A 71365-nucleotide genomic window follows, 5' to 3' on the forward strand; every position below is an offset into this window, starting at 1 on the left:
GAGAGGTCTCCTGAGCCAAATAGGCAAGCGTTGCCGGAAACCTCATCGAGACCTTCTTCATCGCTGAATATCGGTGGCCTTTTACTGGCTGCAATCAATGCTCTCCGAGTCTTATTTCAACAACTCTCATCACCATTTGCCAGCACACTAACTAAAATTATCGACACAGCCATCCCATTTATCCAAGGATGGTTCTCTCATTGAGGATCAAATTCAACGAGCTACCATTTTCCATTGGAATGCCAGGGGATTGAAAGCACGTCTTTCGGACTTTCGTCAATTTATTCAGAAGTACCGTTTTCCTATATTAGCCATATGTGAATCTAAACTGTGTAGTGACTTCCGCCTTTCGGGGTATGAAGTATTTCACTCCGCACGAATATCAGGACCAGCAAGAGTGATGATTGCTGTGCGCAAAGAACTCACATATGTTTCTTACGACGTTCAACACCATCCGGATAATGAATATGTGTGTGTAACCATCCAACATGGAAAGTGTAAGGTTTCTGTAATTGCAGCATACATTCCACCCGGGGTCAGATTTGAATAAAAAAGACTCGAAGACATTCTGAACAACTGTCCCCCTCCGCATATATTAACCGGCGATTTTAACGCACATCATCCAGTAGGGGGAAGTCTGCACATGAATACACGAGGAAGACGCCTGGTTGACCTCGCTGCTGCACACCACCTATCAGTATTAAACGGCGGGAGCCAAACTTATCTATGCGGTACAACCTGCAGCAGCTGTCTGGACGTGTCATTTATGACAAACACCATTCTCACTTCTGCGGACTGGTTCACTGATATCGAGACGCGCGGAAGCGACCATATTCCTACCTACATAATAATCGAGTCGTTTCAAGGCACACCAAATAGAAATACAGTTCAACAAGCACACTGGGATACTTATAAAACCTCAATGGAGCAGGCTTGCAAGAACACTGCAAGCTTGTCTACGTTCGAGAGCGACATTCCGAAATCGAGGAAAGCTGCTACCAAAACTTACAACCTTTCAAGTAACCAATCCACCATTGATTCAGAATATGAACGCTTGCGCGCAATTCGCCGTCGAGCAGAGCGCAAAGTAAGACGAACAAAAGACCCGAATGATTTGCGAGATGCCCGGAAGGCCCAAAGGCACACGAGGCGGCACCTACAAAAACTTGGTTGGCGACGCTGAAAATCTATATGCGCTTTAATGGACCCCAAAAAGCCATACACCGACGTATGGAAAATTGCGCGTGGACTAAAAACACCCCCCACCCCCCATCAACTGCGTCCATTTAAGGCATTAGCTTTGCATAAGCAATGCTCTGAAAAACGTATAGCCGAAGAATACTGCACTATGCTCACCAGCTCATCAAATAGCCAACAGCAGAAATCCAAGGCTAATGTTGCCATTCCTTCCACAACGAACGGGAAAATGAATGACCCGTTTAGTATGCAAGAAATGGAAGCTGCACTTGGTTCTACAAATGCGAAATCGTCACCCGGCCCTGACGGTGTGAGGTACTCAGACCTAATCCACCTGGGATCAGAGGCGAAGGCGCGGCTTCTAGCGTTTTTCAACATCTCATGGGAAACCGGTATTGTACCTCTGACGTGGAAAAAAAGTAGAATAGTTCCTCTACTTAAACCAGGCAAGTCAATGCTTGATATATCGTCTTACCACCCTATAGCTCTTGCGAGGTGTATTGGTAAACTGATGGAGAAAATGATCCTCTTTCGTATCGAATGGTATCTAGAGCAAAACGGGTATTACCCAAATATAATGTCCGGATTTCGGAGAGGCCGAAGCTCTATTGACAGCGTAATTGATCTCGTGACTTCAGTGGAACAATCTAAGTCGGAGGGGCGCATGTGTGCCGCTGTATTCTTAGATATCAAGAGCGCATTCGATTCTATCACTCATAGGGCCATTCTAAATCTTAGAAGAACTTGGACTGGGTGGTCATATATACCGCTGGATATCCAGCTATCTCGACAACAGATTTATTTACATCTCCACACAATCTGGAAATACACGACTCTTCCGCGTAACCGAGGGAGTACCACAAGGAGGAGTGCTGAGCCCAACACTTTTCAGACAACCGCTCATAAGCCTTGTTAAGACACTTCCTAACACAGTTCATGCTTCGATTTATCCGGATGATATTTGTATTTGGGCGTCCGGAATTACGCGATTGCATATAAAAGCAAGACTTCAGAGAACATTCAATATCCTGCATCATTACTTAAAATACAGGGGACTACATATATCAACATCAAAGTCCGCTGCAATCGCGTTCACACGCCGAAGCATGGACAAATACCCTCTAGCTATCTGCAAAGAAAAAATACCATTCGTAAAGGTATTTTTTCGTACCTTCCGTAAAGGCGTCGTCGTTGATCGGGGTCTGATATGGACGCCCCATATTCAACATCTTAAGAAGAAGCTCTCAGCGTTTGTCCTACTAGCCCGGTTCATCAGCGGCACAACATGGGGAGCGACAGTTCCTGCCCTGCTGCGTCTTTACCAAGTTATGTTTGGGGGCATCTTGCGCTACAGCCTCCCCGCTTTCAACGGCACGTGCAAAACAAATATGAAGATGCTACAGAGCCTACAGGCTCGAGCCCTGCGCTGCTGTCTTGGCTTCCCTCGGTCAGCGTCCACGCCAGGCATTATAGCCGAATCCCGACACTTCCCAGCATGTGTTCTTCAAATTCAAGAAACCTTAAGAATACATTTACGGCATCTAACCAGACATAAAAGACATTATCTAGCCGACATTATGTCATCTAGACCATCGTCCAACTATGCTCGTGTTTGAGCACTGTACCAACAAGAATTTCCATCAAGGTTTCTAACACCAGAAATTGCGGCTACTCCACCTTGGACCATACCTGCGCTGCTAATATCCTTCGAAATTCCTGGGAACCATACAAAACGCAACACTCCTCAGGCGGTGCTGTACCAACATACAATGATCGAACTCTATGGATCTCATATATCTCGTATACACGTTTTCACCGATGGTTCTACAAGTATAATGAGCTCAACAGCCGCTGCTGTGTTTCCTACCAGAGATATAACTATTAAGCACAAACCAAGTCACAAAACATCTTCAACAACAAGCGAACTGATTGACATTCAAGAAGCGGTGAAGTGTATCGAGAAACAACAACCTCAAACATGGACAATCTTCACCGACTCCAAAGTGTCCTTGAAAATTCTACAATCGGCTATGGTACCTAGCGGATACCAAGAACTTGGTTTGAACATCATGCTACTTTTAAACCGCTGCCGAGTTAAAGGACATGATCTGCGCCTCCAATGGATTCCAAGCCATAGTGGGATTTCTGGCAACGAGGCAGCAGATGCAGCGGCTAAATCTGCCCATAAAAATGTGTGCACCCTGAAAATTCCTTACTTCAAGTCAGAAGCTAACTCACCAGTGCGTAACGTAGCCAAACTCCTGACATCACATCTATGGGCTGATCCCGAATACCACCACTCCCGATTATACGCCCTCGATCCACATGTGACATTTAGATATCCGTCTGGACTTCCACGCAGGTCCCAGGCAGTACTACACAGACTTCGACTGGGGGTGGCGTTTACCCGACACTTCCTACATCGACTAAAAAGAAGAGACAGCCCTAACTGCCCAGTCTGCGGTGTCCAGGAAACTGCAAATCACCTTATCTGTGGATATGCCATCTACGCCGTGGAAAGAGAAGACCTTCACAGAACAATTCAGAGGCTAGACGACCGACCTGTCTCCAGTGACAAAGTGTTGGGCTCGTGGCAGTCCACGGAACATTCAATGAAAGCCACAAAAGCCCTGGTACGATTTCTCGAGGACACCCGGGTGATGCAATCCCTGTAGGCAGAGACTGATATTTTTAACTATTCAACCCATCATCCTTTCAGCTCTCTCTTCTCATATTCATTACGCACCTCTTCTTACCTTTTCATCCCGTAATCCTTTCCCCTGTGCAGAGTAGCCAGCTAGGACAGAACTCCAGGCTTAGCTCTCTGCCTTTCACTCATCACTTTAATAAAAAAAGTACTTGTCTGGGTCTTTATAGATCGTTTGTTTTTTCTGCTTTTATTTGAGGGTGTATACTAATGCAGACTCTTTATTACCATGAGCGCTGAATGTAGTACAAAATATTAGTATATAGATTAACATAGAAATTCATTTAAATACTTTACTTAGAATTGTCCTTGAGTCTAGTATTTAAAAAAAATGTCATGCTAAATGTCGTATTTCGCATGACATTTTTTTAAAATACTAGACTTTCACCTTTCCCGCAAATTAAAAAAAATATATATATATGTTTATGCTAAAGATGGTGTGATGTCTCCAAAACAACTCAGAAAAGTAAAGTTCAAAAAGGTTTTAAAGTATGAAGCTCTCCAACATAAACTTTCGGTTGAACAGACTGAAAGATTATGAACCAAATCAGTGACATCGCGGCAAATTAAGGTGAACCTCTAGGCTCTTTTGTCTCGAACCACTGCAGTGTCTAAATTCTTATGCTAGGTTGGGTACTTTGTCCAAACCATTTTTGATCCACGCAGATGTCCGTCTCTATTCGGATGAGCGTAGCACCGCATATTAGGTTGTGTATTCATTACCCCGAGGCTAGTAGTCACATTATGGTACCTTCAACGCGCCTTCAAATGATGTGGTTAGCGTCCTGACTCGCCCACACATCAAAAGTGGTCGCTAACTGGCATCAAATGACGTCACAGAAGCCGGAGGGGCATGCTGTCGGATGTTACAATCCTGGCGGCCGCAACTAGAAGTGACAACAAAAAGTACGAACAGCGAACGCGAGTGTCGCTGTCCTCGCCACGTCACAACCCCTGTCTGATGAAGCTTCAGTGAACTGACCTGCAACAAAACAAGCGTTTGCCAAACCCACCACTGCGTCTGTGACACCGCCAGGTTCGCGGCTGGCGACAGCCTACACTTTTGGCTTCAGTTTGGTCCCTCGGAAAGAAAGAGTACGAGATCGCCGATCACAGGGATTGGACATCGCCGTGCTTGACCTTGGCGCTGGCCAATCTCAGCTCGGGGCCTGATCAATCGCGGTGGTCACCAATATCACTGACTTTCTTGGCGAGTGTCTAGAACCCTAGCATGACGTCATCAGGCGGAAATCGAGGGACCACTTCTTATAAATCGGTAAGTATACCACCCGGAGACGTGTTGTCAGAGACATTATAGTCGTGCGCTTAATGGTCCTTCCTGTGTTTTTTTTTTTTCAGCAAAAACCTATAAAGGAGTGCGAGGACCTTCAATAACCTTTCATTTTTCTTCCCTGCAGCTTGCACTAATCCGGGCACAAATGACCCTAGCCACGTCGTTACAGCGACTGCACAGTACAACCCGACCACTAAGAAATGCGAGACCATCCCGTCGGAGACCGGACCTCACAACTGCCAGAAGTTCGCGACCCTAGCAGACTGCGAGAAGAACTGCGCGAGTGCAAAGAACTGCGTAGTCTGCTAGGCATGATCTAACAACCCCGAGAACACGCATGGTTGTTGACCCCGTGCTGTGATGGTGAAAATAAAGCGGTTCTCAAAAATGGCTGCCTCATCGACAATATGTAATTAAAGCAACTTACACTACGTACAAAGATGGTAAAGCACCGTTGCAAGCCAAGGCATTGCACCAACGTAATCTAGGTACACCCTGATCGTGACGTACCTACCGACGCATTTCTCCATTCTAGCAATTTTTAGTGCAATCATCCCCAACTTTCTCGGGACGCCTTGGTGGATGCACTAAAATGAGAATTTCGACTGAACAACAACAAACATCGTAATGTTCCCCCGGAATATTTTAGACGACAATCATGAAACATCACTAAGCAGTAATAACAATTTTAGACGCGTATGATTTATATTTCACGCCTCTACAAATTTCTTTGCATCGAGTCCTATGGGCCACAACCCCAAAATTATCAATCCCCCCCTTTCCCCCCAATTGCCCTGGTGCTGCGTCCAGCCGGAATACCGCGTTGAACGCGCTCACAAATTTAGCTTCCATTGTTATTGTTTTCAATACAACTCGAAGATGCGTACAGAAGGTGCCTATGATGGTAAGCTGCGCCTTTTATGCAGTTTAACCGTCACGAAATTTCTAATCCGCGTAATTACGTTAAAAAAAAAAAAGTTGCACCCAATAAAAAAAAATACTGTAAAACCCTTAATGTTCGCGAGCCCTCAATTTTCGCGAATTTCGCGAATTGAAGAATTCGAGAAATTTAAGGGCGCGCGAAAATTTCGGTCCTTAAGATTTTCAATGCAGGCGTCTGGAGTTCGCGAAATTTAGTGGTCGCGATTATGTCATCTGTGACCGATTCGCGAAAAATAGGGGCCGCGAAAATGAAGGGTTTTACAGTATCGCGAATTTCGCGAATTGTTTAATTTGCGAAATTACAAAAATTAAGAATTTTAGGGAATATATATATATATATATACAACGGGCATGATGGCGGGAGGCCGAAGGCGTGGGTATATATATATATTTTTTTTTCTCAGTTATATATATATATATATATATATATATATCAGTGTGTCGAACCGAAAAAAATACGGGTTCGGTTACGGTTCAGGTTCAGGTAAATTTATTTTGTTCCGGTTCGATTAATTCGATCCACGAACCGGTTCGCGAACCGGTTCGGGGCGCTGAACCGATTCGCGAACCGGTTCGGAAATTATAAATGACAAACTGCAACATCAAAATAAATTACAAATAAAACATCTGAAATCAGCACATACGAAACATGATACATCGTAGTGTAAGGCTCAGGGATTTCTACCAGGAATGGTTTCTTTATGTGCACTCAAAGGTTACCTCACCGTCGCATTCGGACTTCATCTAATTGGGTCCGACGTAGTAGCTGTAAAATCCGCGACCTCCTTACAAGCCCACTTACAAGTAGAACTCGCTAACTATCCCGCCACCTAGGCGTGTAAGCAATTGAAGGAACAGTGGGGAGAAAATACAGCTTTCTTTATTTGAACTAGCCCTCGGTAACTCAAATTAGACCCTTAAAGAAGCAACAGAAGCTCGGCAGATCCTTTGTCAAATTCGAAAGTGCGCGCAGCTTCGCTTCTCCGTGAGCGACTAGGGTTTGTATCCCTGTTTTTTCCCCCGCATTTATCGAGTTTCCGGTACGAAAAAATACGGCATGTAAATCTTGACACTTCATAGATCGATATACTCTGACCGGTGGTTGGGGCAGCGAAGAGCAGATATAATTCATGAATGCTCATTTCAACTGTAAATAAAATTTCTTTCTCTCCCTCAAACATTATCAAACTCCACAGCCTTTTCTTTTCTCATTCCGATGGAAGCAAGCTTCAAGAACTCGCGCGTTCTAGAAACGTGTTATGAAATGAGCACACAGCAGCATTTAGGATTTACGAGATTGTAGAAAAATAAAATCCCGTGACGCGATTTTTTTTTTTGCACAGCTTTTTAATTTTCTTTCTTCCGTGCAAGCCGCGACCAGCGCAATACTGGTTCCTATGTCAAGATTCATGGAGGCAGCGTTTGTCAAGATTCATGGATGCAGCGTTTATATTCCTAAGACTGAGTGGAGAAGAAAAATATGTAAGCGAGGTGTTTGTCAGTTGACGGCACTTAAAAAACAAATGGTATTGACAGCACATTCATCGTCAACAGCGCGTGGCCGAACCGTTTTGACATGAGCCGGTAACCGTTATTTTTTTTTCCGGTTCAGTTCCGGTTCGGGTTCATCGCGATAACAATATAACGGTTCGGGTTCGGGTTCAGTTCCGGAAAAAATACCGGTTCGGTTCCGGTTTTCGGTTCGGTTCGGTTCGGTTCGACACCCTGATATATATATATAACCGAAATGTTATATTTTTCGGTTTAGGTCCCTGATATATTTATATATATTAGGGACCTAAACCGAAAAATATAACATTTCGGTTACGGCTACGGTTACCGCTTCCTCTTGGTAACGGTTTCGTTTCGCTTTTTTAGTTTCAATTTTCGTTTTTTTTGTTTTTTTTTTTAACATTTACAAATTTGTTTTAAAAAATCGGTGAAAGTCACACCTATGCGGTTTGTGCACGTGAGTTATACGGCCAGGGGGACATTTTGTGGGTGGCGAATCTTTACAATAAGTGTGCTTATTAGTTAAACTTTGTTAAATAGCTTTTCAATTAGTAAAAGTATACATATAGTTCACGTTAGAAACTTACAAAGCGTCATAGAGAACCACTATATCAACTCTTTTTAGAACAACTTGAAGCTCGCGGGAAACTCAGGGGCGCACCGAAGTTACCCCTCGTGAAGCAGGCGCAAAGCTAGCAGTGGCGGAACGCGGATGATTAGATAATTCTCTTGTTCTGCCACTGCTGGCTTTGCGCCTGCTTCACGAGTGGTAACTTCCACGTAATTTGTCCTTTTTTTGTAATATTTTTGAAGCTTCTTATGCAAATCGCTCTCAAATGAGCGATCACCCATGTTCTTTTTAGAATTCACGCCACATGTATACAATGAGAACACTGCACAACGGTAAAGCTAACAAAAATATTATCGGCAGCTTCCATTTTACGAAACTCTCTTCATTTCGCCTCAAAATCGAATCCAGTCACCAAGTGCCTCAAAAGCGAGTGCAGTCAACAACTGAACCAACAATGCGTTAACCTTTGGAAACAAAATAGAACGATCGGTATAGGATGCCGAGATCCCTTTCATGATGTTTGTATGTGAATTTGGTCGTATTAGCGCGTGTGGATTTTAGTTTCATATTAACACTTGTAAAATATTCATACATAACTGATTGTCGCATTTTTATTTGCCTGGCTAACAAAAGCCTCTCAACCCAATTTATTCTGTAGCCATATGACGTCTTCCAGAATATGAACTAATTGATTATTATTTAATAAAGGTATAAGAACGTAGTATAGTTCAATGCCCCAAACTGCCAAGCTCTATCATGTGTTCAACAAAATTCATAAATGCAAAGTCCGATACGTGACATTTATGCAGCGATGCTTAAGGGTCCTCGAACATTGGGGCAAGGAAAGAACGAATGTGTTGCCTTCTATACAACTCGTTTAAAGTTATATGATCGAAGTCTGGCCGCTCTCAAAAATCACTAATTGTGAAATAATTGCATTACTTTGAGAAAGTAATTTGTAATTGTAATAGATTCCTTTCATGTAGTAGTAATTTCAATTGTAGTCTGGAGCAAAGTAATTTTAATTTTAATTAAATTACATTTCGGAAGCAATTTACACATGTATGGCTTGAGTGTACATTCTCAACAGTTCATCTTTTAGGAGGTCGACCCTCATATAAAATTCAGCGTGCTTCTATCGCACGCGGCAGAAACACTACTAAATAGGCGTTGTCTCAACTTCGCTCACTCAGCGCTAGTTTCGTACCCCATGTCCGTCGGGTGGATGTTCCAGAACGTGCCTGAGGTCTCTCAGTCCAATACGAAACTCATCTCTCGCTAGAATGCTCGAGGCTCAAAAAGTCCCGTAAAGACATCGACGATGTTTTAAGCCTTCGCTACGTATTTTACGTGCTAATACTACAGTAATGTAATGCCTTACTGTAAATGGTAAACCGAAATTTGGATTTCAAAAAAAGAAAAAAAAATGCAGGAGATGTAGGCGGGACGCCTGCAATCCCTACAACACTACTCGTAAGGCGATATCTCGAATGGACGGCCGTATTTTCGGAAAAAGAGGTCGAGGTTCAACGAGGCCGACGAGGCGCGTGACGTCAATATATCTTGTTTCCTTTTCTCTTTGCTTCGCTTCCTCAAGGCGGCGAGGCCGAGAAGACGCGAGGCCGTCATCTCTCCTTCTCAGAAAAACAAGACGTAAACATATCTGTCAAATGAGCCTCCTTTTTTTTAAAAAACACGGTCATCCGTTCGAGATATCGCTGTATGAGTGACGTTTGGGTGTTCGTATACCATCTCGTTGCACGCTTTTGCCGCCGTGTTTTGTGGAATCCAGATTTCGGTTCAGCAGCCGTTTAAGTGCTCGGTAACAGATATCCAATATTAAAATACCAATCAAAAAATATAATGACAGTGAAATAAAGCTACCTGTAATTTCTGAACGGATATAGCAACCGTTAATTCCTTCGGCATATTCTTTTTCTTATTATGCCAACCGACAATAAAGCGGGGAAGACATTTGCGAAAAAACGAACCGAAAATCGGAGAGGAATCGGAGACTGCGAAAATCGTACCTTGCGATTTTCGGAAGACGAGCCACATGAGGTGGAATGCGCGGCGTGGAAATCGCAATGCACTGCGGTTTCCGTGCTCCGACTTCAGGAGGCTGTTCGGTAGTCTGGCGAACTGGCGTCCCATATTTCGCGCCTCTTAAAAGCTTCAGCTATTAAAACCTCGTTGAATGCCACGCGAGCCTTTGTATCAACACCCTTTGAAAGAGACGGAAGGAGTTTCCTACGAAGGTTGAGATGAGAACGCAGGAATGGCATACGACGGACGTTGCCTGCGCTGCTTCCGAAGCTGCGTGAGCCGCCATGTTGCGAGCCGATCGTATATTTTCGTTCCGTCCTGTTCCGGGCTTTCGCTCACCAAGCTCCTCCGCCCCGAATCCGAAGGCGCCTGTGAAATTATCTGGCGCTGCAGATCTTTTGAACCGCTCCCGATTTTCGGAAAAGGGGAGGAGCAAAGGAAGTCTAGCTGCCGTGCGATTTTCGTGTGCGGTTTTCGCACAAAAATTCGGCTTTTTTTTTTGCAAATGTGTTCCCGGCTGAACATCCTGGCTCGAATTTCGTACGTGCGTACATCTCATTCCCTGAAGCTGGCAACGACATAATAAAAAGTCACGCGAAAGGGTGCGTTTTGTTGTTATTTCTTACTATTTCGCAATCCGCTAAAAGTCTCGTAAATAATTTTTTTCCTATTTTTTTTTTCAGCTTGCGCAGAATCTTTATGTAACCCTTCTCTTTTTACCCCAAATTAGGTCTTCGTGCCATCCCATAGATCAATACGCCTCGCAAGTGGGCTCATTTTCGTCATTTACGCATGAGAAAGGAAGTAGCGTCTGCTCGCAACGTTGCGAGCAGACGACGTTGCAAAGGAGCAGACGACGCTCAGATAGGGGGTCGCGATCAGCCAATCAGGGCTCGCCGTTCTGACGTCACCGCTACCCCCTGCGCAAGAAGCAGACGAACTTGCCCTCCGCATAAGGTTCAGCAGCAACAGAATTTATTGCGCTTGCGTGGTTGGTGGTGGACGGCGTGAAATAAAAACTATCCTCAGTCTCACGCTTTAGTCGGAGCGCATGCAGCTGTCGATACGATTCAATGACGCAGATCAAGTTTCGGCAAAAGTGCTTCGTCATGGCACTCATCGTCTTTTCGCGTTCGGCAACTCGGCTAAAATCACGCCGTAAATGTATGCCCCGTTATACTGCGACTTTCTTTCTTTTCTATACGGGATTGATTTAGTCGATGATAACCAAACGCACAAAGAAAATGAGCGACGATCCACTTTTGGCGTGTCCTGGTTACCTCCCAAAACGTAAAATCATTCTCAAAGATGTGAAAAAAAAAATATGTATATATATATATAGTCACCAATGACAATTGATGAGGCGACGAAAACTGAAGAAAACTAAACGTTTAATGGGGCGAACTTGTGCCCAAAACAAAATAGATAAAGGCTAGCGTCGCAGGCGTCGATGTCGCCGAAACAGCAGGATCGAACGCTGGGGCGAGACTGACTCCTGCTCGCCATCCGGAGCACCTTTTGTACCCGCGTGTGTTTCTGGAACATTCGGCGTAGAAGGTTCGGCGTAGAGGGCGTAGAACATTCTAACCTCGAATTAGCCCCGAATAGCGTCCGACTTGCGTAGGCGATGACTCGCTAGGTGCCTTCTTGCACTTGAACCAGTACCGCTCCAAGTCCTGCGTTACTAGCGTCCATGTGAATCTCCGTTTCCACATCCTGATCGATGTGTCCAAAAACAGGAAAATCCTGGAGTCTTCGCTTCAGCTCGTCGATTGCCTGGTGCTGTTCCTCAGTCCATTCGAGCTTCTCGACGTCCTTCGTGAGGTTTGTGAGCGGTGCGAAAATCCTTGCGAAATCCCGAACGAAGCGTCGATATTAGGCACAAACTCCAAGGAATCTTAGTACGGCCTCCTTTCTATGTCGGCGCTGGAAATGCCACGATGGCGCGAGTCTTCTCGGTGTCTGGGCGGACCCCTTCGTTCCAAACCTGTGGTACCGAGTTGTGCCTAACTCAATTTTGGTGAATTCTATCTTTCTTTTGTTTATTTCGCGATGGTGTTGTTTAGTTAATGTTGAAACGGAGCCTGTAGACTCGGAAAGCTGTCTAGCTGCAGCTTTGTTGTTGTTTCATTCCACAACCCCTCTACGTCTACTATCGCCGGGTAGAAAAATAGCCGATATGATTGTATTTTAAGCTTTCCTGCAGATCAGCTGAAAAGAGACGTTTTCTCATGCCATTTGTCTACTCAGCGTATCAAAACGTATACAGAAATTGTATTAGTCTATGTAAGTTATTGAAACCCAAAGCGTTCCGGGTCCTCATTCCTCTTATTGTCGTTCAGCAATCAAAGATATCCTCAGAATTAGTCGACAAAACGTCGAGAAATGACTCACGAAGCAAGAAGCTTCAATTAACATCACATGACACGCCCTACCTTGCTTAAGCTGTCTGATACTACTCTCAGAAACTTGAGTCCCCATTTAATTTCTCTTCTTCGGTGGCCCCGTGTTACCCGGTGCAGACTTAAAATTTTCAAAATCAGTCATCACGTGCCGTGGCGAAACGGACCGACAAAATAAAGGTTGAAAGTAGTCTTCTGCCGTCCTCTGAAAACAGGTGCTTTCGCAGTTTCCGGCGTAAACCTTGCTGGGAATAGCAGGAGGTCTGACCGTAAAACTGTTTGCCAAACTGCCCATGCATCGTGAATGCGAACTCCCATTAACGATGGTGAGGCCTCTTTTTCAGCCTCCCCCCTGCGCAAGGTCGGCAGGAAAAGCGGTTGATGACCTATTACTGTTACTGGGAACACGCGCGTGGCACACACCGGACGTTGTAGTTATAAATATAGGTATATAAATGTTTCATTTAATGACGTAGATTCAATGACCTGTTTCCCCGCATACAGTCACGCGAACCAGCGATTGCCTTGTGGGAAAAGTGTATAAAAGACGAGGAGTATCACCGTGGTCATCACCCGCCCTCTCTTTCAACAACAGTCGAAGAAGCAGAAATAATGGCAGCTACCTTTGTGAGCTCTATCAAGGTGGTCTTCCTGCTGGCCTTCTGTTTTGCCGTGATACGCAGTGAGTATTGTCTTCGACACAGTTTTTTCTGCGCATTGTCATAGGTTGGTATGCCGTCTGAATGTACGAAGGCTCTCAAAATTCAGCACTAGACATTAATACGAGCGAAAATAATTTTTAAATTGTGACAGATAAGCCGGAGTCACGCTGCTTATACATCATACAAAAGACAGTCTGTATACAGATTTATACTCGAGTCACCACGAGATCCATACTTCGAATGCCGCATGGCAACGAGTTCAAGGAGAAACTTGGCACGCGGCATTCGAACCACGGATATTGCGGTGACTCGTGTTTGCAGACTGTACTTTGTATGACGCATGCGCAGTCTCACCCCCGCTCTACGGTTATTCGCAGGTCGACTCGTGCTTTTATTGATACGCTTGCTCTTTGTGTTCAACCTGATTTCAGGAACAAATGGAGCCACCGGACCTCAGCACACTTGCGCATATCCTCAAAGTAGGTGATACTGTTTGAGTCGTTTGCCAGCCGCTCTATAAGCGGCCAACACGCGGAACCCGGACGAGAGACCCCACAAACCGGAAAACGCGTCCTCCTTGGCATCTTCACTTGCTATGCAGAGCACAATTTCGTCTGCTTCTTTTGTAGAAATGTGTTGACGTCAGAACGGGGATATCTGACTGGTTCTGAGTGAATGATAGTGGGTAGACGTCAAAGCAACTTGGTTGGAGGTCTACCCTCTGTCCTACTATCAGAGCCAATCAGAGCTCGGCGTCTTTCTGACGTCACCGCAACTTCTGCGCAACAAGCAGACGACATGTTCTCAGCATAGCGTCGCGCTCGTTGTGAGGCGCTGCAAGATGTACTGATGGCGATGCTGACGCCAACTAGCCGGAACTCCCTGGATTCTTTCGTGATGACGTGGGAAAAGGGAGGGGGGAGGGGGGGAGAAGGGGGGAGGGATGGCGCGAGCCTTTTCTTCTAGGTGGTGTTGATGTAATACACTCTGAGAAAATGAGGTGTATTCTCACACCCTTTGTCCCATATATTACACCCCAAAAATCCAATTCGACGTACAGCGCCCTATACTCGAACAGATGGCCCCATATTTTACGAGGGGCTTGATAGCCGTGTGGTACAACTTGTTAAAATAGCTAATGTACGTGTTACTGATTACAGAAAAAATAATCGGTGTTTTCTCGGTCCTACTGCAAAAACTCGGTATTTTCTTTACGTGGCCTTTGATACGTACTTTAGCTATTTAAAAAGGTATGTCGCACCGCTATCAAGTAATATGGGGCCGTCTGTTCGACTATAGGGCGCGGTACGTGTACGTCGAAATGAAGTTTTGGGGTGTATTGTATGGGACAAAAGGGTGTAAGGGGATACCCTTTTTTTAGAGTGTAGCTCGACTTTAGAAGTCGTATTACGCGGTGACTGCAACGCTTCTTTGAGTGGTGTGTTTAGCGTCCTACGCCGACCATACATAAACAGGCTTCGTCATGCTGGCATAGACCAAAAAGCACTGAATGTCACCCCCCCCCCCCCCCCCCCCCCCCCCCCCCAAGAAGAAACACTCCGTGTGTAGCTTGTCCGATACTCGTTTTCACCTCAAGGGGTGTAGTAAAAAAAAAGTCCGGTTCCTCGCAGAGCATCCCCGATTTCTCATTTTATGTGTCGAGAATTGAGATATAAAAGGGGGTGTCTGAAGTCACCAGGCTCGTTCTAAGATGGACCGTAAAAAATCGGCGCCTGCGCGAAGCGATCTAAACTTTTCGTCAAGCGTAGCTTCCTTTCTGTAAAATTATAGGGCCAAAAAACTTGCCAGGATCAACGGTGGGCGGTGACGCAGAATTCTGAGTCGAGCGGTGGGGCGCGTTTGGCGCACGTACTGATAGATGGCGTCGGGAGCAGCGTCTGCAGGTGTAGCCGACCAGCGAAAGATAGCAGACGACACGCGCACGAAATCCGTCGGCATTAAGAACGTCATCGTTGTGCAACCGCGTTTTTTTTTGTGTTTTTTACCTTCAAGTTTTGCTTTAATTGTCCGCATTTATTTTCAACCCGGAGGTACACTACAAGAAGATTATCATTGTTTTAGTAAATCACGGTCGTGACGAGCAGCTTCGATAAGGAGGTGGCGCCATTTATCAATACGCGCCCCGCCACTCAACTCAGACGTCTGCGTCGCCGCTCGCCAATGACCCTGGCAAGTTTCTTCTACCCTATTTTTTTAAGAGAATGGGCGCTACGCATTTCAATTTTTCAAGACAAAACGGACCTGTAAAATACACCTTTGACGAGATGTTTCGATTGCCTCGTGAAGGTGTTGATTTTTACGGTCCATTTTAGATTGAGCCTGGTGACTTCAGATATATGTAAGTGCACTTTCGATTTGATACATATCAGTTAATCCAGCCATACATCATTCGCACGCCGAAAGCATCGCCTCTTTCTACGACAACCAAATCGTGAAAGAACTAATTCGAGCGGCGTATCAACAATGCGCAAAACTTCATTGATTCTTTTGGTTAAAACCAGTATAAAGATAGTTTATTTATTTTATTTTAGTTTTTTAAAGTTTTTTTTATATGTTGATTTCAAGCCCACCTTTCTCGGCGGCACATTTTGCATGCAAATAAAATCCTTTACACTTCCAGACGAGTCGTTCTAGTGGCTCAGTGGATATATACGGATAGAAGCTGAGGGAGAGCAGAAGACGAGAGCGCGCAGGCGAGGTCAGAGCAGCCAGCTTTGGTCGGAATAATTAGCGCGTAGACTCTAGTCTAGCTGCGCTTGCCACCTATATAGTCACTCTTTGAACGCCGGCATCATGGAGTGCGGCAGCGGTGGGGTTCAAACGGTGAGAAGAGGCAACAATATAGACAGATTCGCCTCTACCTCCGTTCCTATTTGTATAGTTTTGGACTGCCACCGCAGCGACCCTGGTTCGAGCCCCGCCGGGGCTCCATTTTCATGTATAAACGTTATATGCAAGCTTATAGGGTCTTCAATGCTCACAGCGCTTCACTCCTTGATGCTATGACGCTCGCTATTGCTCTCGGCTGCTGGAGCTTCCGGGAACTGTGAAGCTGGAGAGCGACCTGCAGCAGAACAGGCGTCTACAACACACACCACTGCTGCTCTGACCCCCTTAAATCGCCGGCCCGTGCACTGCCACCCACTGCCGCGATTGAACGGCGCCGCGCTTGAACATGGCGCTGGTCTCAGTCGTAGCGCGGGGCTGGCCACTCATGGCGGTTGTAGTTATCTCCTACTTACTCTCCCAGCGTCCCTTTTTGGAGCCCTCGTATGACGTCATCAGACGGAGATCGAGGAACCTCTTCTTAGAGCGAGACAAACACGAGAGCTGGGGAGACTCGTTAAAGGCATTCATAGTCGGGCGGCTAGCAATGTTTCCTTTCTTTATTCTTTTCTATCTTTTTCTCAGTGAAGTGGTTTCGACGGTTGCGAAAACCTTCAATAAGCTTTCATTTTCCTTTCCCGTAGCTTGCACCGATCCGGGCGAGAATGACCCCAACCACATCGTGACTTCCACCGCCCAATACAACCCGACCACCGGGCAGTGCGAGACCATCCCGTCGGAGACCGGACCTCACAACTGCCAGAAGTTCGCGACCCTCGCGGACTGCGAGACGAACTGCGGGAATGCCGGACAGTAAACTGGGGCATGATCTAACAACGCCGAGAACACGCATGGTCGTTGACCCCGTGCTGTGATGGTGAAAATAAAGCGGTTCTCAAAATTGTCTGCCTGACTGACATCGTGTAATTGAAACAACTGACACTTTTCACAAAGTTGGCCAATTCACCGCTGAAAGTCAAAGCATAGTGCTCACCAGCGTAATGTAGTGTGCGACGTGTCACGGCAAAAAGCGGTCGGCATTTTTCTCTTTTTTTTTTTTTTTTACCACAAAAATTAATTTACGCATCGCCCAACTCTCAGTCTCCACGTAAAAGGTAGCACCAACGGTCCAGACTAGGTGCCAAAGTTTCAGAACCAACCGTCGAACCGTTTCAGGACTAACCGTTTTTACGGAAATCTTTTGAGGAAAATGAGGCCATGTTTAGCTTAGCCGGAGTCATTCAGCTTCGTGTCATTTTGGGTCCCGTCGGCTGTGATTTCCCCATTCAAAATTTTCGGAAATCGATTCTAACCTTTAAAGCAAAATACTACAAGCATTGAAACTTGGCATCTATTGTCCAGACCGCTGGTGCCGTATTTCAACGAATAGTTGTTCGGCAATGCGTACTTTTTTTCTTTTTAGATGTTTAGGTACTTATTGTTTGGGTTTTTATTATACAGCGCGTTTAGTTTTAATTCAAACAGATAACAAAATATTGTATAACGTTAACAAATGCTGTCTCTGCAGGTGAGTTATAACGCCAGGGGGACCTAATCAAGAAGTGCAAATCGTTATACTAAGTTTTAAAAAAAAGTTTTTTTTTTTAAATTTCTTAAAGAAACATGATTTTAGTTAAAAACTTGCTGAGCTCTATTTAATACCACTAAATCGGTAAATACTAGGGACTCCTGAAGCACGTGGGTGTGCGCTGAATTTAGCCCCTCGAGCAACAGGGACAAAGATGGTTGACCGAAAGCGATGAAAAAATCTTATCCCAATTGTTTCCTCACCGATTACCTTGCGCTTGTTGCACGAAAAGTAACTTTGTCGCACCCCCCCCCCCCCCCCCCAATGCTTCCCACGTTCTTCAATTCTTTCTACACATGACTGATTTAGTAACTGTAACCCCTCCCCCCCCTTCCCCACACACACACACACATTTTTTTTCTTGTTTTCCATTAAAGGGGCAGTCAAGTGGTTTTTGAGTTCGTGTTTTGATAATGACAGCTGAATTTAGACGCCTTAAGTATCCCTAAAAACCAAAAAGTATAGTCATACGGTGATTATTTCTTTAATAAAAATGTAATTGAAGGCCGCCAAACCTCGGATCCATCCGAAAACGAAACCACTCTCATTGGTCGTCGCACGCTTATCAAAAGGATCTCGGGCCAATGGCGTTGGACGACGTTCCGTCGCGCAGTGATCCCGAGGTAGCCGCATCGGCCGAACCTCTTTGTCATTCAAGCTTCGATCATGGCGGAGTTCTCTACGCTCGAGGACCTGACGCCGTTAGAGGTTGAAGTTCTTCGGCGGACAGCCGACCTGAGGATGATTTCGTATGACGCCACTCCGACGTGCGATGTGGACGATGGCAGCGCTTCGGAGTCATGTTCGGGTTCCGAGGACGACGAAACGCAGACCTTTTCGGGCGTTGCTCGATTTGCGGTTGGGGCAAGTCGTAACCAAACCAACGTTTGACATCGCAGCGTTATCTCTGGTGCGTGATGTCAAACGATGTCGCCACGTTGACTTTCGCCTCCGGAGAACGGGGGGAAGGCTGGTTCAGACATGTGCAACGAGCGCGTACCTACGACTGCGTCCGTTGCAACCGGAGCGACCGGAACGACCGCACTGCGCCGCGCGTACACACACCTGTAACCACTACAACAAGCGCAGCGGGTCGTCAGCACGGCGACCGCTTCTGTACGCCGCCGTCAGCTGTGTCAGCGGCCCCTCTAAAAAAGGGGACGCCGTAACAGAATATAGACAGACAGTTTTCTAGTCTAAAGCTTTATTATTTTTTCTTGATAGGCTTGCAGGGTACAGCGAATGAAAAAAAATAAAATAAAAAGATGCAGCGCCGTCTTGGACGATCACGACTCTAATACACGACATTGCAATAGTACAAATATCGCCACACGCCTTTTCTACGATTATAAAAGACAATGTAATCTTAGCAGCGATATAGCAACGTAGAAATATGATTTCGTGATCAGATAGACGTTGCGAGCGTTCAGGATTGCTAACACTAATCACTTTTCTCCGGTGATGAAAACGCGTGAAAATTTGTATCCTTTATACGGTACGCGCCAGTAATACCTTGAACTTGAGCACACGCATGAAATGCGCCAAATCAGAAATCCGGGCGATGTTCGAGGACACAAATGCTTAGAAAGCACCACTGTAGTCGAAGTAAACAAACACGATGGCACGGGCGTTTCTGCTATCTTGAGAGTGCCGCCACGACATCGCCGCACGAGTAGGTGGATGTTCCCTTCTAGTACGTGCTGGGTTATCATAGCGAAACACGACGAAAATTCACAGTCAAGGATAGCGCTTTTACGCGGAACGATGAGCTTTCACCAGGCCGTCCACTCCGACGATCACCACCGACGCCACGTTTGCGGATAGAAGGAGCCGGCCGGCCCGCGACCGGCACGACCGGCCTGCAACGCGCGGAGATACGTGCGCTTCCGCGCATCCATGGGGAACGGGAAATTCACCCCCCGCGGAGGAAGGCAAATAGAAAACGTAGTCCCTTGTTTGTGAAACGATAATTGCGCTCTCGCGTATTTTAAACTAGAAATATTTTACGTCTTGTGAAATTATCATGCACAACATATTTAAATGTACTGAAAATTGTTTTTTCAGCGAAACTTTAAAAAGACCGCCAAAATTTTCAAACATACGATAATTTCATTGGTCCTCGCAAGTACAGAAAAGAGTCCGCACGTATTTTATTCCTGCGTGATTAATAGGCGTTTCTGCCTTCTAAAACTGAAGATACTCGTTCACTGACACTTCCTTAACACCATCGCACCAAAAAGTAGCTTCTCCAAAAACCGCTTGAGTGTCCCTTTAATGCAGGATTCCGTTCTTACAAAAGCGAGCTATGATTTAGTGAAGCGTGCCACGGACAAAGGAACTTGGTCGCAGGGTGGAAAAGAAACCATGACGTATTCATAACATCAAGTAAATCAGTTTTACTTTATTTATGGCAGATTTATTTGATTTAAATAAGATTAATTTGATTTAAATAATTCTAGCCATAATATGGCGCCTTTTATCACTAGATGCATTTCGAAACACAACAGATTGGTCGACCAACCGTCGGTTCATTGAAAACGACACAGGAAGAAAGAATTACGGTACATTTAAAGTACAATTTCATTAAAGTCTTTTTTACTACGTAGACCCCCAATAGCAAAGAAGACGGCTCGATATATCTAGAGTGTGAAAAAAGCTTTGTATGCTTTTTAGTTTGCCTTTTGATTTTCTAGCAATTGGGCATTACATTTCCATTGTAAGTATTTTTGTTCTTATTTACTTGAAATAAGACCTTACGTATCTTACGAACGAAGGGAATAATAGAAAGGAAGCTCAGCGTTCCGATTTGCTCAGAAGATCACTATTTGGAAATCGTGTCTACCTGATATGAATCTTCCTTGCTTGGTGATTTCTTCTTTTAAATACAAAGCAAATTCACGTGCAGATCACCAAATGATGGACAAACGGTAATAAAAAAATATATTTTTGGTTATTTTGGGGAAAAGGTTTGATTTAAATCAGCTTGATTTTTGTTTTCTACACGGGTTGCCGTCTGCCAGGTACCTTTGCCGAAAGCTTCGTTTGCCACGCAACGCAAGTGTGAGGAAAAGATGAAAAACAAAGACAAAAACAAAGAAAACAGGAAAGGGAGGACAGAGGAGTTCAAGACGTTTCGAGAACACCTCGTCAGCTACGAAGGCTCAGAAAGCAACAGGAAAGAAAAAAGAACAAGCATGAAAGGAGTACCGTACTTTTCAGATAATAGTCCGTGTGTTCAACATGATGAAAAGTTGACATTTTACCCGTTTTTCAATGATACTTCCTTTTCCTAGATCGTTCACTGTTAAGACGTAGGAAATGTTATGGAAAACAGAGTATATAAATGGTGATCTATGTTTAAAACAAGCTTCTTTATGAGCTAAGAAAGCATAAATTTGTCGAGAAGTCCAGTGTATGATCATTTTTGTGTTTGTATTAGGCACGGCGTGCGGATTACACACAGGGGTGCGGATTATCGAAGCACAACCTTTATTTTTGACCTCAAATTTGCCTTTGCGGATTATAGTCCAGAAATTATGGCACGTGGCGATTCTAGACATGACGTCGCGTGCCTGAAAGGCTGACACTGGAACACGGTCCTAGAGTGAAAAAGCCCTTTGTTTGAGAAATTTCTTGTGTCCAGTAGACACATATGAATCATACACGATATATAAGAACATACCTCATTTTCTCATGGGCGCCCCCCACCCAATCAAAATCCTGGCTACGTGTCTGTATAACATAGTTTACACTCAAGGTATCTCATAGAGTACATCCCTGACACACACTCCACGACTTTTTCTTTGTGTTTCTTTTGACAAACTGTGCTTATTGACACGAAGGGGGTCACGCGGCTCATCCCAAAATCTGTGCAAAAGGCAGTCCCAACATTAAACCTGTTGGCTATAACACTTTTATGTTGTTGGAGATTTTGTGAAAGTAGTGAATGAGTACCCGCTTATAAGGATTGTTACCGTTTTTATCTGCCTTTTTTCGAAAATATCAGCTACAACAACTGTCTTAAAATATCTTCCCGAGGATATCCTGCCCTTTTGAAGCTTTCCATAAGACGATGAAGAGATAAACTCACCGAATGAACAATACTTTTTTTACTGCTGCGTTCACTAGATTATGAATTAAGCACACTTTCATGTGCTTTGAGTGGCAACTATTCAATGGAAGGAGTGGTTTTGTTTGGACATTCCAAACTCCCAGCAAAGACCTGAACCAGTTTGGAGTTGAAGATCAAGGTACTGTAAGTAACCGTCTTCCGGCCTTCATAAGGAAAACTTTAGCTCGAAAGACACCTCTAAAACCGATTTCTCTAGACATTCTTCAAGAGAGACGTATGTAGTAAACACAAAAGTATCGTCTGCGTATCTCTTCGCCAATGCTTTGTAAGGGGACCCATCCTTAACAGATATAAAAGGTTTCAAATCCAGAGAACTGAAAATCTTAGAAAGAGCTGGAACTACCGCTGACCCAAAACGCACACCTTGTTGTTGAATTAAATTCCGACCCTCATACTGCACAATCTTTGAGTTTAGGTACACCTCAAAGATCCTAGGGAAATCAGGTACCAATATACCCGACTGAGGTTGAAATCTTACCAAATGTTCTTAAACAGAAGCTGCTAACCGCAGCAAGTAGGATCTTGGGTTCAAGTGATTTAAGTCAAACCTTTTCGCGGGCTAGTTGGTTCATGTCAAGGAAAATAAATAAAATGTGATAAGGACGAGGATAGAGGCAGAAACAAGTACGACACACGGAGCGCACGGACAGACGGCGATTTTTACTGCTCAAGTGAGTAGTATAAACCATTTATGTCAAGTGTGGGTTTCGTTACGGGACGCCTGTGTGACGTGTATTTTTGTGATCCACTTTTTTGTTACAGGACATAGTAGTAGTACGAGTAGAGAAGGGTTGATTGTTTTCGGTCAACAAAAGTTCAGAAGAAGAGACGTCCCGTCTCTTACTCTGGACCTCTGAACGTGGCAACGACTTTTCGTGACATCGATGGAGCGCTACGTTTAGTTGGTTACTTGTGGAAAGAATGTTGTTTTGGCTTCTCCCTCTCGGTTTCCTTTTGTCAAGGTGCCTATTTAGGCACTTTTCGAAGCTAAAAATTTCAGCTGTGTTCGAGACGTTTACGCGTTTGTGTCGTTTTTTTCCTGCAGACCCGGAGTTTATGTCATGCCCAATTTAAACCAGCTCGGTCGCGCCCTTATATTGCCGTTTGCGCCCTTATACGGCCGTGGCCTAACGGTTATCGTGCTTGCTTCCCACGCGAAGAGCCAGGGTTCGATTCCTGGGAGCGACGCGTGTTTTATTTATTCTTGCAGCTAAGTTTTCTGGTACGTTCGAGAACTCTGTTGGCGTGTTCGAGGTACGAATGTTCTAGTCCCCGAACCTTCCAGGTCGATTGTTCCAGAAGCCAACGCGTGTACATAAGGGGCTCCGCGTGGCGATCCGCAGTCAGTCTCGCCCCAGCGTTCGATCCTGCTGTTACGCCGACTTCGACGCCCTGTTGTTATCTTCTGTTTCCGTTTTGTATTGGGCACAAGTCCGTCCCGGTAAACGTTTCAGTTTTCTAAGTTATTTCTTGTTTGTCACCTCGTCATTCGTGCGGTTTGTGAGCTGTGCGCAAATCCTTGCGAAATCCCGAACGAAGGGTCGATACTAGGCACAAAGTTCAAGGAATCTTCGCACGGCCTTCTTGTCTTTCGGCGCTGGAAATGCTGCGACGGCGCGAGTCTTCTCGGTGTGACGCCTTCATAACCAACGTTACAAGAACACTCACTTGGGAAACTCGCCCTCGAAACTTGGGCCGCTGGCGTCCACCGAGACCGAGCTAAATACGACAACAGCGCCACCCTTTATCATTTGTCTGTGGTGTGGTCACCTTGAGCTTTTAGAAAGCATTTGTTTGCGTAAAAACAAACGGAAAAGACTTTTTTGTTTGAAATTTTTTGGAGTTTAGTACAAAATGAAGGGCGCGTGGTGTTTTTATAATCTTTAGGTTGCAGGGTTTTGCGGCACAATTAATATTGTTTTTAGAGAACCATGCCTCAGTGGTGCTTTCAGGTAGCGCGTCCCGACTTAGCTGCATTTTAACTTCGGTAGTAAGTCGCGGCGCGTCTGCTGGGGAGACGGGGGTGGCACCCCTGTAGCCTCTTCCGCTGTATCTGTTTCGGCTCCAAAATGGCCGATTAAAGCCAAAATAGAAGTAGCGTACAGTTCCTCGAGTGGCCGCTGCGGAAGAAATGGCGGCGTTGTGTTCGTCATTAGCTCGGTTCTCGCGGACAGATCGGGGCCACTCTTTCAGATAAGTCTCTACGGCAGTTTCCCAACTGAGTGTTTTAGTAACGTTGTTCGTAACTAACCACGTGACCTAGGAACCTCCGTTCGTGATAGGCGAACCGACACTTTATACCTTGAGGGTGAGCCCGGTGGCCTGTATGGCTTGGAGAACAGCCCGGAGTCGTTGCAACTGCTGGTCGAAGACAATTGAAAACACTACGACGTCGTCAAGGTAGACGAGACAGCCCTGCCAGTACGGTGTCCATGACACGCTGGAACGTTGCTGGTGTCGTGCATAGTCCGAAGGGCGGAGCTGTCTCGTCGCTTAACCTTCTGGAATAATCGACCTAGAAGGTTCGACGACTAGAACATTTGTACCTCGTACAAGCAACAGAGTTCTCCAATGTACCAGAACACTATATTGAAAGAAGAAATAAAAGACGCGTCCCTCCCAGGAATCGAACCCTGGCTCTTTACGAGAGAAGCAAACAGGGTAACCGTTAGGCCACGGCCCCGCTGCCTTCTTGGCCAGCTGCGCGGGTGGCGTCACTTCATCATGATGACGCGCTTTTCACGCTCTCTGACTGGTCCCATCAGCTCAAAGCGTCGGCTGCGTCCGGCCTTAAGGTACGTGAAACGAAGCATAACGCCATGGTATTTGGAACGCCATGGATTCGACTGGTGTGTTTACCGCGTCCAAAAAAGTAGTTTCTCAATTATCGCCTGATGACGTCATAAAAGTTTTATGCTGCCGCCGATGACGATCCTGGCAGTGTGGCAGCAGCGGTAATGAACGTGGCACACACCTGTTCTGCTGCAGTCTGTCGACAGAAGTCAGTCTGGACTTGGTACTCCCCGACGGCAGTGACGCCCGCGTTCCCTCTTACTTTTAATGCGAAAGCATTAACTGTGTTATGGAGCGAGCCGACGTCATCAGCTTTGAAGCCGCGCCAAACGGCATCTTATATCTTTCCTCCAAGTGAAGCCAGCTCCTAGCTATGAAACCACACGAAAAGCCTAGCCAATGGGCACCTAGTTTTTCCGATCCCAAAGGAGCTGATTAAGGCTGATGGATTTCGGCTTCGGTCCCATTGGCTGGCGCGCGTCAACGAGGCTCCCATTGGCCGCTGCGCGTCAGTATCCACTACCGCCACCCCATGGCGCTGCGTGTCCGCGGGACAGCGGCTCCACCGCTTCATCCCCGAGGTCAGCGCGCCGAGGACAGCGCGCGCGCTCGACCGTCGACGCAAGTACGCCGCAGACTAAAGAAGGAAGCGGGGGAGCAGCGTGCATGCTTTGGCATTCACAACTCATAAGTGCTTAGGTGTACCTCGAGCCTTTTTTGCCGGAACTTCTAGTATCGACCGCCAGGGTCGCGACATCCGACAGCGTGACAGGTCAGCTTCTGTGACGTCATAAGTTGCTGATTCGGGGCTACTCTTGATGTATATTTATTTATTTATTTATTTATTTATTTATTTTACCGTCAGGGCACAAAGGCATTACAGAGGGGAGTGGGAAATAATATCAATAAGAATACACAAGGAACAATGAAGAAAAAACTCAAACAATAGGGAACATGAGGTTGGCAATAGAAGTACAAAAAAGAGCGTGGTCAGTCATTGATGTGAGAGATGCAGGTAAGCGGTTCCAATCGTTAGAAGTTCTTGGAATAAAAGAAGCGTAATAAACGTTAGAGTGACGAAATGGTACACCAACTTTTTGATGATGATCAAGACGTGCTGAAACAAAGTATGGGGGGATTATCGTTTGGGCTTTGAGGTAAGGAACATGGTGATAGATTTTATGAAAAAGGGAGATTCGAAAAACCATGCGACGATGTGCGAGGGTTAGAAGTAATGATGTGCTTTTCATTGACGTTACGCTTGCGGTGCGGTTATAGTTGGCCAGTATAAAACGTGTAGCTCTGTTCTGAACACCTTCGAGTGAGTTGATGAGGTAGATGGTTGAGGGATCCCAGATGGAAGCTGCATATTCGAGCTTAGGCCTAACTAGTGTTTTATAAAGAGTCAGTTTTAATGACGATGGACCTAAAGGAAAGTTACGTTTGAGAAAGCCAAGCATTCGGTTAGCGTTGTTAATCACAGAGTTAATATGAAGTTTCCAGGCAAGGTCGTCACCTAAGATCACACCTAGGTACTTGTAGGAGGTCACAAGTTCCAGGGGTGTGTTGTGAATGTTATAAGCGGTAGTAAATTTGACTTTGCGGGCTATGCGCATGATTTTACATTTGTTAATGTTAAGCTCCATTGACCAGAATTTGCACCATCTAAATATGGAGTCGAGGTCATGTTGTAGTTTTTGCGAGTCCGAGTCATTAGTTATTACACAATAAATAGCACAATCATCAGCAAAGAATTTAATTGAAGAATAAACCATCTCATGCAAGTCATTAATATAGATCAAGAAAAGTAGAGGCCCCAAAACTGATCCTTGGGGTACGCCGGAAGTGACGGGTGCGAAGGAGGAGTTCATGCCGTTACATGTTACGAATTGCGAGCGATTTATTAAAAAAGATACCAACCAGTTAAACACGTTAGAATCAATGTTGAGTTTACTTAATTTATGTAATAAAAGTCTATGCGATACCATGTCGAACGCCTTGGCAAAATCTAAGAATATGCAGTCCACCTGAGATCCCTGATCAAATGCTGAATGAAAATCGTTAGTGATAGACAGTAGCTGTGTCTCACAGGACAAGGATTTCCTAAAGCCATGGTGATTTTGGGAAAAAATGAATTGGACTCTAGGAGGTTAACAAGTTGTGTATAAATTATATGTTCTAGAACTTTACAGGGAACACTGGCTAGCGAGATGGGCCTATAGTTGATAGGAAAGTGCTTATCACCAGATTTATGTAGAGGAATAACTTTACCAATTTTACAGTCGCAAGGTACCAATGATGTGTCAAGTGATTGCTGAAAAAGATGGGCGAGAATAACAGAGGAGTACTGATCTGTAGCTTTAAGAAATTTCGAGTTGATTTCGTCAACACCAGTTGCCGATGACAGCTTTAGGCCGTTTAGAATGCTCAGAACACCATCGGGGCTGATTATGATAGGGTCCATCAGTGAGAAAGGATCAACATTATAGCTTGGGTTCACATTGCTTAGGGTGCTAGAAAAGTATTTAATAAACACTTCCTGGAACATTGTGGCACATAAGGATTCATCAATCTAAGTTTCGCCGGGTGCTTTCAATAAAATAGACGAAGGCTTATCTCGATGGGACAACACATTCCAGAACTGACGCGGGTTATTTTTTAACATGGAAGGTAGTAAGGTGAAGAAGAAGTTGAACTTAGCAGACTGAACAGCATTCTTGTAGCACTGAGCAGCACTGAAATAATTTTGCCAGCGAACTGGGCAGGATGCGAGTCTCGCTGCTTTAAATAGACGCTTCTTTTTGTTTGACAATATCGGGAGCACCTTCTTAAACCACGGATAATTAGAGTTTACGATTATGGTTTTCAAAGGTATGTATTTCTCAGTGAGCGAAATCACCTTTTCCTTAAAGCGCGTCCAGTTGGATTCAACAGAGCATTCTGAGAAGTTACCCAAAAAATGAAAGCCGTTTACAAATCCCTGTAACGCCGAATTGGAGCGCAGCTCTTGAGGAGGAGTAGGGAAGGGTACTGACGGGGGCACGTCAACTGCGGGTAGTCACGTGACCCCGGGGGGGTCACGTGATCTCAGGGGAGGGGGGGTCACGTGACCTCGGGGGTCACGTGACCTCAGGGGGTCACGTGACCGCGGGGGGGGGTCACGTGACCTGGGGGAGGGGTCACGTGTCCTCGGGGGGTCACGTGACCCCCCCCGGTTACGCCGACGCCGACGCCGACGCCGCTCAGGCTGAAAACGGGCCCCTAAGAGCTGCGCTCTAAAAAGTGAAAGCCGTTTACAACTTCCTGTAACACCGAATTAGAGCGCAGCTCTTGAGGAGGAGGAGGGAAGGGTACTGGGGGGTCAGGTGACCTGGGGGGGGGGGTCACGTGACTTTGAGGGGTCACGTGACGATGCCGATGATGCCATCAGTGACGTCACTGATGACGTCATCAGTGACGATGACGATGCGGATTCCGATGACGTCATCAGTGACGTCACGGATGACGTCATCAGCGATGATGACGATGACGATGCGGATGTCAGTGACGTCATCAGTGCATCCGTGATGATGACGATGACGATGCGGATGTCGGTGACGTAATCAGTGACGTCACCGATGACGTCATCAGTGATGATGGCGATGACGATGCGGATGCCGGGGACGTCATTAGTGACGTCACTGATGACGTCATCAGTGTTGATGACGATGACGATGCGGATGCCGGTGACGTCATCAGTGACGTCAGCAGTGCTGATGACGATGACGATGCGGATGCCGGTGACGTCATCAGTGACGACGACGTCATTGGGGAGGTCACGTGACCTTCGGGGGTCACGTGACCTCGGGGAGAGGGGTCACGTGACCTCGGAAGGGGGGTCACGTGACCTTGGGGTGACCTTGGGGGTCACGTGACCTTGGGGTGACCTTGGTTACGCCGACGCCGCTCAAGCCGGGAACGGGCCCCTAAGAGCTGCGCTCTAAAAAGTATCATAAAAACTGCATATGCCCTACTAAAAAAAACAATTTGGCGCCTATATGAAAACAAACGGGTTCATACCGGTAACAGTTTAACCATACCGGTCACCAGTTTGTCAAAGGGGTCGCCCGTGCGGTTCAAAGGGGTCCCCCGTATGAGCCATAACGGTCACCTATTTGGACAAACAGGTCACTCCTTTGGCAAACGGGTCGCTCGTCTGGGCAGATGGGTCGCTCGTTCGGGCAAATGGGTGACTCGTTTGGGCAAAGTTGTCGCACGTTTGCTCAAACCGGTGACGACGTTGCAAACTGCACCGGTTTAATCAAACGGCTCTCCGGAGCCCGTTTGATACTGAACGTACAAATCGGCGGCGTGGGCACGCCTAGCGTTTCATCCGTGGCAGCCAATGTTTCCGGAAGGCTGGGAGCGCCGGTTCATCGATTTCAGATCGTCCGCGTAATGCAAGTAATTATATTTATATTTCAATTGCGCTGATGTTCGCTTATACTGCAACTAAAACTAACACCTTTTTTTGTTGTTGTTTTACGTAAACGCGCGACGTTGGTAAGCCGATATTTTTGACAGAACTTTGAGACTTTGTCCATCTTTGTTGCCTCAATTTACTTATTCAGCTCGAATCTCTCTCGCAGAAGACGCGACCGCGTGAAAGAATGTACCTCTAGACTCCGTTTCACTTTAATTCAAGACGCAGCGAAGGTAGCACGCGTACACGCGGCTGCAAGAACATCGAGCATTGCGATAGCACGGCCGCCGTTGCAACAGTCAAACTACGAGCTCGCGCTGAGTGCTTTCTTCGCTCGGGCGCAACCCGAGCTTCTGGCCGCCCCGCCGCCATTTCCAAGGTTCGAGCGTGCTAAAATGCGCGCTCGAACGGCTGTTATTCCGAAGGAATAACAGCCGTTAATTCCTTCGGAATATTTATTTAATTATTATTATTGCAACCGACAATGTCATTCTGGCTCGGATGTCGCACATGTCTACCTCATCGTTCCCTGAAACTGGTAACATAAAAGAAAAGTCACGCGAAACTTTGCGTTTTGTTGTTATTTTTTAGGACTTCGCGATCCGCTAAAAATCTCGCAAACATTTTTTCCCCCTTTTTTTTTTCTTTTGCAGTTTGTGCAAAATTTTTATGTACCCTTTCACCTCTTACCCGAAATTAGGCCTTCGTGCCATCCTTTTGATAAAAAAAAGTTCAGCAGTGGCAGCATCAAAATTTATCGCGCTGGCGTCGTTGCTGATAGCGGCGTGAAATGCCAAACTATATCCTCTGTATCACGCTCTAGTTCGACCCCATCCGATGTCACGACCCAATGAAACCAATCAAGTATCGCCAAAAGTGCTTCGTCATCGCACTCATTGTCTTTGCGCGTTTGGTAACTCTGCTAAAATCACGCGTAAATAAATGCCCCGTGATACGGCGATTTTTGTTTTTTTGCGTGGTTGAATTAGCTGATGATAGCCAAACGGCAAAAAGAAGATGAGCGCCAGGATTATACACTTTTGGCGTGTCTCGCGGTTGGCTCTCAAAACGTAGAGTAGGTCTAGAAATATATCCGAATATATATATATTATTGCACTGAACACTGAACGGTGAACACTTACAGTGAACGACATAAAGACCTGTGTGTCGACCTGCCTCCATGACTCATTAGAAAACCGTCTATGTGTGCATTTTTTTAATTAAAGTCGAATAATTTGTCAGAAAATCTACAGCGAATGAATCATCCGCAAAAGTCACTGGAACCGAAACAAAGGCGTCTCCCGGGAAATCGACAAAACAAAAATATATGTGACATCACTTTCAAGTTTCACCTCCCAAAAGCGCTGGCATTTATAGTTTGCGAAAACTTAAGAAGCGCAGCGCGTGGGGAGTCACGAGTTTATTAAGTTATCGCACGAGAGCCAACTAGATTTCGCCATTCGTCGATAATAACGCCGAAGAGGGGATCACGAAGACAAAAAAAAATGTGATCACATTTGAAGCCAATAAGCCACTTGTGAGACAACGAATTGTCTCTTCAGATTAAAAGAATTTGGTTTGTGTGCTAATGGAGCGAGCAAAAAATTCAGTTTATATATTATTTATGTATCCAATCTATAACGTGTAGCCACTCCCTCCCCCCCCCCCCCCCCCCCCCCCCCCCATAGATATAGGCTGGGTGCCCGCAGTAGGACAAAAACCCAAAGGCGTTTAAGTAATGTCTGTAACCTGGCCAAATTATAAATAAACCATTTTAGCCACTCTCAACACACGGAGCGAATTAGATAGTACATATTTTAAACTTAAAAAGGACCTAGATTGTTCATTGACATCTTGATTAAACGTTAATCAGCATGTTTTTTGTTTTGTTTTTCTTTTTTTGTGCATAAACGCATTCCAGTAGAGCCAACTTCGCTTATTGCACGCCAATCATGGGAACAAGTTTTTAAAGTTAATTTCCGTGGTACTGAGCTGTGCTTAAGTCAATTTTGGTGAGTTCTGTCTTTCTTTTGTTTATTTCGCTATGATGTTGTTTAGCTAATGTTGAAACGGAACCTGCGGACTCGTCAAGCTGTCTAGCTGCAACTTTTTTCTTTTTCCAAAGCCCCACGATCTCTATTGTCGCCGGGTAGAAAAATAAGCCAATTTAGTTGGACCTGAACCTTTTTTGTAGCTCAGTCGACGAGAGACGTTTTCTCGTGTGATTTGTCCACTCAGCATATCGGAACAAATACAGAAATTGTATGTCTTTATAAATTATTATATAACAATTTATGTTCATTCGTGCTTTTTGTTTTCTTTTTTGTGTTAGGGTCTTTGAAACGTAAACCATAAGTCACTGAAACTTAAGGCGTTATACGAGTCCTGTTCATCTTATTTGCGTTCTGCAATCATAATAATTTCAGAATTAGTCGACAAGAACATCAAAAAATGACTCTTAACGTAATTTGGCACTCCATACCTTGCTTAAGCTGTCAGATACTATAGGTAAGGTGGGGTAAAATTGGTGTTGTACACGTTCTTCAAAAAAAAAAAAAAAAAAGGAACGTAAGATCGCACCTCGTTCTTTGTGATTTTGGAACGCGTTCCCGTTAAAAGTTTGATATCGTCACGGGTGGTGGCCAATAAACAATAAATAAACAGAAAGAAATAAACGTTTAATGTGTCGAACTTGTGCCAAAAATAAAAGGTTACAAAAGATAATAACGGAGCGTCGCGGGCGTCGAAATCGGCGTAGCAGCAGAGTCGAACGCTGGGCGAAAACTGACTGCAGATCAGCACGCGGAGTCCCTTATGTACGTGCGTTGGGTTCTGGAACAATCGGCCTAGATTGTCCGGCGACTGGAACATTCAGAACTCGATCTGACGAAAAATGTTCTCGAACTCACGAGAACGCAATGAAAGAACAAATAAAGGAGCACTCCACTGACTGGAATCGAACCCAGACTTTTTGCACGAAAGTCAAGCACGGTAACCACTCGGCCACGCGCGCGGTCGCTCGCTGACGAGCGTGGCAATATATGAAAAAGGAACTCATTCCCGCTGTACCCCCAAAAAAATGGAACGTATCGCTACATATACGTTACATTTGTATTTCGCTGATGACCATTATTAATTACATCTAGAAACGTTTTCTTATCGCATTAAATGGGAACATACGAATAACATTGTTGTGATGGGGAAGCACTAGGAGAAGAAAACAAGCGGAAGCAGTGTTTTATTTGTTGAAATATTCTCCTTAAAGAATCTCAGCTTTTAACCATATAATCTTTGTTGTGCGCGGTTCCGAAGAGCCGAATGTACTGCTCCTCCACATTGCACGAGCGTTTAACAACAACCTCATACGTTTCAATCGAACAAATTCCCGTGTTCGAAATTAACAACGTTGTTTCTCGATGTTGATGTCCACAAGACGAGCAAGTGAAGCAGAAAATAGGGTTTTTGGGAGGTCAGACTTGAAGACTACAAGTCCTTCGTGAAGATTGGATTTGTTGTTCAGTTTGAAGGTGGGGGATAAGGGTTGAAGGAATAGAGGTTCATTTGTGTGTGTCTTTTGAGCGCCCAATGTTCGGGTACAAAGGTGTTTTCGATGTCTGGTAACCTGTTCCTTTGTTGCAACTGCAGGTCTCTTTGTGGAAGTTCATTGATGGCTGTTGTCAGCTTGAGATGTATGCGGATTTGTGGAAGCAAAAAACGTAACCGAGTTTGAAACGTCCCTCTCGGTGTCCTTTCCTTCGACTAAAAGTTTTGCTTTTTGTGCCGCTATCTTCGGTAGTGAAAAAAAAAAAAAAAAAACTTGATGACCACTAGCTTTCATGCACCCGACCGTTAAAAAGAGAGGACAACACAAAATAAACCCTAAGATAAATAACCGAAAAGTTAACAAGATCCTGCTCTTCGTTTAAGTATTGCTTTTATACTTTTAGAATTTTCCTCTTGGAAATAAAATAAAACTTAACCCACTAGACGAAAAAAAGGAGGAACGCTGTTCCTTTTTTCGTTTCAGTAAAAATGTAACTAGTTCCAGTTTCAGTTCTACCGAAGCAAATAGAATGGCGGTGTTCCTTCCTTACTCCTAAAAGGAATGAGTTCCAAGAACGCCGTTCCGTACAACACATGCTAAAATGAGACGCGGGGCAAGATGCCACACTTTCTGTTTATAGCCATCCATCTCCTAAGCAATCTTTCGGGGTCGTGTCAAACCTCACCAAGAACTGTCATGACCTGTTTCTTTGCATATGTAAAAAATGAGAGCTGTCGTAAAGAGTGTTCTGGAGAAAGAAAAAAAAAAGGCGGCGTTAAGGTTGACGCGTTTACCCTTTACCAAAAAGGCACAAATTTCAGGGCGAGGTTTCGTTCCGAGGGGTGCAGTCTGACACCGACTACTCTACCGGGGTGCTAAGATCTAATTTTATTATTATGCTTTATTAGCTCCATACGGACAAAATTTTAGCGAGCTGTGGTCTCTTTCTCTAGCGAAATAGTTATTTACGTAGCAGGATATGTGCGGGGCAAAAGGCGGCCGGCAATCTGGAATTTTATGTCGCGCATGTGAATAATGCACAATCTCCTGGCTGATCCTCAGCCATAATATTCTTTTTCTCCCGGTGTCTAAGATGATGCGAACGTAAAAAATAAAAAGAACGAGGGCTTTATGGCGCAAAAATCACACAAAGAAAGCTCGTAAAACCGTCAAACAACAACGTCCCTTCCTTCTCACTGCTGTCACATTTTTAGACGTACAAAAGGAAGCGCTGCAAAGGTGAGCCAAACAACGGGGAAGTGTGCAGACAGCGGCTCTGCAAAGAAATTGCTGGGCTACAGAAGGCGCGTTCTTTCCTACGTTTCGAGTTTCAAGAACGTTTCTTCTCTACCTAACATAGGACAGAAAAAGAGAACGAGCAAGTCGGAAAGCAGCACTGTTCTAACATCATCTTCCCACAAGGCAAAACTGAAGTTGCAAAAAGCAACCAAGGACCGGTATTCCACTGCCCCCCCCCCCCCCCTCTAAAAAAATAAATAAAAGGTCTTGAAAGTGAAAGGAAAGATCATTAGTAATCGCTCAAAGAAATGCGGATTGTCCCAGCGTTCTGCAGACCGCGCGATGCACGCCATAAGAGAGTGGCAGTGCCTAGTATGCAAAGACATTTGGAGTCAAGCAGTTCCGTATTCGGTATGGATTGAGTGCATGGGCGTTGGAGCCCATACAGTGTGTTTTATGTGTTTTTATTGCAAACACTGAACGCATAGCAAGTTTTTGAAGTGCGGCTGATTACTCCACTACATAGCCTCATTTTGCCCCACAGGGCAGGGCGTAATGAAATATTATGCTACCTTCAGATATTGTAGTTTTGCCTAATGTATCCAATATTTACTGAGCATAGAGTCAAAACGTCTAAGAAGATCCCCATGCTGTGTTTTTTTTTCTTTTAATTGAGGCATACATAAAAATTACCATTGAACTTAAAATGTTTTGTCTTATTTTGCCCCACTTTACCTATACAAGAAGAAACTTGAGTTCGCAGTTATTCTCTCTTCTTCGGCGACCCCGTGCTACCCGGTGCAGACTTTAGATTTTCAAAATCAGCCACCACGTACCATAGTAAAACGAACCGAAAAAATAAAGATTGAAAGCAGTCTTCCGCCGTACTCTGAAAACAAGTGCTTTCACAGTTTCCGGCGTAAAACTTGCTGGAAATAGCAAGGGTCATGTCCGTAAAACTGTTTACCAGACTGCCACGCGTCGTAGATGTGAACTCCCATCAATGAAGGTGAGGTCTCTTTTCCAGACTCCCCCCTGCGCAAGATCGGCAGGAATAGCGGTTGATGACCTATTACAGTTACTGGGGATACGCGCGTGGAACATACCGGACGTGGTAGTTATATAACTTTTTTTTATTATTTATAACGGGATCAATGACTTGTTTTCCCGCACACAGCCACGCGAACCAGTACGTTCCTTGTGGGTGAAGCGCATGTATAAAAGACGAGGAATACCATCCTAGCCATCATCTCTCTTCTCTTACAACAACAGTCGAAGAAGCAGAAATAATGGCAGCTACAATTGTGAGCCCTGTCAAGGTGGTCTTCGTACTGTCCTTCTGCTTTGCCGTGATAGGCAGTGAGTATTGTTTTCGACACACTTTGTGTGCGCATTGGCTTTTTTGTCTGCAATCTGAATATCCGAAGTCTGCTATCTAATGCATCCAACTGAAAACGGTCAAGCGGATGTCACTGCGTAAACGGTGTTTTCGAAATGCCCCTCCAATAAAATAGGACCACCCTCGAATATGAGCTAGACATTAACATGCGCGAAAATAATTTCTAAATGTTGACAGATAAACCAAAGCCACACTTCTTATACATCTTACAAAAGACAGTCTGCATACAGATTCGAACGCGAGTCACCTTGAGATCCGTGCTTCGAATGCCGCATGGCAACGAGTTCAAGGGGAAACTTGGCACGCGGCATTCGAACCACGGATATTGCGATGACTCGTGTTTGCAGACTGCATTTTGCGCGATGCATGCGCAATGTGACCCCGGTTTTACGGTTACTCGTAGCTCGACTCGTCCTTTTATTGATACGCTTCCTCTCTGTGTTCTACCTGATTTCAGGAACAACGGGCGCCACCGGACCTCAGCACACCTGCGCATATCCTCAAGGTAGGTGATATTGTGTAAAGACGCTGAGCTCTGGTTGGTTCGGTTCTGAATGAAGGATAGTGGGTAGACCTCAAGGCAGCCTGCTTTGAGGTCTACCTACTGTCCTTCAATCAGGGCCAATCAGAGATCGGCGTCGTTCTGACGTCACCGTACCTCCTGCGCTTGAAGCAGACGAACTTGCTCTCCCCATAGCGTCGCGCTCGTTGTGAGGCTTTGCGAGACGCGCTGATGGCGATGAGGACGCCAACTAGACGGCACTGCCTAGATCGCCTAGTGATGATGTGGGAGCAGTGTTGGTTGTAGAGCGTTACAAGTAACGGTGCTACCGGTGACGCGTTACTTTTTCCGCCAACGTGTAACGTACTCGTAAGTTTTTTTGTTTTTTTTTTGTTTTTTTCAAAACAGTAACGGGGCAGTGTTGGTGGTAGCGCGTTACATTAATGGTGCTACCGGTGACACGCGTTACTTTTTCCGCCAACGTGTAACGTACTCGTAAGTATTTTTTGTTTTTTTTGTTTTTTTTTGTTTTCAAAACAGTAACGGGTAACGTGCTTCCGTTACGTAATTGGAGTATCGGGTAAAAGGGTTACATTACTCGACACATTTACCTCTTAAGACCTAAAAAAAAGTTACACTTTATTTTTTGTGTGTGTTTCTAGGCGCCAAGCCACGTGAATTTTCGAATTTTCGTGCTTTTCTTTGCGTCCTTTCTTGCAAATGCTTAGGCCAAATTTTAAGAAAAAAAAAAGATAAAATAATTACGTTCAGCTTCAGCATGGAGATAATGCTTATTGAAATATGGCGTTTATGCGTACCTGTAACGTCACAACAGTAAAACGCGTTAATTCAGAACTTCAAAAAGGTAACGCAAAAGTAACGTGCGTTACTTTTTATCGGTAACGGTAACAGTAAGGCGTTCCTCTATTTTGAAGTAACGTAGGACGGTAACGCGTTCCTTGGGTTTGCAAGTAACGAGTAACGTATTTCGTTACTTTAACGCGTACAACACTCCGTGGGAGGGGGATGGCGCAAGCCTTGTTTTCTATGTGGTGTTGATTCAATAGCTCGACTTTAGCATTCGTATTACGCTGTACCTGCAATGCATCTTCGAGTTGTGTGTTTAGCGTCCTGTACTCCGTTTCACCTTATGTTGTACCGCAGCGAAGGCTACAAACGCGAGCTGATAGCGTTGGCAGCTGGCCTTGGTGCACGAGAGCTTGTGTCGCCGAGATGTGCCCTAGAGCAAGGAGCTCGCGCTTGTAGTTTTTCCTGCTGTACAACACAAGGCAGTGGCGGATCCAAGGGGGGGGGCGGTGGGGGCGATCGCCCCCCCCAAACGCCTCGCCATTTTTTTTTCTTTTTTTTTTTGTGGAGCCATTGCTTTTTTTATTTTTTTGTCTTTTTGCTCTTTTGAAGCACATCCCTTGGTACGCCAAAAAGTGTGGCGGCAACGCGAAGGGAGTGACGCTGTTGCTTCACTTTCAAGAGCATTCGTAGTGTTACTTATGCGCCATGAAGCCCCTGTTGTCTTTCTTTTGTACGTTTTGATCCTCCTAGACACCGAGAGGAAAATATGACTCAGGAACAACCAGGAAACTGGTACATTATTGACACACGCGTCATACAATGCCACATTGTCGCGTTTTGTCTCGCGCGTATCCCGTTACGTGAATAATTATTTCCGTAAAAAAAAAGCGCGCTGAACACTCAAATTTGGTCTGCATGAAGCTAATACAACTTAGGAATGAAATTAAATTATACCTTGGTAGAAAGTCTGTGCCAACCGGGGCGTACTTCTCGAAGCGAAATCTCGCGCGGAATTATGCACCTCTTTGACGGGCGGTAAACTCGGCAATCTCAAATCGGCATTTCTTTTTCTCCGGAAAGGACTTGCCAGAGGCAGTCATTTATGGCTCACGCAAAGTGAACAGGCTAAGGCACGCCTCAGTGAAGCTTGAAACTTGTGTCTATGTGATAGCTGGCACTAAACAAAAACTTTCGTTGGGTGCCTTCACTCCAACTGTCGCATTTTGCCCCGCGGCTCATTTGGCCCATCTTACCCTACTTCATTTTGGACAAACGCAATCTATTAGTTTTGGAGCTTCCCCCACACGAGTGTTCGTGCGGTCGAGGTGTTTTTTGACATATCAGTAGTAGTAACCAGGCATTGTGCGCAGCTTTTATCGGCGCCCAGCATGCTCGGGCTCACAAGCGCTTAGCTTCGAAAGCATACACTGTAAGAAGTAACCGTCAAATTTACGGCGCTATACGCTAATAAAAACTAGAAGTACGCCGTGAAGAGGAATTATCTGAAATGCACCGTAAACGAGCAAAAAAACCAAGAGGGAAACGCAAAACTTTATGTAGCAAGAAAACAGAAAGAAAAGACGCGCTTCGCTAATTGGTCATTACGCTTGACCTTTCGGAAGCTGCGGGAACCCAGAGAGTCTCCTCTCGCCCCTTCACCTCCTTTCTTTGTCCGCGCCAGCCGCGCCAACGCAGAACGTAACCACGTAACTGCCTTAACTGAAAAAAGAAAAAAAAAAGAGAACTAAGAGCAAACAGTAGAGCAACAATGCGACGAGCTAGAAGCATAAACAAAAGAAAGGAACGTTGGTTGGGACAACGCGGAAAGAAGTGGAAAAAGCTGACGTTCAGTTCATTTTCCCGCCTTCCCACCCGTCTCCGCGCCATTTTGTCCTCGTTCGTTTGTGGCATTCCCGGATTTTTGTGCACCTGAAAATTTGGAGCGGAAGGCAACTGGATACTCGAGACAGGTATTTCACTATCAATCTGCTGCTTGATTGGCAAGGATAGTGTAACGGCGGCATAAATACAACACTCTAAAAGATGTTTACTTGCAGAATTTGTAGTTTCTGTTCAAGCACGCTTGATGGTTGTGCAATTCGATGAGCACGTTTTCAGCTCTCGAATTCTTCAGTGTGTGGACGAAGGGGGTCCATATCACAAGAGCGAATGACATTTGAGCGAACGGCGACATTTGAGCGAATGGTCGTTTTAGCGAATAACGGGGGCGCGCGTTAACCCATCCGTCGCGCTGCGCTTTACGCCGCTTCGCGGCGACAGTCTGCGGCAACTCATTACAAAAAATATAAACTCACTTGGCCCACCCGAAAACGCCGCTTCGCGGCGTCCGACTATTCGCTAAAGTGTCGTTCGATGAAACGTGGGCGTTCGCTAAAGCGTCATTCGATCAAGTGAGTGCCTCCCCATTGGTACGCCTAAGGGAAGTTTGGTTTGTTTCGAGGAGTTTCGAAAGCTTTCAGTGCACTTTGCCACCATGCCTAGAGGAGTGCCACACAAGGGAGGCTTTGCTAAAACATCTAAAAGGCCACATCACCGACAGTATTTTGTTTTTGTGTTCGTGCTCCAACTGTCAGAAGGTGTGAAATCATAGTTCGATCACGGCACATTTGAACTGGGCGCATTTACGAGTGACGGGTTTCTTGGGCGACGGCGCATCGCCTGCAGGCCCGCTTCAGGTTGAGGACTCTTCGACTTGGTCGACTAGTGCGGATTCTAATGAAGACGGTGCTGTTAACGTGATGCAATCACCTAATGATAACTACGACGTGTTAATGTCTCTGTCTGCGGGAGAAAAAAGGAAGGCCGTAAAATACGACCTTGTTTTTTTTTTTTTTTTTTTTTTTTTGTACCTGAAGTTCAAGGGAACGCTTCTTATGCCGGTATCAACAGTTCAAAAAACCATTTATGAATTTCAACGTCGGCATTTCTTGTACAAACAATACATGTTCGGCCAACTTGCTGAAAGCCTTCAAAACGTGCTTGGTTCAGTCGAGGTTCATAACATCATTGAGTTCATAACATCACTATACAATGATGTTATGAACCTGAATACTACCACCTTTCTCGCCGTTTAAATTGCACCGTAAAAATAACGGCGCGCCGTAAATTTTTTTTTTTACCGCAAATTTGAAGGCCGACCGTAGATTTCTACGGTCCCCGTTTAAATTTATCGTAAACCAGATTTACAGTGCACCGTTATTTTTACTGTACAAGTTTGGCAGCATCAGCTGCCTGGTATTTGACCGTAAATTTTACGGTCAAATTTACAGTCAGGACGCTACAGTGTAGCGTCCTGACTGGTGCCCCATACGAGCAGGCACGTGTGGCGTGCACGTGAATATAGCTTTGGTAGGCTTGCAATTGCACGTGATTTTCCGCACGAGCAGAGACATTGCGTTGGCCAGATGCCCAGCTTTCTGAGGCTATGCAGTCAAAAGTACGGGAGCGTGTGCCTTGGTGTGCATAGCCACAGAAAGTTCAGAGTTCATCCCCTACAGGTAAACCGATACAAAAGCTCTCAAGATCTATATTATGTTATCAGAGTTTAGTAAAAACGATGACTCCAGAAAAAGTATAAACACTCCCCCCCGTTTTACGCCGAGGAACCGCCCCCCCCCCAAAATGGAGGTCTGGATCCGCCCCTGACACAAGGTGAAACAGAGTTTAGTACGCCGCCCATACATAAGCAGGTTTTCATCATGCTGGCACAGACCGAAAAACACTGAATGTCTCCCGAAACACACACAAACACACACACACACACACACACACACACACACACACACACACACACACACCCCGTTTACACCTTGAAGAGCGCAGTAAAAAAAAAAAAAGAGGTCCCGGTTTTTGCGGGGCATCACTATTTTCCTCTTTTATGTAGAGAATTGAGATATATAAAGTGCACTTTCGTTTAGATATATGTTAGCTTATCAAGTCGCACACGTTTCAAGCGCCAAAAGCATATCGCTTCTTTCTTCCACAACCAAACGATGTAAGAACTAGTTCGCGCTGCGCATGAAGTGTGCTCAAAACTTCATTTATTCTTCGGGCGCAAACGAGTATAGATAGTTCATTTTCTACTATTAATTTTTTTTTCTATTTTACTTTTTATTTTAATCGTATTTTTATATTATTTTCATCTTTTAAATGATTTTATATATTTATTAATTATATTTATTTGTCCGTCATTTGTGTTTATCGTTGCATTCGAATATTTTTATCCAAAAACTGCCGTTCTCGCTGGCACACTTTGCGTGCAACTAAAATCATTTACCCCTCTACAGACAAGCTGTACTTTTAGCTCAATGGCTCTAAGGGTCGAAACTGAGGGAGAGGAGGAAACTAGAGCTCGCACGCAAGGTCAGAGCGCCCAGCTCTGGTTCGGAATAATTAGTGCGCAGACGCTAAGCTAGCTGGTCTTGCTACCTACTTTCTATGGCGAGAAGAGGCAAAAATATAGGTATCTTTGCCTCTACACATAGCAGAGCGCGTTGGATAGAGTACGGATCACACGGAAAGAATAAAAACACAGAAAATACACGAGGGACAGACAGACACTCTAAGGCTGTTGGTTGAAAGAACTGTGTGTTTGTCCCTCGTGTATTTTCTGTGTTTTTATTCTTTCCGCGTGATATTTGCCTCTACCTCTGGTCCTATTTGTATGGTGTCCGACTGCCACCGTAGCGACCCTGGTTCGAGCCTCGCTGCTGCTCCATTTTCATATACAAACTTTATATGCAACCTTACAAGATCTTCAACCGCTTCAGCGTGTTACTCCTTCCTGCTATGACGCTCGCTAGTGCTCTCGTTTCTCACGATTTTTTTTTTTCATATGAAAGCTGGCATGTCGTATGTACTCGAATGTCGCGATTCTAGCGACTGTTATTACATGTACTGGCAAAAAAAAAAAATTTAAAAATTCGAGCAGCGAACGCGAGCGTCGCTGTCGTCGCCACGTTCACACTCCTGGCTTCTGGAGCTTCCGTGAACTGCGAAGCTGGAGAGCGACCTGCAGCAGAACAGGCGTCTGCAGCATATATCACCGCCGCTGTGACATCCGCCAGGATCGCGGCCATCAACAGCGTGACAATTCCACACTCGGCCGGAAATTCGGCAAAATCGCCCGCTGCGGCGATTGAACGTCGTCGCGGTTGACCTAGGCACTGCCTGCAGTCGCAGAGCGGGCCTGGCCAATCGCGGCAGTTGTAGTTATCTCCTACGTTATCGCAAAGCGTCCCACTTAGATCAAGAACCCGTTTTTGAGGCCCGTTCACGCACTTGCAACCTCTTAGAACCGGGTGCCTTGGAACCTCTTAATACCTCTTACAACGAAGGGACACACTGGCGCCATCTGTTGGGTAGCAGTGTGAACATGGCGGTCCGGCATATTTTCTATTTCTCTCGCGCATTATCCTTCTTTTTTTGGCTCGAAAAACATTTTTTAACGTTATAAACGAGCCTTTCTTATAGGTATTACGCACATTCGACCTCGGAAATCCCGCGAAACCTCCGCTCTTATGAAATGCAGTTCCAGGGTCACCGCATAGATGGCGCCAGAGTGCCAGTGTCTTCTCTCGTCCTAAGAAATTCTAGAAGGTTTTAACAGTTCTCGTCTCTCCTGTTCGTACTCGGTTGCGAGAGCGTGAACGGGCCTTTAGAGTGCGTTAAATACAAAAGCCGGAGACGCGTTATAGGCGCTAACCAGTCGGACGGCTAGCGGTGTTGTTTTTTTTTGTTTGTTTTTTTTTAGTAAAGTTTATTTGACGGACATGAGAACCTTCAATAACCTTTCATTTTCCTTTCCCGCAGCTTGCACCAATCCGGGTGCAAATGACCCCAGCCACGTCGTGACAGCGACTGCACAGTACAACCCGACCACCAAGCAATGCGAGACCATCCCGTCGGAGACCGGACCTCACAACTGCCAGAAGTTCGCAACCCTAGCAGACTGCGAGAAGAACTGCGCAAGCGCAAACTGCGTATACTGCTAGGCATGATCTAACAACCCCGAGAACACGCATGGTCGTTGACCCCGTGCTGTGATAATAAAAATAAAGCGGTTCTGAAAAAAAAAAAAAAAATGTCTGCCTCATCGATATTATGTAATTGAAACAACTGACACTTTACACAATCAATCAATCGCTTTATTTATGGCCTTTAAGCCAACGGAAACCCTAGACAAAAAGCTGCTAATGGCAGCTTGACGAGGTCTGGGGCCCGTCTCAAATTTGTCAGCAGGACATCCATTCAGAACACAAAAGGATATTGCATGCAAAAATACGCTGAGTAATCACTTCATGCATACAACTTCTAACAGCATTATACAAAAAGGAAAAATTTATTCGCAGAACTTGTGACAGATTGAAAAGATATACAGCTACATGTAAAAGAAAATTACGCAAAACAACACAAAGTTGGGTAACTCACCGCTCCAAGCCAAAGCACAGCACCGGCGTAACCTAATGTGCAACGTGTCACAGCAAAAAGCGTTCGGCGTTACTTTTTTTATTTTAAAATTAATTTACGCATTTAAAAACACCAACCGTCGCCATCTTGCTCGGGGCAGAAAACGGATCGACGCGGTCTGCGGCGTACGACTGATGTGATCTTTGCCTTGAATTGTTGTGAAGTGCAGCGTTCCATTGAATGCAAGTCTTTGTGAAACAACTACAACCGTTCCGGGAAGCAATGGTGGGCTCCTTCGTCGCTTTCGGCTGCGTAAATTGAGTGAAAACGGCTGGAAATACTTTTCATGTATAAGTATGCAGCAAGCACGTTGCAACGAATGTTGCTCGCTCGCTATAGCTTACTACTGCATGTGAGCAGACTTACGGAAGAAAGCTCGATGAGTGCACTCATCGAGCTTTCTTCCGTAAGTCTGCTCACATGCAGTAGTAAGCTATAGCGAGCGAGCAACATTCGTTGCAACGTGCTTGCTGCATACTTATACATGAAAAGTATTTCCAGCCGTTTTCACTCAATTTACGCAGCCGAAAGCGACGAAGGAGCCCACCATTGCTTCCCGGAACGGTTGTAGTTGTTTCACAAAGACTTGCATTCAATGGAACGCTGCACTTCACAACAATTCAAGGCAAAGATCACATCAGTCGTATGTGTACGTTTGAACGGCAAAGCAGACGAGCCATAAACATGTTTGCACGTCGCAGGTGCTATCCGACGGGGGGATGGTCGCCTAAGAATACTGTCGTTCTGTGTTCGGTGCACTTCGAAGATGTCTGCTTCGACATAAGCGGTCAAACGAGAAGTCTTCGCGCGGGTAGCATTCCAACTCTGTTTCCGGAATTTCCAGCATACCTGCGGAAAGCAGTGAGAATCGTAGCGACTGTGAACGCTTATTTCGTATCTTAGTTAGCTACATCTAAAACTCGAGACGGTGCGCTTATAATAGCCATGCATCTGCAAAACAAGTACTATAAACGACTTTATTTTCCCGATCTTGGTATTTCTTTAATGTCTCAAAGGGCCCGTTTTGCTGATAGTTCGCGTCCACGAATTTTCGCGATCGTGACGGGTATGCTATGCATGCCATGTATTCATTGCCATGGAAAAAAATTCTTCGCGAAACCAGCTCATTATCGTGAGTGTTATGTTTATTGTAAGTATTGTAAATAATTAAACAGACTCAAAAAAAAAAATTGAAGACCCGAGTTCATGTATATACCCATATTAAAAATGGAAACATCGTTTGGCTTTTCTACTCTGCCTAAATGCTCCTGTAATATTTTGGAAGTAACTCCAAAGTTATAATAAGTTATCTCCGAAAAGGAAATCCAACCTGTCTGAAGCGGCCTTCGAGTCCTTTAAAACAGAAAAAAAAAGTATGGTTTTGTTTTCCTTGCAATACGCAGCTCCAAAAGCAACAGAGCACTGCCAACGCCCCTTCCAGCGCCGCCTCCTTTTGCGAACCCATTTAATACCCGTGCCACACGGGCAACTCGAATGCCATTTACAACGAATGACATTCGTGTGGTTGACGAATCGGCTCGCGATGTGTCGCGCGTGGAGCGCCCCACGCTCGGAGTGTCGCGCGCTGATTGGCCGATCGTTCAAATGTCATTTAATTATGGGAAGGCGCTCGCGGCGGGAGCGAGTGAACAGCTGAGAACATGGCGGCGGCTAACTTCGGCGAAGGCGGCGGAGAGCGGTTCTGTGTGGTCACCCGCAGGATCTCCCGGGAAAAAACGCGAGTTTTTATTGCCAACCTAAATGAGGAGAATATCACTGAGCTGCTCGGAGAGGGCGGCCCCGTCCTAGCCTTGCGAAATACGACTAGCGTGTTCAAAGGAGTGCCTAGAGGCTTCGGCGCAAGCAGGAATGACGCCGAAAGCTCCAAGCACTGCATGGTAGCGCAAAACGAGCTGCTCCTATCTCGGTGCCGTTCCTGGCTGCGCCGGAGCCTTTCGGCCTCGGGGTCCGCTCGCAGTTTGCAAGGTATGGCGAGGCGAAACGCGGTGGCGTCCTCATAGTGGTTGGAAACGATCTCGCTCGCCATTCCGTGCGCACGCACGTCGCCTCTGATCCAGAGTGGTCCAGCGGCCCGACCCGGAGCCCGAAACGTTGGGGTTTTGATGTTTCTTCCGTCTCGTAACTCCTTGCACAGCATCGAAGACAGCGGGCACAATCTTTAGTTTACGCTTGCCGAAAGCATCGGAATGCCTTCACGTGCGATGCACCTGAAAATGTGGTCTCGTGGTGCGGCCGGTGCCGGAAACGCAGCTTTAACTTCGAGCTTTGACACGGCGTGGCGCCACCTTCGCGTAGGGCTTGGTGCGCATCCATGTAAACGTTGCCGCGTCGGCTTCCTTCGGAAGACGATTGGAGTCGATGCGCTGAAGTCGCATTCATGTAAATGCGGCTATGATCACATCACCACTTGGCCGGAACCCTACCGTCCCAATGCATGGTTCTAGAAGTCGCCGTAGCGCGGCGCCACCAGTCTCAGGAAACTTTAGTGATGGAGGCTCGTAGGTGAGGACACACAGCACGGCGAATTCTGTGACGCGATCCACTAGATAATGTCCTCGTGCGCGCCTGAGATTCCTCAGCCGACAGCGCCTCCGTCGTCCACATAATGCAACTGAAGAATAAAAAAAAAAAAAAAAAAAAAAGAAAACGCGTTCTTTCTTCTTTGATTGTCGGCTCTGACCTTGGCGCATGCTGCTTTGAACACAGCGGCAGATGTCTCTCCGCTTCAACGCTTTCACAAAACTGTTACTGCCGCCGTTCAGGCACGAAACTAGAGACAACAGGGAGTTGTAGTAGATCGTTGTTTTCCTCCGTTACGGTGCCCGTAAAGAAAACGCCGCAGCTGCGCATGCGCGCCGCCCGCCTTGTCTGCATAGTTCAAGGTCTTGTGGGGAATCACGGAGCGCTATCCGGGTGCTTAGCGGGCTGGGGAAACGGTCTACTACAACTCCCTAATATGACGATGCAGTATCTAACCAGTCCGCGTAGTATGTGCCAAGTTCTGCTTGACGTATCGCACCCAGAAAACAACTTTATGGAGTTTTCGTAGATGGTTTTCGGCGTCCCACAACGCCCTCCGCATCCCGCTACGATACTGGGAATTCTACAGCCAAGGCCATCGGCACGCAGACGCAGTTGCGACTTCATCGTTGCGGAGGGCTTAGCGGATGGGGAAACGCGGTCTACGAAAACTCCCTTTGAAACAAGCGTGTCTCCCATATGGTGAATTCGGGTGGTCGCCTCTCCCGTCTGACCTCGATTCAGCAGAGCGCCCCCTCCTCGCCGCCAGAGCTACTCGGGATCCTTTTCAGCCGATCACAACTCCTGACTTCAGAGCGCTCTGACATTCTCAGACCAGTCACGGAATTAAATTTTCTGGACATTGGTAATGCATTAAAAACAACACGATCTTACAGCGTACGGTGAACGATTGAGCAAAATTTGCGCTCGCAACGTGATGAAATAACGGTGTTGACGTAAATTGTTTTACTCATCAGCATGTAAAAAAAAGAAAACAACAGCATGCAGAACGGAACGAAAGCCAACGCTTGGAAACAGTTGTCAACTCATCGCGTTTTCGACGGTAAACGCGCTGCGATAGCGGATCATGCGTACGACTGAGCAGACGAATATAAAATGGTTAATAAACCGCATTTTTCTCACGGCGAAATATCGTGCAAGCATCGCAGTGTGAAACAAATCACAGTGCATTATATTCGGCTCTCCCTTTATTTTACAACACAAACCTTTGAACGCACTTTTACCAAACCTCAAAAATTTCTTGAAGCGACTACAAAATCCGGTAAAACAGTGGCGAGCTCTGAGAGCTGTTTCGTCGTCGGTTAGGCTTAGCGGATTCACCGCCGTGATATGAACGATCTCGTGAAAGCACTGGGAACACTTCACACGTCGGCTTTTCCCGTTACGGTCGCAAACGAATGTCGTCCCGTCCGCTGTAATCCTCGCACCGTCGAATGCACAAGCACTTTGTAGAAGCACACATCAATCACCGTCATGCCGGACCCCGCACACCACGACAGACCACTGCCGGCCATCGTCAACAAAACCACGAGATCACCGTCCAGCTACCACGTGACGCCTGCGCCGCTCCGCACTCTGACGGCTACAGACGGAGTGCCAGAGAGCGCTCTGAGGGCGCCCCCGGAATGAACCATCCCGATCAGTTCACATCACTCTCTTTCAACCAACCGATTTCGCGCGCTCTGGAAAGAGCGCTCGAGAGCGCGCAGAAAGAGCCACGTGAATTCGATAGAGAAGCATAGTAGCAAACCGTGCCCGCGACGGACTGCAACTAGCCGCGTAACGAAGGGTCATTCGGTGCCGTCGCTTGCAACCAATTCGAGCAGAGGACGTTTTCTGGCAGCGGCGACGCGTGCGGTGTCCAGGTCTATCGACGTTTTTGGTTTCATCTCGTTTTTAATCAAGTGCTTTCCATATCGGGTACGCAGGATGACGAAACTATAAAACATTTCAACCTGAAATATGCGAAACAACATGGGTGAAGCAAAACCAGAATGTTAGACAATCACGCATTTTTTCAGGAACACCTTTCAGCGGCGTGAAAAGATCAAAACGATGGGTTAACTCGTACCAGAACCGACGACATTCAAGATCGTTGAGCACCTTGTGAAAAGCTGTAGGGTGTTCTTTCTAAAAGTGACACTATTGGTTTTTTAAGCCATAAAAGCTACATTTATGTGTTTTTTGTTTTGTTTTTGTGAAGATGAGTTATATGATGAGGGGGACAAGTAGAAAGGGGCTAATCGTAACGATCAGCGGGCTAATTAAGTAAAATGTTTAATAAAACTTTTTGATTAGTGAAATTAGACATATATAGTTCCAGTTACAAACATAATTAGCGTCATCGAAAACCACTAAATCAGTAATTTTAGGAAAGACTTTCAGGGCGTGAGACGCGCAGTAGTGCGCTATGCTTACACTCGTGCATCGGGTCTCCTGCAGGAGCAACGCGACCGGTGCGGTAAGGCGCCCGCACGATTTTTCCGTCTGGTACGATAGCCCCAGCCTTGTACCTGTTGGACGAGTGGTACATTTAGCGCACCACTCCGCTTCCCACGCGTTCACATTATTTCTAAATATGATTGATTTAGTCATTTTTGATGACGCTCAGCAAGTTTTAAATAGGAACCATATGTTCATTTTCACTAATGAAAAAGCTAACTAAAATTTTAGTTAATTAGCCGACTGATCGTTATGGTTAGCCCCATATCCTATGTCCCCCTGGCTGTATAACTAACTCGCACAAACCGCATAAGTGTAGCTTTCACGGCATTTTCTTTTTCTTTATTTAGTGTCACTTTTAGAAAACACATCCTGCGTATCTTACGCCATGCAGTGGTTCCTCATAAACACGCAATTCTACAAGTGACTATTTGATCGATATACATCGGAATACAACTGTAATCGTTTTCCTATTATAATTTTAAACCACACGTACGTTGCGCTGTGAAAAAGATTACAGCGTGTAAGTCAGTTGGAACAAAAAAGTTTATTCACCGCAAAAATAAACTACGTATTACCAAACGCTCTTTCTCCGCTCAAATGTAGTACATGCGCTTCAAACCAGATACAGACATTTCCACGCAATTCGTTATATTATTATTATTAGGATTCAATAACTTTTTTTGCCATTTTGATAAAAGAAACAAGGGAAAAAAGCTGTAAGAACAGCTTTGTTTTGACTCCATATACAGAAGTCAAGACAAAGGAACAGCGAAGAACACTGAAAAAAAAAACAACGAAATAACAAAGCAAAATACTAAGAGAAATCAAACGGGTCTCATAAATCGATTTATTCGTTTTCGGCTCACATTAGTTCAGTTCATAATTCCTGAATTGCAATTGTAATAATATCAATGTAATTTTTATTAGGGTGCTCAATATAGTAGGAAATGTGTACTTGAATGATTGTATTGAATAGTTGTTGTGACGCAGTGGCACAGCCCAATGTTTCGCCGACCGAGTTGAGTATACTTCGTCTAACTTTACGATGACCTAAAGGCAAAAGCTGCGAACCGCCAGGTCCAATCACGAGTCGCTTAAAAATTGCATGGTATTGCGCTTCGATGCGCATATATATCGGTGCCCGCGTCTCGGATCACTAATAGGGATGGGCGGACAGTAGTTCGAATCGAATTGCACTAAGTGACTCATCAATTTTACGTTGCAAAGAAGGTAACGACATACAAGCTATTTGCACTGTCGGAGCTATAAGCATGAGGCAGCGCTTTTTGATTCGGAGCACTATTCGTCCACCTATAATCAGTGTTAACCATGTCATAGTTCAACGTGGAACGTGATTGGACCTGGCGGACCGTAGCTTTGCCCTTTAGTACATCGTAGCATCAGACAAAGTATAAAAAATCATAAGTTACAAAGGATTTTTTTTTTATTATTTCAATGGGAAAACAGTTTCACGCATTCAATAGCTCCGCCGGTCGCCAATTTACAATTTAAAATTTTTTTAGAAAATCATAACTTTTGAAGAAAATACTGGTTAGTGCTACAACTTTAGCATCCGGTTCGGACTAGAGTTTCGGGATACTTCTTTTACAAGTAACGACAACCAATATAATTGACAAAGCACATTCCGCTGGAACAAAATGGAGTTGAGTCGTCTGCTGTGCGCCGCCATTCGCCCCCACCGTCACGAAGTCGGGGCTTCAAAAAATGTCGCTACTTGTAGGATGCTCTTATCTAGGGACTTAAGTTCGAACCGCTAGTGCTACATTTAGGCACAAAATGAACATTTAAAAACGCTTAAATAGTCTTTACGTCGAAAAAAAAATTAATTTTTTTTGCAGCGGCATATAAATTAATGGCGGATAAACGAACGTGTAGAGTCACTGCGCACACCATTCCAGCACTTATCACCCTGCCGAAAACTGCCGAGTCACTGAGCTGTGGACGAAAGCGCAGCGACTGACACTATTTCTCAGGAAAAAGCTATTCCTTGCAAAAGGTCGCGCAAGTGACCGTCGAATGGAAGTTGGAGGTGAGTAATTTTGTAAGCCTCTACTACTCTTGCTCGTGCGATTACGTTGTCAGGACGACTCCGGATGAATCTAGACACTAAAAAAATGTACACTGCATGAGTGAACAAAATGTGCTCCAGGGAGTTACACCCATGGCTACACCCGTTGAGCAGCCTTATTTTGTGTAATACAAACTTTTTTTTTAGTTGTCAAACAGGGTTCTGTTGTCACCCTAAGAACCCTGGAACTTCTTCTGTTCTTCGTCACAAAGTACTTGAAAGAGCCAATTGATGCTATCTACCTAGTGATCTCGGCAAATGACGAGTTTGAAAATGTACGTCTAGACTTCAATAAAATATAAATAGACCGCTGGTGTGGCTCCGACTTTTAACATACCAATTCATTCTTTCCACTAAATTTGGCGGGGAAGTACAGTTGGTGTGTAGGTCTGTTACGTCCCATAATGCAACGCGCGCAGTGTTGCATTATGGATAGCATTCTGCGTTTTCGGCGATAATTTTTGAAGAAAATAAAAGAATGTTTTTTAAGCTAATTTTTTTCTTTTATTTAATTCGGAGTGTAACTGCAGTTACAATTTTATTCAGTCAATATTTGGAACATTTTTGGCAAAAACTTGATGGAAGGCAAGATCGGTTGTAGTCGGGTCTGATGTTTTTCACGACTATATAAAGGATTCTTTTTTTAATGAATGTTCGTTGCGAGTGCGCCAGTGTTTACGTCAACTTTTTGTCCTGGTCTATTTTTTTTTAGGAGCTTGTTTACGATCATTAACTAACTGTCCCAAATCCCCGCATTAATGCAACTGGCTGAATCTCGAATTTCTGTCGTCAACGAGGATGACAGGGGAACGTCTGCAAAAATTCCGTCTGCAATAAATGGAGGTCACAGGAGGGCGAGAGACGGTCTTCGAAAGCCACGTATCCGAGAGGAAGGCTCCGTTTGACTTGGCTACGTATTCGGCTTCGGTTCGGAGGGAAGAGGCCTGCTTCTTCTGATCAGGGTTCAGAGTGCATAACTTTTTGTACACCTGTGGAAAGGGCAAATTCGAACGAACGAATTTGAAAACAATAAAAAGTGAACGAAGAAAGTGTCTTTGGGTTTCGGAAGCTTCTGCGTCCCAAAGACTGAGCTTCTGAATTCTGAGTTTTTCGGATAAATCCGAATTCGAAATATATTTACCGGCGAGAGTTTATTTTTTTTTTTTTTTTCGGATTTTAGCGCATTTATCCGAAAACGCGGAACCCTATTTATGTGACGTCACAGACCTACGCACCAATTCATTTTCTCCGCTAAATTTACTGGGGAAGTTGAATTGGTGCATAATCACGTGACATCAGGACACCTGACATCAATTCCCCGCTAAATTTAGGGGGAAAATAAATGTCCCGTATAACCTAGGCGCCAATACAATTTCCCCACTAAATGTTGCGGGGAAATCGACGTCACGTGACGTGATGTCACGTGATGCTAAGCGTTTCACGTATCTGACACAATTATAACCCAGCAATGTGCCATACATTTTTTTATATATAATACGTATTGATTTGGACTTAAAAATACAAGATCATGTTAATTTTTCTCTGAAATCTTGACGCGAACAGAGCAACACACTTGCAACTCTCTTAATTGCTAAGGCGCTCGTCATAAAGCTTTTACCTTTTAATTATCGAGTATATACACATGTACCGATATACGGCTCTGGCGTCATGCGGCTGCGGTGGCGCTAAGGTCACCACGGCGTCTGCGTAGCCGCTTCACACTTGTTACTAGACAGCATGTCAGTTAACAAAGTCAGAATGCTGGTCTCGTGCGTGATTCGTGCTTTATTGCATCTCCACTTAGGGTCTCTGTGCATAGCAAATGTGTCCGGCGAGGTTCGGGCTCTCTGTAAACATGTTGCTCTTAAACAGTATCCCTGGGATGCCTCTAAGAGCACCAGTATCCTATCTCTAGCGTTCTCGTCAGCACCCTTAAGTCACAGTGCAATACTCCGCTCACCCCTATAAACTAAGACTGCGGTGGAAGCTATGTCTTCGTTGGACCAGTCATACGCCTCTCTTTCGCCACGTCATCAGGCTCCCAGCCATACCCACGCGCCGAGAGCCGTTTCAGGTGACAAGAGGGAGGCCGCTGATGGGTGCGGCGGGTACGTAGCTTCCACCGTAGTCTCTGGTTAAGTGTGAAGGTAGTATGTATATAATCCGTTTCAGCTAAAAGATCAACGACCAGTTCACGCTTTCCGCTTTTCCCCCGCTTCCTTCTCTCTCCCCTTCTATTCACCGTCGCCTGTTTCCTCCTCCCCCATGGTGAGGAGGATCTTCTGCCTTGCAGAATCTTGAGTCTGGTCGTCAGCCTTTTAGTCCCTACGAAGTCGGCACTACAAACTGATGATTGAAGCAGTCCAGCAGCTTCAAAAGCACAAATCACTGGGCCTTTTTTTTTCGATTTAGGATTGGTTCAGCGACGATAAAACACGTGTACATAAACATGGCGAACTCCATGATGGTGCACTTTTAACGCAGTCGGATTGGTCCCATGGGCTCGTAGCATCGTCTGCGTCTGGAGTTGAGATAAGACGAAGTGTAATCGTACAGAAGACACGGTGTTGATATATAATTATTGAGGGCCACACCTCAAACATGTTTGAAGCATGTTTGGTTTATACATATATGTATACTTCGAGTATATCTGCAAATAGTTTTTGCACGGCCAATGTGGTAGGACCGTCGTTCGATCAAGAAACACGCCTCATGGTACGTTTACACTTGCGGATCCGCCAGCGAATCCGCCCAGCTTTTGCCGCTGGGGCGAAACGCTGGGCGGAAAACGCGGCGGCGAGCCGTTTAGGTCCGGGATCTATTTCTGCCGCCGAACGAGGCGTTTCGCTGACCGGAAGTGGCATTCTTGCGCGGCGCGACGCTGCCTACGTCACGAGTACGCGTTCTTCCGGGAGCCGCAACGCCCGGGAGAGAGAGAGCCGAGGCGGGAACTCTCGCGCCTTCTCGTCATATTTGTCGAGACGTTACGGGAAGCGCTGCCGCAGCCGGCGCTGCCGCCACTGCTCGAAGGAAACAGATGTAAACGCAACCCGCTCGTCGCCGCCGCCGCCGGGAGCGGATCCGCTCCCGCGGCAGCGGATTTCTTCTCAGGTGTAAACGTACCATCAGACGCTAGAGAGTTTTAGGGAACCGTATTTGCACGTCCGATATGGTGCGATGAGCCCTCCGGTACGAACTGCGCATGCGCCAGTCTTCCACAGTGGCACATGCGCAGTTCATACTGGAGGGCCCATGGTATAGGTTGTATTCGTGAAGCGGTGCATGCTGGGACCAGCGCCATCTTGCCGTCCTCGAGAGCAGACAGCCGCGCGCGCACTCCCGTAGCGCCCAGCGACAGGTGACGGAGGCGTTACGCACGCACCGTTGCAGTGCGACGTATTTATGGTGTTTGCTCGCCCGCTAACGTGAAGATGTCTTCTTCAAGTGGTTGTCCACCGCTGGGTTTATACGGCCTAAGTTTAAGCGGACGGGAACGCACACGTTACGAGGAAAAGGTTAAAATGTGTGGCGCGGATCCGTTCGCGCTGCCGCCGATGGACCTAGTCCGGAACAGCAACCTATGGCCGCAGGTAGAAATGGGCGACATACACAACTACCTGATCCTCAAGACAAGTTTCGTGACGCGCAAGCAGCTAAAAGCGTACAAATCATTAGACGCCCATAATTACCTTACGAGCGGATGGGTCCAGGAGCCGGCAATGAAAGCAGCGAACGCGGACAGCGTGATCATCGTCTCGAAGGTGAGCCTAACTTTTCATGTTTTTGCGGACGCGTATGCCGACGACGACTCAGCCGTACGTAGCGACCCGAGTGCGGGCCGTCGAGCGTGGATGCATAACCCAAATGTTGGCTAGGTGCCCAGTCAGGGTTGCAGTCGTCAAAAAGATCGGCCGCTGCCCCTGCACAATGTAAAGAATCGATCAAAAGACGTCTAAAGGGGAGAACACGGAACAGCTGTCCGATTTTCCGCCGGAGCAGTGGCACCCCTTAAAGATTGCTGCAAGGCAAAAATAAAAACAGAAAATCGTGCTCATGAATGTAAAATAGTTATCTAAATCCTGTTTCTCCCGCTCCTGCGACAGAAAGCTCGCATTCGAGTGTTTTTAAGATCCTTTAGAATGACTGAACCAACTAACTTCGATCGAACTTGCGCTGCAAGTAGGCCTAGCCCACTGATTCGAAAAGCTCCAGGAAGTTAATGTCAGAGAAAAACAAACTATGCCGACACTCACCCGAGACGAAGTGGCGTGAGCACACCTTGTACTTGTCGAGGTCAGCGTCCAGGTCTTTTCTGTTGATGCGTTTCAACCATTCTCGCTGTCTCCTCGCGGACAGTGTTCGCGTCGTGTCGCATTCACGAGTCCGCACCTTCGGTATTTTAAAGAACCGAGCGTCTGCGACCTTGCACTCTTTCTTCTTTGACGATTGCGTCTTGTTGTGGCAACCTACCACCACACACGACACCATACCCGAGGCAGAAAGCGCGGCTGCGGCTTCGCCTGAAGTTTGAAAAGGTAGGATGCGGTTGTCCGTACGCGACTGTGCGACTGTCTGCTCCCGAGGACGGCAAGATGGCGCTGGTCCCAGCATGCACCGCTTCACGAATACAACCGTACAAAAACGCTTACATAAAACTCTCCAATACATACAAATCTTTTTCTTTTTTCTTTTTTTTTTTACGCGCCGCAGAAATAGAGGTTGCGAAACATGCCCGAAAGGGTCGATCGCTTATGAAGATTACGCAATCTAGGAATAGTCGGATCGTCGAACATTCTACTCCGTTTGACTCCAAGTCTGAACGCGGCCGTCGCTACACAATCCCATAGGGCCAACCACGCAGCGCCAAAAAGTGCGTCGTCATGGTACTCGTCGGGTACTTGTGCGTTTGCTCACCAACACGCTAAGCCAATCACACAGAGTAAATGACTCCTGATCCGGCGCTTTTTTTTTTTTTTTTTTTGCGTGATCGGTTTTGCCGGTGACGGCGAACGCGAAAAGACGACGGGCTCCTTGACGATGCATGCGCTCCTGGCGCCGCTTGATTTACTTCACCGGATCATGGTGTCGGCTGCAGTGGGACCTTGTGTGAAACGGGGCATATAGCACCTACCCATGAGCACTATATCTAGGGTTCTGCGTTTTCGGTTTCTATTTTTCCGAAATTCGGCGTACTTTTTTCGGTGTTTATTTTAAAATTCAATTTTCGGTGTTTTTCGGCGTATATTTATGCCCACAAAAGTTTATCGGCTTTTTTCGGTGAATATAAAATAAACACCAACGGACACCGGATCGGATGATCCTTGTAGCTCTGATACTTGTGATCTCAAAGAATAACGGCATAGGTACATTGAAAAAAAAATGGACACTTTATTTGGCAAATGTGTGCAGCTCTAAAAGAAACAAGGAAAAACCTGAGAAGCAAGAACAAGTCAGATATAAAGCCTATGCCCGAAAAACATAGAACTTCACCTTCTGTACATCAGGATTACGTTATCTTATAATAGTACACCCAGATGTACGTTCCCAGGTTCTCCTCGTTGATCCGCAGTCTTTCTTTCCTGTTGCTATGGCCCTGAGCTTCGAGAATGCCCTCTCAACACTAATACTGGACGCTGGCAGGCTGAGAGGAAGCGCTGCCTGAGCCAAACTTGGTTAATCAACCAATTGTGACCGCCAAAAGAGACACGGTGCGACTTTGTGAAGCTCAACACAGAATGCAGAGCTTGCATCAAGTCAGTCTTCCTTACAACGAATTTGAAAACACGCTCGTACATGGCAAAGTTATGGGGCATTTCGGACTTCAAGTTTCGATCGATGATGCGCACATTAAACCAAAACGTCGTGATGGCATCCGTGTATCCCATACATTCGGACACGTTTCGAAAGACACTGTTGTTCCACGTTTTCGCCACGGCTCTGCGGTACGACTGGAAGGTCAAAGTGACATTTTCCTGTTAGAACTGAATTTTAGAAAATTGATTCGACATACTTTTATCGGTTTTAATAAAAAAATGCCGAACCTAAGAACTGACCTTTTTCGGTTAAAACCGAATTTCCGAAAATGGATTCGGCGTACTTTTATCGGTTTTTATCGGTTTAAAACTCCGAACCCTATATATAACTCATCAGGGGCCCTAATCCGGACACTTGGCGAAAAAGTAAGCGAAATCTGGCGGCTGTGATTGGCCGGCGCCAAGGTCAAGCGTGGCGCCAGCCAATCGCGGCCGCCCGATTTCTGGGCAACTTTTTTGCCAAGTGCCCAGATGGGGCCCCCAGAAGAGGGACACTGGCTCAACCGGTGTCGCCAACTTTAAATTTAAGAAAGATCGCAATAGAAATCTTCCGAAACCACTGGAAACCCCTAACTTTCAAGAGGAGGGCAGGAATGGCTTATTAACCTTAGAATTACTGCTGTAATTGTTGTTGCCTTTTTTTTTTTCTTCTAAAGACAGTATAGTAAAAAAAAAAAGAACCCGTAGAACGCAGGTATATGTTGTTTGACTCGGATCGCTTCCGTATGCACAGAATGATGTCCACTGCATGATCATACTGCTTCAAGGTGCAAGCGTGTTGTCATACCATACCTGCCGACGTACACTCCATATCCCAACAATTGCTAGTGCAATATTCGGTGACACTTCAAAGGTTCAGTGAGCGAATTCACAGGCTTTGCAAGACTTCCTTTTTACAGTACAGCTCTCTGACAGAACTAATGTTGCCATGGAACTTCCGCTAACCAATCTTGAAGTTTGGAATCCTGTAGTCCCAAAGTTCTCTGAATTCGTATGTATAATTAATGGGCAACTCCGGACAATACTTTCGAATTTGGGATTACGACTCTCCTCAGCTCAGTCAGTTTCCCTGAATTACAAGGTATAACATTTTATCGATGTTCTGTATAGTTGTATTAATATCACGGCTCAAATCTTGGTTTTGGGCGTCTACGGCAAAACCGAAACTACCTGCTAGAGAGACGGCCAAACTGACGAGCAGGTGTATGGCCGCAACGTGAAGTCACTGAGGGTGCTGCGGCCAGTGTGCCTTGACTAAAAGCTAACTCGCTTGCCATCAGCGTAATATCAGCTGCTTCCATATTTAAAACTGGCTTTAATGGAATACGCAGCTTCACATTGACGTAATATTCCGGCTGTGATCATATTTCGTGCCACTAAAGCAATGCCAGTCATTTATTTCGATTTCGTCTTTAACTGAAATCCCCCTTTAACTTGGCCCATTTCACCTGGCAGACTTGTAAAATGAATTTATTCATATATAATCCCTCGGAAAACATTGCAAAACAAGTTTCAAGGTGTGTCACTGTAATATCTCAATGGCGTCACAAGCTTTGCTGTCTCTGACGGCAATTTTCCTGAGACAAAGCAAAAATGACAACCCTCACGACCCTAACTTTCCTCAAAAATTAATCTAAAAATGATTGATAAATGTAAACCTTAGAATATTGTAGACCGGCAGTAAAAACTCTAGCAAGACTTGAAAGCCACTAAAAATCCCGCCGTGCGACGAACCGAGAAAACCGCTAAATTGAGCTAAAAAAAGGAAAGCGGTTTACAACTCCCTCTAACGCCGGATTAGAGCGCAGCTCTTGAGGAGGGTGATTTCAGATAAGATCGACCAAAGGGTGGCTGGTCGACATTTTTAAATCAACTGATGTTTTTATATGACATTGTCTAGTGTCTGGTATAAACGAATCCACACTTAGTTTTGACCAGAAAAAAAATTTGGAGACAAGAAAAATCGTAAGGCAGGGAGAGGTGGACAGTTGCAATAACGCGCACTGATGGAGGGGGCAAGTTTGAAAGTGAATAATTAAAACAATAAAATTAGGAGAATTTTAAAACATTTTACAAACAAACTATGGGTACAACTTGCTTGTAATATAAAGTAATAATATTTATTAAAAATTTATTTAGTTTTCTAAAAATTGCCAAACATGCCTGCTCGAACGACAAATGGCGAACTTTGGAAATCTGTATCTCATGAAATAATTTAATCATTATTACATACCTTGCAGACATTATTTTACTAATATATGGCTATTATTGAAAAAATAAATAAGGTATCTGAGTGACACAATAGTTACAATATATTTAGGCAAACATGGGAAAAAAATCAAACAAAGAAAAATTCCAATGCGAATAAAAAAAAAACACCACCTTCGATTTTTTTTAAATTTGGGTACCCTCTTATACTCTATTTCGGCATTCATTTCTATTAAAAACATGTTGCATCATTGCACTGTAAAAGAAGAAACAACTCCCCAAAGTAGGGTCCTTTTTCAAAGCCTACACTTAGCAGTGTCCTATACAAGAAGTGACTCTGAGTTCCAGTTTCATGAAACTTGCACAAATCTTTTATATACATTTATTCAGATGAGGTCATTGATAAAAAGAGCGATCGGTCACACAGTAAAAGGGAGGAGAAACTATATACAGCATTTTACATAAGCGTACAAAGTGGTATCATATTAGAGACTAATGATTTGAGAAAAGATGATGCAGTGTGAAGTTGCACCTTCCGGTATATTTTACATTTAGAGTAAAATAAATAACTTTACTTCCACACACAAAAACAAAGATATAATAGTAAGATATTTAGGTTGGCTGTGTATTTACGATTACAAACAATTTCAGGTGACGGATGCCATAGTGCCTAACTGGAGCAGCTTCGATGCTCTCGGTGTATGAATGAATCGTGGCAAGCCGATATAGTTTATCCTGCTCGAGGATAACATTTTGGGATTTTTTTTATAGTGATCAGATAAAAGTTATTAGTAACCACCAACAAAAACAGTAGGTTAAATACCCCGTGAAGACAAATGTGATAAATAAGATGTCCCTGCATTCAAAATGAGCAGTCCTTGGGAAATCAAATTCGGCACTTTACGCTAAGGTTTTTTTCGCTGTACCCATTTAATAAAGTTGCTTCCAAGCAGATCCGACTGTCCGCGCTACATATACCTCACAGATCCCTTCTGTTGATGACTTGCTGAGCCGCCACGCGTGCCAAGACTGAATGCCAGGGAAGGCGCGCACCGTCAGCCACTCTTCTTTTTTTTTGTTCACGATACCGAACAACCTCATTTTCGTCCAGATATACAAGATGCACGCCTTTCAGTTTCTTTGATAGAACGCTCACCATTGTCCTGGCCGTCTGAATTGCGCTTACTGAACGTTCTCTCAGGTTGTTCAGCGTGGCCTGGTGCTTCACGAGTCCGCCAACTCCGTCACATGCATTTTTCCCATGTCCAGATGCAGAAAATAACCACTGGGCTTGTGGGCAATCGTCCTTTGCGAATTGGTGAAGCTGGTAGCGATTCTTGAAATGACTGGCGGCGCCGTCACTTACGTACGTCACGTACGAGTATACCGCAACGTTGTCTTCAACCCACTCCTTCACTTTTTCTAGAGCCAAGCAAGCGTGAGCGGCGTCGTGACACAGGTCCTCACTGATGATGGCAAAGCTGTTTGTAGATTTTCTTGTCGTCACTACAGATGTAAATATCGAAACTTGTTTTTTTTTTCCAGTGATATGCTTGCACTTCGTCAGGAAGCACGATGGTCCAGTTTTCAGCAAAGTCAAAATGAAAGACAATGCTCCCGCGTTGCATGCACTGTTTTTCATCGTAGATCGCTTTACCTTGCATTTGCCGGATATGGTTGTGAAGTACCCAACTTCCAACCGTCACTTGGATGACTTTTAGGAAAGTCTCAGGTTCCAAAGTTTTTTTCACAAGGTCGCCGGACTCCCATGTTGCAAGCACAATCTCTTCATCCTCCGGGATATCAAGTTCCTCGAGTGTAAGAAACTGGCCTTTTGGGCAGTGATCACAGTCTCTTTGAAGGCACAGTTCTGTTGCTGGGTCGCACAGAAATGCCGAGTTCATTTCACCAGTGTTGAATGTTGAGCCTGTAACGTTCTCTAGAGCGGCAATAGAAAGATAATAATTGGCGCAGAGCACACAAACGCACACTTCCTGGTGTGGAATACATTGGACCCATCTAGGGCGCAACGAATAAAATTTCGTTAGCCCAACGCCGGAATCGGGATGCTTGTCTTTGTATATACGGAAGGCCTCTCGTATTGAGCGTGTCATGAAGCGCTTTGGCACGAACGTTTTCTCTCCGTTGAGCATGACAGAGATGACGTCCTTCTGGTTGGGACTTTGGCGCGAACATTGTAGCTCGTCTTTCGTGAAGTACTCTAGGGCAGCAGACAGGTTCTCAGGGCTCACCTTGCACCTCGTGTAAGGATCCGGCTCATACCACACGCCATGCTTTTCCTTGAGTTTTCGGGATTTACTGATGAGGTACATTGAGGCCTGTGGAATCCTCTTTTGAACCTCATTCTTCGTCAGTGTTGACGGCAGGAGTGTAAGCAGTTGACAACGTTCCCGGAGAGAGGTGGCGGTTTCAAAGGCCTGCCGAAAGTTGTCCACCCACTCAGTGCATGTGGAGCATGTTGGTTCGGACGACCCCGATGGTGCGTCCCTGTCGTACGCAATACGTAGCCTTGAGCGTATATTCTTGACAGCAACCTGCTCCAGTTCTGTCTGCTCTCTCTTGACATAGGCAGGCCTGTCCCGACTTCTTACGACGCTTGGTTGTCTCAGCGGCGACACATCTGTAGGTAGTATGCTGCGATTTAGATCTTCAATTGCTTCTTCAGCTGGCACAAATATGTCAGGGCACTGCTCTGAGCTTCGCATCGAGATCTCCTTAGTGATGTGCATGAAGCAATGGTAGCACAGGTAGTCCGTCGCACTCACTTTGGTGGAACAGTCAGGCGGAAGAATTTGCTTCAACGAGTTTAGGTCCAACTCGCCAACACTTCGAAAATTCCGCTGCTTTGGTATAGTCTTTTTGTGTTTGCAAAAGTAATCTGCACAAAACACTCGTTCGGAGCTCCAGGACGTCTTCATAATGTTTACATAAATAATAGAAATTAAACCCCAACTGATGGCATATAATTGCCAAGTGAAAAACTACTGGGTGCACAAGTGACAAGTCCGAGGCTGAGGAGCTCACTCACTGCAAATGTACATTTGAAAAGAGAGGTCACAACTGAGGCTGTCGGCAAAGCTTGATCCACGTCAAAGGAAGAAAGAGGGAAAGTCTCCAGACAAAAAATTCTGGTCAGCGGCCTTCGAAAAAGACTTTCCGGAATCGCACTGTCGTCCCTCCACGCGCTGATATGAAAGCACCCGAGCTTCTACCACGTGGTTCATGACACAGCCTGAGCCATGTCGGCGACCGGTTCGCGAGGGGTTGGCGGTGGGGTTACGTTGATGGTCACTCGGATTAGCCCTTGCTGTACTGAGCTACCGCCTGCAGTGCCTTATCGCCGGCTGGTGTCAACAACGAGAACACACACACCCTGTCTACACCAAAACTACAAGCGTTCACCGCACACGCGTCGCCGCCGCTTTTAAGCTTTTGTGAAGTTGCTTTCTTTTGCCGCGGAGAACCGCCTTATCCTAACTACGCGCCTGAAATCCTTCCAGGCGGGTGTACACAATATCAAGCGTTTCGAGAAATACTCGTGGAGTAGAACTATGGGAAAATTCGGAGCCCGCGATGTCGATATCGTCGCCGTTGTGTTAGTACGCCGTCGCGTACTGCAGTCCCCCGTTGGGGGAGGGGGGGGGGGCGGTCTTACTACGATAACATGGCGACAGCGTTTACACTCTATGTATTTACGCGAGGCTCGAGTATTTGGGGATAATGCTGCCGGTCGGTGTGCCCCTTTGTGCCTGATATTATCGCCCGTGACGCCAGCGAGTGAGATGGCGACAGGCATGTCTGCTCAGTAAACAGGCGTCGGCGGCCATGTTTTGCTGGTTGAAGCGAACCCCCTTGTCCTTGACAGCGAGCGGGGAAATGCGAAAAAAAGATTGTATCGGCCGTTTTGCCAGAACTAGCGATGAGTGTCGTCTGCGGTTTCCGGCAACTATTTTGCCATAATCGTGAGCTTAGCGAGGAAATGATTTTTGCTAGCCACAGAACACTACCACGCAGAAAGGGAATGCTTGAACATGTTTTTGTTCTGGATATATATCAGGGATATATATGAGAGAGAGAGAGAGAGAGATGAAGGTAGAGCGGAAGAGGGAATAGCATATAGTGTCGCAGGAGAATAAAGTAAACAAAGTTCCTAGTGGCCGATGGCTGCATGATCTTTTCTCGGATCACTAGTCCGTAATATGATACCTCTTTGTACACAGTAGTTTCTCCTTAATTTAAGTGTGTGAACGATTTCTTTAGTTATCATTGGCCTCATCTGAATAAAAATATATAAAAGATGTGTGTTGGTTTCATGAAACTGGAACTCAGAGTCAGTTCTTGTATGAAACACTGCTAAGTGTAGGCTTTGAAAAAGGACCCTACTTTGGGGAGTTGTATCTTCTTTCTCAATAAAATGATGCAACATGTTTTTAATGGAAATGAATGCCGAAATAGAGTATAACAGGTTACCTAAATTTTAAAAAAATCGAGGGTGGTGTTTTTTTTTTTTTATTCGCATCGGAATTTTTCTTTGTTTGATTTTTTTTCCATGTTTGACTAAATATATCCTAACTATTGTATCACACAGATACCTTAGTTATTTTTTAAATATTAGCTATATATTAGTAGAATAATATCTGCAAATTATATCATAATGATTAAATTATTTCATGAGATACAGACCTCCAAAGTTTGCCATTTGTCGTTCGAGCAGGCATGTTTGTCAATTTTTAGAAAAATAAATAAATTTTAAATAAATATGATTACTTTATATTACAAGCAAGCTATACCCATAGTTTGCGCCTAAAACGTATTAGAGTTCTCCTAATGTTATTGCTTTAGTTATTCACTCTCAAACGGGCCCCCTCCATCAGTGCGCGTTAATGCAACTGTCCACCACCTCATGCATTACGATTTTTCCTGTCCCCAAGTATTTTTTCTAGTCAAAACTAAGTTTGGATTCGTTCATACCAGACACTAGACAATAACATATAAAAACATCAGTTGATTTGAAAATGTCGACTAGCCATCCTTTGGTCGATCTTATCTGAAATCACCCAGGAGGAGGATGGAAGGGTACTGAGGGATAGGTCACTTCCTGAGTTCACGTTACCTCAGGGAAGGGGGGGGGGGGGGGGGGGGGGGGGGGGGATACGTGAGGGTAACTTTCATAACCCTCGTGACCCTCGTGAGGGTAACCCTTTTTTGGGTAGCTAACCCTCGCAACCCTCGTGAGGGTAACGCTCGTGACCCTTGTGAGGGTAACCGTCGTAACCCTCGTAACCCTCTCGAGAGTAGCCTCGTGACGTCATGATGGGAAACTGCACATAATGCAATGCGCGGTTAGCCGTTGCATGCAAACGCGCGGTTACGCCGCTTGCATGCAACCTGTTGCATGCAACGTGTGGGTTGCATGCAACGAGCAGTTACGCCGACGCCGACGGCGACGGCGACACCGCTCAATCCGGAAACGCGCGCCTAAGAGATGCGCTCTAAAAATGGTCAAATTAGCAACACTGAGCACAGCAGCCCTCTTCTGTATAGACGGAGCTTTGCTTAATGTGGGTGGGGCCTCTCTTGTTGATTTTACGCTATCACAGATTAAAGTTACCAAACATAAGATCGCCTAATACTCTCCTTAACGCGCGCGGACAGTACGCAAATCTAAACACGCACTTCGTGCAGAAAAAATGTTGATCCCCAATCCATGTAGCGATGCAGGCGAGTCGGTTCATGATTACAAACTCGTAGCGGCGCAAAACAAAATGCACAAAGGGAGGAATGGACAGGACGAGCGCCGAACAATGGACAGGACGAGCGTCGACGTTTGTCCTGTCCATTCTTCCCTTTGTGCATTTTTTGCGAGCTGCTTCCAGGTTGACCACCAGTGCTCTTTCATGGAGTTCTAAAGAGTGTTTATTGCTCCGATTGCATCGCCACAACTATACTCCGCGACAACTTTTCTTGGCAATGCAGTGGAAGGTAGGTCCCGCGTCCCCTCTCCCATTTTGAGTGTACGCAGGCTCTCCTCCTCCCCCGGGGAGAGGAGGAGAGCCTGCGTACACTCAAAATGGGAGAGGGGACGCGGGACGTACCTTCCACTGCATTGCCAAGAAAAGTTGTCGCCGAGTATAGTTGCGTCCGAATATTGTGCCCCCAAAAAGCAGTGGACACGCTCGCTATGCTAGTCCTGGCATTTTGTTCATTATGGTCCCTTATTTATCATTGAATATGGGCCTCCTATGCCAATATACTCTGTTTCATACTTAGCGTGCAACGCAGTCAAAGCTACTGGCGCGAGCGTGGGGCTTGATCTCGTTGATCATTCGCACGTGGTCTCGCGCCAACAATACCATAGATGAAGCCACGCGCTCGCGCCAGTATAGCTTTGACAGCGTTGCACGCTAAGTATGAAACAGAGTATAGACTGATTCAAACGAGGCAATTATTATTTAGAACTGCTTTATTTTCCCTATCACAGTACGGGGTCGTCGTCGGCCATCCGTGTTTTCGGGGTTTCCAGCGCGTATCTTGGTTTACTTTGCATTCGCGCAATTCTTCTGGCAGTCTGCGAGGGTCGCGAACTTCTGGCAGTTGTGAGGTCCGGTCTCCGACGGGATGGTCTCGCACTTCTTAGTGGTCGGGTTGTACCGCGCGGTAGAGGTCACGACGTGGCTGGGGTCATTTGCACCCGGATTGGTGCAAGCTGCGAGTAAACAAATGGACTTAATGTTGTTGTTGTTGTCTTTTTTTTTTCTTTGTGGTATTTGCCAATAAAAACACACACAAATTGTACACTGAATATTTGTTTGGCGGATTGATTAAACAAATTGCAGCCATTTTTGGCATCAGAGCTTTTTTTTTTTTTTTATAAGTTATTTTTTCTTAAACCTCAAAGAGGCTTCCGTTTTGTAAATGGACAATTTAGTCAGTGCAGTTTTCCTGTTAGCCTGGAGGGTAAGAGAAGGGGCAATGAAACGGACTTATGTTGCACAAAGAAGCCAGCTTTCCTAAACATTTGAAAACTACCATTTCATAAGCGCCACGTGGTTCATCCATCAAATTGAATTTATCACCACTCTAAAAAAAAATTGTCAGTTCTTGAAAGGTTTTTCGACGTCCCAAAAACACTTTCAGCGCGTGAAAACCTGTTTCGCCTCAAGCACTACCGCCCCCTGGCGCACTAGAAAGGCAACTGGGCCATGAAGAACTCTTGAACGCCTTATAGACCAACACGCAGAGCTGACGTCACGCAGCTGCGGCGGCAGTGTCAACGGCACTGCGCATGCGCAGACGCTTCGCTTCACACGAATTCGGTTTCCGCGCACGCGCAGTACCCACACCTTGTGTGGGCAAACACAAGCTTGTTTGTAAACAGCGTGTCAGTCTATAGGTTTCTCACGACGAACCCCTTTTAGGGTGGGCTTAAAACAACGTTTTGGGGTGCAAAACTTCGACAAACTGAAAAACCTCTAAGAGCTTTTTACGAACATATATCTTTTCAGAGGGATATCGTCGTCACTAAATCGATTATCTCGTCTCAGATTATTGAAAGATACTTTTATGGACCGTTTAATATCGGTCAGCACCTTGCAAGTAACATTGCACGATTCATACTACTTAATAAATTTGGAGATTCGTTGATTTAAGAAGCATCTTTAACCAGAATCTAAAAGAAAAACGAATGACACAAATCAGACAGGAAAAAACCGACAAAAGGGATTAGTGAGGATAAGAACAGACGGTGCAACAGTACACGACCCTTTTCACTTTTGTTCCCCTATCTGTCTCATGACTTTTAATCTGTGGTTAGAGTACTAAGCGTAGTTGAATCTAGATAAGCAAACAAAGGTATCGCGGATGTCGCATCCACCAAAAGACGATGAGCTTTTGATTGACAAGTGTTACTAAGACTGGTAGACCCTTCGAGGCGCTTGGTGCCGGCGCTTTATGTACAAATTGACCGCGGAGACACCTTCCACCGCTGCTAGATAGAATGTAAACACAAACTCAATAGCACGCGGCGCTTCAGAAGGACTCTAACAGCTGATTTGTTTTGTGCATTTTCTTTTATTAAAATCATGTTTTACATTTAAAACATAATCAAGCAGAGTAAAGTCTGAAGCCTGAACCCAACGTACAAATAGACAATGTCAACGCTAATTTACCCGAACCTTGTCGATGACTCTACTTTAAATAGCCCACTGATACCAGTGGTAAAGGTCTTGCATATAGAGCACAGCTCTTTGTCACAGAGGTCAATGTTGTAAAATACCTTCACCGTTCGCTAAACAAGCCATTCGGTTAAACGCCGACGAAACATGAAATGCTTAAACTAAACAGAGGAAGACCTTATTCCTACCTTGAGGGTAGGCGCAGGTATGCTGAGGCCCGGCAGACACAGTTTCTGAAATTAAGTATAACAAATCGAGTTAATAAGCACTTCCAAAACCCAAGAAAGAAGCTACGAAGATAGAACAAACAATTAATAAAACTTGCTACTATGATTTTCACCTTTAAAAATTTATATCCGTGTATCCATTGTCGTAAGTTAACTTTGTGAGTTTTCTCGTTTCATTGGAGGCTCTTACCTGTACGTCTATACACACAGTAGCTTTCGATTCCGCTTAAATACCTCATACAATATAGTCGAGATACGACTGCGAGGTAAGGTTACTACCAAGACACGCGAGCTTGGTTGGCGTGGTAACTCCAAGCCGCATCTCAACGATCAAGCAAAGGCGAATGCAGTTGAAAATAATCAAACTCGCCTGTGAGAAGAGGCCTAAAAACGGCCTTTTTTTGAGCCATTGCAAGGCACCTTTACTTATTTACTACGTCAGTTATGATGCAATAAATTGTCGTATAGCGCATTCGAGAGCGTCACTACAGGTGCTGCATATTTTTTTTTTTTTTTTAAAGGAACGCGCGTAAAACAATGAATTCAGCAGTTTGGAGTTGATTCTATGCCATATGTCACCATTGTATTCCCAAACCCCAGCAGCATTACGTTAATTGGTATAGTACTCGTCTCAAATGTTAATAGCTAACTCCACAGAGCAAATACGGAGTTTTCTGAATCCACAAAAAAAAATACAGTTATCAGGTAATCCGCATCGAAAATGTACACTTTGAAAACTCAACACTGCAGTGAACCTGCAGACCAATCTTAAGTAGAGCGTGCAGAATATGGGGCGAAGACACTCACTGCATATCACGATGAAGCAAAGTGCTAGCAGGACAATCGCCTTGGAAGCGCTCACAAAGTTAGCGGCCATTATTTCAGCTTCTGGTACAACTGTTGGGGAAGAGGACAGATGATATGATTTTACCATGGTGAGCTTCGCCTTTTTTATAGTTTACCTATTATTAAATTTCTGCTCCACGTGCCGTTGAGGAGGAAACAAAAAGTGTATGTGATTATTAAAAGATAGAAATGACTATACAATATCCGGCCCCTGTCAGACATGTTGCTGCTTGTATCAGTAAGCAGGCATGAAACTCTTTTCCTGGCAAACGCTTATTTCGCTAAAAAAATGGAATGAAGTCAGTGAAAAAAAAAAAAGGAAATTGTCAACGTAAATCAGAAAATGCTCAATCCACGAGGCACGGTCATTTCTCAAACAGGTTTCCGCACGTATCTTTCTGACATATCAAACACGTGTCACAACGGGAAACAGTGGCAGCAGGTGTATAGCGAGCGCTTCTTTAATATTCATTCTCGAGTTTGGCGCCCTGCCTCACTGATGTATAATGGTCGAAGACTGAAGCTTGAAGCCTTCATGGTTGAAGTCTAAAAATTGGAATATGGAAAGTGAAGGCCGAAATTTAGAGGCTGCAGTGCGGAGGCTGACTTCCGAAGGATGAAGTCAGCATCTGTGATACAGGGTTACCAAGGAAGAAAAAAAAAACTGGGACTTAGTTTACATTGCAAAGCAACAGGTACAAAGAAAGCTTCCACGCCGTTTGGGCTGATTAATGTAGAAGGATATAAAAAAAATATTATTTTGCTCGCATCATTCCCATAGTCACAATTCTGCTAAACCAGAGAGGTGATTTCCTGGTCTGCAGATCTTTTGGATTACATTAAACAAGCACACCGGGAAAAGAAAAAAGGAAACACGCGAGGAATGTGCTTGTATCCTGTAGTTGCCGGTAAAAATTAATATTTTCTGTTACCACTAACGACGACACGATAAGCAACACGCATTACAGAGAGCACTTGGCGGTGAAAATATGGCGTCGTTTAGTAGATTGAGTTGCCGTCCGCCGCCATTTAGTTGCTGAAAGCTGCATTGCCACGCCATTGGCGCCTAAAAGAAAGTCTGAACTTCTTACGGATAGTTCTTCCAGTGGCATCTTTAGCTTTGATCTATTTCCAGGATTACTTTGAGCACTTACCTGATGTGATAACACGAATAAAAAAGACTCCTCCCCGCCAATGTGCTAGAATTTTTAGCGCGCCGTCGTTCCCGTTCCTCAATTCACTCGGGAATTAATCGAGTCCAACATGTCTCGAAAAAATTAAATATTTTCATATGACAGCTCTTCCTTTCCATGAGATGTTTATAGCAGCAGTCAGAAAAAGATAACTGTATTTTAATGATGTTATTGTTTTGAAGGCGAGAATCCTGAGCTCGTGGCTTTATTTTTGGGCAGTTGTTCCTGCAGAACAAGAGTTCGTGCAGCCGAGAGGCGCCCTTGAGCGAAGAGCTCGGATTTGCAGCCTAGTAGGGGAATTGTCGTGCAGATGACCGACTTAGCAAAAAAATGACCGCATCTCCACGCGGTGAATGATGATGATTGGGGAGAAGCTCTGGTGGTACTGATGATAGTGATTTTTTGAGCATTTGACCGCAGCGCCCTCTCGTCTAAACGTTGAGCCAATGCATGCAAAGTTTAACGCATTATACGCATTTGACCGCAGTGCACTCTCCTGTATAGACGTTGAGCGGCTACATGCAACGCTTCATCCCTGACAGAAACCCCAGCTCTTGAGTTACTACCACATCTCAGAGCCCCCTACACGTCCCGCAGTCGTGGCCGACTAGTGGTTAAAGCGGTGGTGCAACAATTTTTGTACTTTGCACAAATACCGATAAGATCAGATCCCTGACGTTAATGACCTATAAAACACGTGTTCGTTTTTCACCCCACGCAATAGAAGTCCCCGGAAAAAAAATAAAGAAAAACGAGCAGTGTTCTACCCCTCAACTCGCAGCCAGAACAAGGGGCCACGTGATCTGGAGCCTATTCTATGCCGCCAATGTTGATCATAGCCACGCGCTGGGGTTGGCAAGGCACAAGGCACGCGCTGAGTTCCAGACATTGTTATGGCTCGGTTATTGTCGTCGTTGCAGCGATTGGACACGGGCCACTACCCGAATGCTTCTCGAGCTATCTATTATCACGATCCCCAAATCGAGTGGCCACGCAATGCTCGGGTCCAATCTATTAACCGCACTCAAATATCGTCATTGGGGTGTACTGCGATCCCCACGTGACGTCATCACTATTTGCAAATGGAGAGATTGATTGAAAATGATTGCTTTTGTCCTTGAAATTACACCGCAACAAAGAAGTTTCTTGGTCAGTGACGTTGCGTGCGAGTACCTTCGAGTCCCTCTTGTGCCAGTATAGCTCGTGTAAAGTGAAAAACATTCAAATTGAATATCGTTGCACCACTCCTTTAAAGCGATGGACTAGAAATCCATTGGGGTCTCCCCGCAGAGGTTCGAACCCTGTCGACTGCGCAAACATTTTTTTCTTTTTTTAAGAAGACAGATGGGATGGCAATCGATGTGAGCACGGACGCCGGAATAGGCTAGACCCTAAGGAGCTTCGCCCCTAAAAGCTCAGAATACACAAGGCAGATAAATGAAAACAGAATAGCATAAACTATGTGGATATGTTTTCATAGCAAAGGTACTTTTTGAGCCGAAATGAATCGGCGTTTAGAGCCTGTCGCACGCCATTTCTAGCACTCGAGACATGAGAACGGGGGCTCGGAGGAGGTAGCCGGCGGGCCGCGTCCCAGCGAATCACGGGTCACGTGTTTTACACCCGTGCCCTAAGGAATACAATCACTGGAAGATGAACAATTGCAAAGTGCGGCGAAGAATGATAACCCGCCTTATTCGATGTAGAGACCTATGAAATCTCTTCTGAAAAATGTTTTATGAAGTAGAGGGCAAAATTAAGGTTTTGTGCAAGAACCATTATTAGGCTAAAAAATATGGTTCTCTTTACACCTAACAAATTTATCCGCTGAACATCTTATGTGTTTTAGGGACAAATAAAATATTTTCAATCATGTAAAGCAGCTAGTTTATTTTCTTGTTTGCTCGTCTTTCCACGAAAGTATAAATTCGCAAAAGGTGGTTATTTATTTTCATAAAATAATGAAAGTGCTGTTGTTTTTTTCGTACTTGTTTCTATGAAGACTATGTTATGCATTCTAAACACTCTAACGTATGACAGGTGACTATCTTTTTTTAAAGCTCTAAATGAGTACAGTTTTCAGCCGGACTTCTTATCCTTTGCTTCTGCTAAGAATTATATTTTATCATTGATTTCACTCTTTTAAAGCTAAAGACACCTAATTTTGGGAAAGTAGCGTTAAACTCCCCGTATGGTCGTCATTTTGGTTCGTGAAATGAGCAGTTCCTTCATGACCTATTCATTCTTGGTGAGCCGATCTAACTTCCTAATGACAGGTTGCTTTATAAGGGTATTTCTTGAAAACCGATTTTGTTCTCCACATGCCGGCGCCGCCACCACATGCGGCGACGCTGCGTGGCGGCATTGAAAAATAATGTTCCTTTCTTGAAGCACAAAATAACAAGCATACCATTGTAGAATATATGTGTAGGTCAGCATGATTAATAAGTTGATTGCACGCACACTGTCAAAGAGACTTGTATTGGCGAGGAACACTTTCCATGATGCTCCATAGGGATCTTGGCGCGACTTGTTCAGAACGACCCTTTCAAAGCTTTGAAGACTTGAATCGACGGAAATGTCGATTGCCATGGCAACTGAGATCGATCTGACAATCACCTTGCAGGGTTCGGTGTTCTGTATGTTTGC

At 45.3% G+C, this 71365-nt stretch overlaps 4 protein-coding genes and 1 long non-coding RNA gene across 5 annotated transcripts in view; 3 read left to right on the forward strand and 2 right to left on the reverse strand.

The window, feature by feature from the left end:
* Positions 1–5586, forward strand: part of LOC120845250 — a 12357-nt gene extending 6771 nt beyond the window's left edge. The window contains exon 4 of the mRNA XM_040217073.3: positions 5323–5586. Within this exon, the coding sequence (XP_040073007.1) occupies positions 5323–5507 (185 nt within the window). The 3' untranslated portion in view covers positions 5508–5586. The remainder of the gene's footprint in view (positions 1–5322) is intronic.
* Positions 5587–12964: 7378 nt separating this feature from the next.
* LOC115321463 lies at positions 12965–16997 on the forward strand. Its single transcript, XM_040217072.3, has 4 exons — positions 12965–12997; positions 13176–13353; positions 13765–13812; positions 16825–16997. The coding sequence occupies exons 1-4, from the start codon at positions 12965–12967 to the stop codon at positions 16995–16997; spliced, it is 432 nt and encodes a 143-aa protein (XP_040073006.1).
* Positions 16998–35215: 18218 nt separating this feature from the next.
* On the forward strand, positions 35216–42663 carry LOC8052013. Its single transcript, XM_002433988.3, has 3 exons — positions 35216–35297; positions 35795–35842; positions 42482–42663. Exons 1-3 carry the CDS (start codon positions 35228–35230, stop codon positions 42661–42663), a joined length of 300 nt encoding a protein of 99 aa, XP_002434033.2. The 5' UTR covers positions 35216–35227.
* Positions 42664–54028: 11365 nt separating this feature from the next.
* LOC120845256 lies at positions 54029–54668 on the reverse strand. The gene is made up of 2 exons (XR_005716613.2): positions 54488–54668; positions 54029–54154 (listed from the first exon to the last, which is right to left on the reverse strand). It is a non-coding gene; the product is annotated as an uncharacterized LOC120845256 (long non-coding RNA).
* Positions 54669–64812: 10144 nt separating this feature from the next.
* Positions 64813–67572, reverse strand: LOC8052012. The gene is made up of 3 exons (XM_002433989.5): positions 67485–67572; positions 66639–66683; positions 64813–64982 (listed from the first exon to the last, which is right to left on the reverse strand). The coding sequence occupies exons 1-3, from the start codon at positions 67552–67554 to the stop codon at positions 64813–64815; spliced, it is 285 nt and encodes a 94-aa protein (XP_002434034.3). The 5' UTR covers positions 67555–67572.
* Between the last annotated feature and the right edge of the window lie 3793 nt (positions 67573–71365).

Source organism: Ixodes scapularis, unplaced genomic scaffold (assembly GCF_016920785.2).
Source record: "Ixodes scapularis isolate PalLabHiFi unplaced genomic scaffold, ASM1692078v2 PGA_scaffold4__175_contigs__length_147842914, whole genome shotgun sequence".
Taxonomy (NCBI): Eukaryota; Metazoa; Arthropoda; class Arachnida; order Ixodida; family Ixodidae; genus Ixodes; species Ixodes scapularis.

Excerpts from the sequence above, each read along its gene's own strand:
- LOC8052012 (XM_002433989.5), bottom strand. The coding sequence starts at position 67,554 with ATGGCCGCTAACTTTGTGAGCGCTTCCAAGGCGATTGTCCTGCTAGCA. Across the intron at positions 66,684-67,484 it reads TTGCTTCATCGTGATATGCA|AAACTGTGTCTGCCGGGCCT; the intron begins GTGAGTGTCTTC and ends ACTTAATTTCAG. Across the intron at positions 64,983-66,638 it reads TACCTGCGCCTACCCTCAAG|CTTGCACCAATCCGGGTGCA; the intron begins GTAGGAATAAGG and ends GTTTACTCGCAG.
- LOC8052013 (XM_002433988.3), top strand. The coding sequence starts at position 35,228 with ATGGCAGCTACAATTGTGAGCCCTGTCAAGGTGGTCTTCGTACTGTCC. Across the intron at positions 35,298-35,794 it reads CTGCTTTGCCGTGATAGGCA|GAACAACGGGCGCCACCGGA; the intron begins GTGAGTATTGTT and ends ACCTGATTTCAG. Across the intron at positions 35,843-42,481 it reads CACCTGCGCATATCCTCAAG|CTTGCACCAATCCGGGTGCA; the intron begins GTAGGTGATATT and ends CCTTTCCCGCAG.
- LOC115321463 (XM_040217072.3), top strand. The coding sequence starts at position 12,965 with ATGCATCGTGAATGCGAACTCCCATTAACGATG. Across the intron at positions 12,998-13,175 it reads GCGAACTCCCATTAACGATG|TCACGCGAACCAGCGATTGC; the intron begins GTGAGGCCTCTT and ends CCCCGCATACAG. Across the intron at positions 13,354-13,764 it reads CTGTTTTGCCGTGATACGCA|GAACAAATGGAGCCACCGGA; the intron begins GTGAGTATTGTC and ends ACCTGATTTCAG.